Raw genomic sequence first — 72,089 nt, 5'->3', positions numbered from 1 at the left:
GACATTCCACACATTCCAAGAAAAGACATGACATTCCAAAAAAAGACATGACATTCCACACATTCCAGGAAAAGACATGACATTCCACACATTCCAAAAAAAGACGCGACATTCCACACATTCCAAAAAAAGACGCGACATTCCACACATTCCAAGAAAAGACATGACATTCCAAAAAAAGACGCGACATTCCACACATTCCAAGAAAAGACACGACATTCCACACATTCCAAGAAAAGACATGACATTTCAAAAAAAGACGCGACATTCCACACATTCCAAGAAAAGACGCGACATTCCACACATGCCGAGAAAAGACATGACATTCCAAAAAAAGACGCGACATTCCACACATTCCAAGAAAAGACGCGACATTCCACACATTCCAAGAAAAGACATGACATTCCAAAAAAAGACACGACATTCCACACATTCCAGGAAAAGACATGACATTCCACACATTCCAAGAAAAGACACGACATTCCACACATTCCAAAAAAAGACATGACATTCCAAAAAAAGACACGACATTCCACACATTCCAAGAAAAGACATGACATTCCAGGAAAAGACATGACATTCCACGCATTCCAAGAAAAGACGCGACATTCCACACATTCCAAGAAAAGACATGACATTCCACACATTCCAAAAAAAGACGTGACATTCCACACATTCCAAGAAAACACATGACATTCCAAAAAAAAGACGCGACATTCCACACATTCCAAAAAAAGACGCGACATTCCACACATTCCAAGAAAAGACACGACATTCCACACATTCCAAGAAAAGACATGACATTTCAAAAAAAGACGCGACATTCCACACATTCCAAGAAAAGACGCGACATTCCACACATTCCAAGAAAAGACATGACATTCCATGCATTCCAAGAAAAGACGCGACATTCCACACATTCCAAGAAAAGACATGACATTCCAAAAAAAGACACGACATTCCACACATTCCAGGAAAAGACATGACATTCCACACATTCCAAGAAAAGACGCGACATTCCACACATTCCAAGAAAAGACATGACATTCCACACATTCCAAAAAAAGACGCGACATTCCACACATTCCAAGAAAAGACATGACATTCCAAAAAAAAGACGCGACATTCCACACATTCCATAAAAAGACGCGACATTCCACACATTCCAAGAAAAGACGCGACATTCCACACATTCCAAGAAAAGACATGACATTTCAAAAAAAGACGCGACATTCCACACATTCCAAGAAAAGACGCGACATTCCACACATGCCAAGAAAAGACATGACATTCCAAAAAAAGACGCGACATTCCACACATTCCAAGAAAAGACGCGACATTCCACACATTCCAAGAAAAGACACGACATTCCACACATTCCAAAAAAAGACACGACATTCCACGCATTCCAGGAAAAGACATGACATTCCACACATTCCAAGAAAAGACGCGACATTCCAAACATTCCAAGAAAAGACATGACATTCCACACATTCCAAAAAAAGACGCGACATTCCACACATTCCAAGAAAAGACATGACATTCCAAAAAAAAGACGCGACATTCCACACATTCCATAAAAAGACGCGACATTCCACACATTCCAAGAAAAGACGCGACATTCCACAAATTCCAAGAAAAGACATGACATTCCAAGAAAAGACACGACATTCCACACATTCCAAAAAAAGACGCGACATTCCACACATTCCAAGAAAAGATGCGACATTCCACACATTCCAAGAAAAGACATGACATTCCAAAAAAAGACACGACATTCCACACATTCCAAGAAAAGACGCGACATTCCACACATTCCAAGAAAAGACATGACATTCCAAGAAAAGACACGACATTCCACACATTCCAAGAAAAGACATGACATTCCACACATTCCAAGAAAAGACATGACATTCCACACATTCCAAAAAAAGACGCAACATTCCACACATTCCAAGAAAAGACATGACATTCCAAAAAAAAGACGCAACATTCCACACATTCCAAAAAAAGACGCGACATTCCACACATTCCAAGAAAAGACGCGACATTCCACACATTCCAAGAAAAGACATGACATTCCAAGAAAAGACACGACATTCCACACATTCCAAAAAAAGACACGACATTCCACACATTCCAAGAAAAGACGCGACATTCCACACATTCCAAGAAAAGACATGACATTTCAAAAAAAGACGCGACATTCCACACATTCCAAGAAAAGAGGCGACATTCCACACATTCCAAGAAAAGACATGACATTCCAAAAAAAGACGCGACATTCCACACATTCCAAGAAAAGACGCGACATTCCACACATTCCAAGAAAAGACATGACATTCCAAAAAAAGACATGACATTCCACACATTCCAGGAAAAGACATGACATTCCACACATTCCAAAAAAAGACGCGACATTCCACACATTCCAAAAAAAGACGCGACATTCCACACATTCCAAGAAAAGACATGACATTCCAAAAAAAGACGCGACATTCCACACATTCCAAGAAAAGACACGACATTCCACACATTCCAAGAAAAGACATGACATTTCAAAAAAAGACGCGACATTCCACACATTCCAAGAAAAGACGCGACATTCCACACATGCCAAGAAAAGACATGACATTCCAAAAAAAGACGCGACATTCCACACATTCCAAGAAAAGACATGACATTCCAAAAAAAGACACGACATTCCACACATTCCAGGAAAAGACATGACATTCCACACATTCCAAGAAAAGACACGACATTCCACACATTCCAAGAAAAGACATGACATTCCAAAAAAGACATGACATTCCAGGAAAAGACATGACATTCCATACATTCCAAGAAAAGACGCGACATTCCACACATTCCAAGAAAAGACATGACATTCCACACATTCCAAAAAAAGACGCGACATTCCACACATTCCAAGAAAAGACATGACATTCCAAAAAAAAGACACGACATTCCACACATTCCAAGAAAAGACATGACATTCCATGAAACACTTTCACACATGCTCATACTGCATGGAATTATTCATGAGCAACATTTACATTGGATGAGTCTCCTGCTACAGTTACACACCCTACTACTCACATGCAGTGGCCTGGACAGTCATGTGGTGGCAAAGATGCACCTCCATTAGTATGCCCCAACAATATAGGGGTGCATTCATCTCATCATGTGTATCCAAGAGAGACATCCAAAAGCTGGTTACTTGAGGACTGCATGACCTCTCAAACTCAAACAGCCTATGTGGTCATTTTCCATACACACCAACCAGACACACATGTGACATATGTGTGGACAACACTGCTAACTTCAATGGTCGTGAAGGCATCACTCATTTATAGCATCATGTAGGGTTTACAAATGTCAGTCTAGCTATGGCGTCTACATATGTAGGTATGATGTTTCAACATCCATTTTTCACTGGCTATTGTGACCTGTACAGTCCTAATTGAGTCATTAATGTGTTGCTTGTCTGACACAAAGGCAGCACTACATTACATACTGCTACATGCAACCGGTATGTGAAGAAAACATGAGCTACATGACTGCTAGCATTTGTCTTCCTTCACATTGTGCATCAATTACCCAGTAGGTATCCCTAGCATTACACACAGTCAGCTACTTATCTGGCAGATTGGGTAACAATCATCACATGTCGCCACACAGCTTTAAATTGTGCACATGTAATTGATCTGTACTCACCAACATGGCCACCAATCCTGATTCCCAGGTGGTCCAGCAGATCTTGCTCCCTGGATATCAGATCAGCCCAGCGGTGCTTCAGTTGATGTTCATTCCTTAGGCTACCATATACACGGACCAAGTGATGGCGCACCTTCCCCCACCGGACTTTACAGGCCTCCGTGTGATACCCCTGTATCACCCTACCCCCAGCCTCCAGCATGAGTGGGCGGAAATGGCAAACAAGCCATATAAATCCCCCCAATTCCTCCTCGCCCATCCTGGAAAGCCGTGGCCTACCAGACATGTCAGCACTGACAAAGGGGAAAAAGTTGTAGAAAAAGGAAAAGGGGGAAATGGGGAAAGGTAGAGTGGTGAAATACAAAGAAAAATTAAGAAGAAGAGCCCAACTAACCCCTATATTACAGTACCCACAACAGACTCCCACAGACAATTATTAAAACACTGGACTTGACAAAATAATACAACACAGACTCAGACAGTATTCAACAACAAGACAATGATGACAAAAGCACAATTGAGATGGTACACTGGACACAAAAGCACTAATATACAGGACAACACTTTCCACACAGCCACACAGTCTAGAATAATTTGGGACTGCAAAGTGAAAGTGAAAGTACACCCACTGTACAGATTCTGTAAACAGGATATCCTATTACATCACATCCTGCATAAAATGGCTGCCATTTTTGTTTTCCGCTATGAATCATTTTTTCACGCATACAGCTTGTGCGTCATATTTTTTGACGCATAGGAGTACACATAATGCAGAGTCAAAAAAAATTCTTCATTGGTCTATTATATTTGTTTGAGGCTTATTTTACAGTTCTAGAGTTGAAAATTAAGCCGCTGGAAAATATGATATCTAAATATGAAAAATATTTTTGACTCTGCATTATCTGCACTCCTGTGCGTCAAAAATTATGACGCACAAGCTGTATGTGTGGAAATATGACGCATCATGGGAAAAAATGGAGGCCATGTTATGCAGGATATTATTATATCTACTTTTGAAATAATTTTTGGACTCTGCATTATCTGCACTCTTGTGCGTCAAAAATTATGACGCACAAGCTGTATGTGTGGAAATATGAGGCATTATGACAAATATGTCTTTCATTTGTCAAATTGTGAAATGAATTTTGTCATGACCAAACGGTGCTAAGTGATACACATTTGGGGTTAGCTATGGCAAATGTCCCTTATAGGATGTATAGAAGGTATTCACAGTGCAATAGTAATGATTGGTCAGAATGGATATTACTCATAATTGTACACATATGTGGGTAATTGCTGATGGCTATTTTCAAAATATGAATGGGATACCAGGATGTATTCCTTAGCAAAAATGTGTCCACATTTATCACGGTAATCAAAATTATATAAAGACCAAATAGGTAGTGCAATTGTCGCCTACACTTTTTAAGGGGGTAACCATGTCCTCATTACGCGTTAATGTATCTTAAATGTGTTTTACTTTTGACATTTAGGGCACACATGCGCCTTATGCATGTGTGTGCTTCACATGTGCATAAATAATGTCTATTTGGGGGGCAGTAGAGGTGGACTTAGGCCCCCAGCACCCTAGGGTTTGCTCTTCCGGACTTGCAAATTTATCCAAGGGTTTCCCAAATTCAGTAATGCTAAACCTTCAGCAGCAGGCTCATGGAAGCAAATAGGGTATGATTCACTGTTTGCCATTCTGTAATCCCATTTGCCCATTTCACGTTTGCCCTATTGATTCTTTGGAGAAATCTGACATACCATTTTGCATTGATATTTTTTGCAAAATCTCAACGTTCCTCATGTCCTGATAGCAAATAGGTTGTTGATGTATGTGGCCCTTTATGCATTACCTGGTTTAGTGGCATGTTTCATTCTTCCTGCTAGGTTACAACTGGGACACTACTGTGATCGGCTGCTTGAAAATATTTTGTTGATTGGAGGGTACATGTACATGTGTGTGGTCCAATATTGATCCAGTATCAACTGTCAGGGTGTATGTTGTCACTGTAACTTCCAGGTCTCCTCATGAGTTAGTGGCAGCTAATCTTGTTTCTATTGGGTATTGTTTGTAGCAAAATTTGAGAGAAGCCATTGAGGACATGGTCACCTACACATGGATGGTCCCACCCTGTCACTGAAAACGTGTAATGAGACTTTCAACTGGGCAACCTTGGTATGCTGAGTGAGAGAATGTCTCAGGTGTCTGGATCCGGCATGTGTCATTGCAACATTTGTACTCCAGTTGGCCTCTGTGGATGGTAATGTATCAGGAAACATCATAGCCTCTGTGCAGAAGTAAATGGCTGGTATTCAACACACACGACTCATCTTTATCATTTGAACAATGTTACTCAGCGTTTGAACAGTCAGGGTCCTCATATGTGTTGACTTTTCATGGACATTATCTGAGGTTGCTGGTTTTGATGGAGGCCATTTACACCATCATACACTATGGTACTGGTCCACTGTCACACTTTGTAGTTTAGGCATTAATGAGGGCCAGACAACGGAAGGGCCAAGATTTGGCTATTCAAGGGCACTGTCACAAATCGGATGCAAATAACAGTCAGATGATGCAATACTATGTATTTGAGTATACATTGATGAGGCTAATGACAAATTAGTGTCTGAGGTACAAGAGGTTTTGGACAGCACGTGTGGTCCATAGGTGGACCACAGGTATCTGTAGAGTGACCCACGGACAGGTCCCAGTCAGGCTGACAGGATGCTGGGTCAATCAGGAGCAAGTTCTTTCAGTAATTACATGATCAAGTGTTCTGACTAGGACTGGTCAGAGGGAGCAGTAGACAGTTGAGATGTCACACTGTGTATGTCCTGTGTTGTTTTGAAGGTGACACATGAACCCTGATAAAGTTTTCTACGGCAACATTAATGTCAAAGCTTAATGATGTAATAGCTCAAATTCAAACATGTATGCAGTAGGAGGCATCAGCAGGGACGGGGCATGTACATTTGGGTGGTGTGCATGGAGGGGATCACTGGTGTGGCCTCCATCTGTGTCTCACTAGTCCTGTCAGATGGGATTTGCTGATAAATAGCCTACAGTACCTTTCACAGAAGAATCAATATACAGGTGATACCAGGCCTTATAAACTCCAAGCCAGTGTATTATATGAGCTGAGTTCCATGCAGTGAGATGGTACTATGACAATGGTAGGCATAGGAAAGGGTGTGGCACACTGGATGACTCTTGTGAGTGTGTGTGTGTAGATGAGGGAATCTCAGTGTACACAAATCGGCATTCCAGGGACCTCTTCAGACAGGTCGGGTGTGAGCAGCTGCAAGTGTGTGTAATGTTTTTAGAAAAGGGCTGACATGTAGATGGGATGTGATGTGCTGGATGCTTGTCATAGGTGTAGCACTTGTGCTGTGTATGTTCTGCTTATGTGTAACTCTAGTGACAGATAGTCATTGCAATGATAGTAAGTAGTTGGAATTACTGTTTGCAAGAGTCTAGTACTACATTCCTGTTCCTGAAGCATTAGCATGTGAACTGCCTGATGTATGAGGCCTGTTTTCCCCTTGTTGAGTGATGGTGTTTTAGTTGTGTGCCATCTGCTGCGATGATCCATGTTTACTACATGTTTGTGAGTCATATGTGTGGTCCTCAGCTATTGCCCTTCAAAGGTGAACTGTACAGGATGTCTGTCATTTTCATTGTGTGTGTATTTGACCATTGTATGGTGGCCATTACATTTGTGGTGTATTTTTTTGTGTCATGATTGTTATATCATTATTGCTCAATGAGACGACATTCTTCTTCAGATATTTCAAGCTAAAGGTGGGCAGAAATGAATAGGCCAAACCATGATGTGGTGTTTGTTATCAGTGTTTATTTACAATAGTGCATTAAGTGGTGATGGTGATAATTATGAAAAGAAATTATTTACAATGTGTTGGCACCTACGCACTCCAGCAGCCGTGTTTGGTTGTTCCCCCTCCTGTTGCAGGCCAGCATCCTCCTTTTCGTCGTCTTCAGGCATGTATGGGTCTGGTTCGAGGAGGGGAATGTTCCTTTTTACACAAATGTTGTGCAATATTGCACATGTGAGTATGATCCTACAGACCATCTCGGGGGAATATAGTAGGCTACCGCCAGTGATGTCAAGGCAGCGGAACCTTGACTTGAGGATCCCAAAGGTCCGCTCGACAATGCTGCGTGTCCTCTTATGGCCGTCGTTGTATGCCCGCTCTGCAGCAGTACTCGGGTTCCCAAATGGTGTCATTAGCCATGGCTGGATGCCATACCTGTGATCAGCTGAAAGAAAAACACAGAATGGGATAATGTAGATGTAGCTGGCACTATTGAAAAGACCTTTAATGGCAGTAGTTGTCTTGTGTTGTCTGTGACTCTTTTGTGTACTAATGTGACATCCTATACTTGTAGGCTATACCATCTGCATTGTGTTGTTTCCTTGGCTGAGCAAGTGTTTGTCTGCTAACCGTTTGTCAGCAGTATGTTTTGGGATTTGCAGTACAGTGTGCCCTCCCTAGCATTGTGACTTGTGATACAGGTGTCCGTGTGTCTTCACTGAGGGTGAGATAATAGTTCCATGCACATTTAAATTTGGAAGTGTTGTTAACACGTTCATATCAAAGTACCCTGTACATCCCATACCTTGAAACTTATGCAATGTATTAATGTAAAGGTCATTGTGACACTTACAATTTGCAAGGTGACATTTAGGCAACCACACTCATTAATGTCTTCACATTAGGCTGTACAGTAAATTCCAATGTGTGACAGGTTCAATGGTGACTTAAGAAACATGGCAAGTGATGTAAGGACCTCAGTGTGTTCCTGTCTAGATGTTGCTGTTGTGGTGTATGTGTTGTGTGTCCTAGAGGGTTGCTGTGCAGTGTGTATATAAGTAGGTTTCTGTACTTACCAACAAGTAGTCCATTGCCATACCGTCCATCCTGGAAGTGTTGGTTGATGGTGCTGTGACGGAAGATGAATGAGTCATGTACACTCCCAGGATATTTAGCCACGATGTTGCTGATCAATCCCTGGTGATCGACTATGGCCTGCACGTTGATTGAATGTGTGTGCTTCCTGTTGCGGTAGAGGTGTTCTGTTGCAGCAGGTGGCACAAGGCGTACGTGTGTGCAGTCGATTGCACCAAGGACGTGTGGGAAGCCACTGATGAGGTAGAACCCCTGTTTTGTTTCCTGCTGCTTCTGCAGTGTGTTAGGGAAGCAGATGTGGAGGGGTGTCAGGCGAATGATAGCATCCAGTACTTTTGGCAGAAATGCGGAGAATGATGGGTGTGATATTCCGCCAACCAGGGCACCAGTTGTTTGAAATGAGCCACTTGCCAGCAGGTGAAGTACGGCAAGCAGCTTTGTTTCTGTTGGGATGGTGCGGGGTGTCACTAAAGTGGGGGACAACTGCAGTTCAATGTTGCGCAGCAGCTGCTGAATGGCCTGCCAGTTCAACCGGTACCTCTGTATGATGTTGTGTTCCCTGAGGCCATACAGGGTTGTTCTTGGGCGGAATATCCTCTCCTGCCTTCTGCGCTGCCTTTGGGGTCCCTGCTGGTGTTGTAGCTGGTGTTGTTGCTGCTGGGCTCTGCGTCTACGTGCACGCTGGATAAAAATCACCTCTATGTCTCCCTGTTGCTGCTCTGCTGTTTGTTCCGTGTGTTCTGATTAAATACAGGTGTGTTTGCCCCATTTTAACGCCTGCCCTGACCCAGGCGTTAAATTTTGACGCAAATCGGGCTGTGCGTCATTTTTTTGCTCCGCCTCCCGGCCGAGAGTCATTCTTGCCCGGAAGCATAAATACGACGCACAGCCGTTTGCGTTGTTTTTTGGACGGGAACGCCTACCCTGTATATCATTAACGCAGGGTGGGTTGCCGCATCCAAGAAATGACGCACACGGCGGAATTTTGTCATCCGCGGGCTCGGGCGTCAGAGTTTAAATATGGGGCAATGTTTGCGCTGATTGTGCGTCAAATTTTTTGACGCGCAAACGGAGTATAAATATGCCCCTCATTGCTTTTTAAGAACTAAAGACTCTATCATTACAAAAGTGATATTTCACCTTGTACTTATTCCACTCAGATAAATATTCTATAGTTTTCTAAACCTGTGTGGTGTATTTTTGTAGTATTTATACTGTGTTACTGCATGATTTATTGCACAAATACTTTACACATTGCCTTCTAAGTTAAGCCTCACTGCTCAGTGCCAAGCTACTAGAGGGTGGGCGCAGGATAATTCGGATTGTGTGTGATTTACCCTGACTAGAGTGAGGGTCTTTGCTTGGACAGGGGGCAACCTGACTGCCAACCAAATACCTCCGTTCTAACAGTAAAGTAATACTTACGCCAAAAGGGCTTTTTTGAATTAGGCCTATTACATAAATAACTCAAAAGTAAGAGATAGACTGTCTCAATAAACGAATGGAAAGACCTGATTACACTGTCCACGTTAGACTCCTACTGCAACAGATGGCACAATGGAAACAGTATAAGCATTTCTTCAAAGCGAAAATGTGCACATCCGTTGCATGGCCCTCTCACCTCCAAATTATCTTCCCCCACATACACAACCACAGCTCTTCATATATGCGGCGGGGACACCTACCTAGCACAGCTGCCATTATTGTCACGCGACGACCACTTGAGGAAATCCTTTTCATTGGAAGAGTCGAGACAGATTACCAAGAGATAAAACGAGTGTCTGATTACGATGCAAGTATAAATGCCACCGTGTTTTCCAAGGGTTCTTACTAAATGAGATTCCCTATCTGCACAAAATCAGGGAAGATGACTTTAACAGAGATATATTTTTACAATTCTTAACTGTCTGTTATTATGTATCACGAGTTTTACAAATCATTCTTTTCAGTGTGAACTTGAGAACTCTTCCGAGCTTTGCATCTGCCGTCTTATCAAGTTTACAAAAATTCACAACATCGGCTCTCTTCCTTTGTGGGAGAGTTTTACGAAGCACAACCATTTATGCAATCATATTCTTGAAATAAAACTATGGTTTTTTGCACGTTTTCAAAAGGTATCAGAGGATAAAAAGCGCTGAAAAAAAGTTTAGCAAGCCAAGGAGGAAAAACCTTTACAACTTTCCACACCCCTTTAATGGGACAGAAATTACAACTTTATCGAAGCTCAAAGTGACCTACATAAATAGCGACTATTCTACCAGGATCCTTAAGAACAATAGAAAATAGTCTATCAGCGTAAGCCACAGGAAAGCATGAAGCAGATAACAGGAGATAAAACTGGTAGAGGTTGAAGATATCTTCACAAACGGTAAATAACCAGTTTCAAAGCATTGACCATACCGTGCCTGTAAAGCATTTTCTGGAAAAGATTGGCCTTTGTACTACGACTCAGATGTGCAACTTGGAACTACATCATATGCCTACAGCTACTGGGTGTGACTAAATCAAAAGAATGGTCTTTACAGGTCCAATTACTTAGAATCAGAGCAGGATAATGGGCCTTATTACGACCCTGGCAGTCTTCAGACCACCAGGGTTGCAGTGGCAGTCTGACAGCAGCCAAAGCGGTGGTCCGGCTGCTTTGGCGGTGGTCTGACTGCCACGTTATGACCATAGCAGTCGTGCCGCAGTGGGACTGCCAGCACTGCCACCACTGGCAAGCAGCACCGCCCTGGGGACTACGACCCCCCCCCTCCCTGCCAGCTTTTACATGGCAGTATCATGGGCAGTGAAGAGGCCCCCCTGACCAGCCCTGTTACAATGTTCCCTGTCTGCTTTACAGACAGTGAACATCGGATTGGGTGCTTGTACAACCTACGCACTACAGCATTGCCGCCGGCTCTGAGCCGGCATCAACGTTGTAGGTCATTCCTTGCTGGGCCAGTGGGTGGAAACAGCATTTCTGCCCCCTGACCCAGTGGAGAACTTTTAATGGAGCCTGCAGGACGGCAGCCGCACTAGCGGCAACCTGACCGCTGGACTTTGGCAGACGGTGTAAACCGTTCACTGAAGTTGTATTGACCCCCAACGTATGTAAGTGCAGAAACAGGGCAAGATTCTGAATAGATGCTGAGCACTTGCAACCGGATATATTATTGATCGCAAAAATATTGTGACACATAAATATTGTGCAAAAAATATTGATCACAAAAATATTGTTTCCCTATACTTATAAAGGTAAGTACAACAATATTGAAAAAAACTCTTGCAGCACCCTGTCTGTGAGAGTAATCCTTTCATCTGTAACAGAAGAAAACTCAGCTTCCAGCAAACGAGAGCTGGTTGACAGCTCTCGCTTCCTGGGAGCAGAGTTGTATTTTCTTTGACTTGGCAGGAGCTGTCAAAGCTCCCTCCAAGTCAGAGCAAACAGCTATGTCCCAGGGATGGGCACCTGTGGACATTGCAAGAGCCGGTCCTGGAGGGTGGTGGTCACCAGTGCCAATATTGGCTCCAAGAAGTTGACCCCAGGGAGGTGGTGGTCTCCGGGCCATATATGCTCCAGGAGGGGGGCCCACGCAGCCTCCCTCCCACTTCCACAAATAATTTTGGTCCAGGGGAGGTGGTGGTTTCTGGGCCCCGGGGGTCCATGAAGCCCCCTATTACTTTTAACCTAGCTCCGCAGAGTTGGTGGTCCCCAGAAGAGGTCCGTGAGGCCCCCCGTCACTTTGAAAGTAGCCCTGGGGAGGTGGTGGATCCTGTGGCACGTGTTCCAAAAGCCCCCCCCCCAATTATTGCTCATTTGGACCCAGGGAGGTGGTGGTCCCTAGGGTCCAGGGGCCACACAGCCCCACCATTAGTCTGATTTAGCCCCAGGGAGGTGCTAGTCCCCAGGGCTCAATGAGCCTCAGGAGGGGGGCCATGTGTGAACCCCTCCTTTTTTAAAGCAATGCCACTGGGACCTAGCCCACCCAGGGGCTTTTTCCAAAGCAAACACGGGAGCCGGATTTGCGGAAATAAAAAACAAACAAAAGCGCTGGCAGGGTCCCCATGGGACCACAGCACCAGAGCTAAGGGGCCAGGGTGTCCCTCCCTGGCCTCTTTTCTTGCACAGATTTTTCTTCATTACTTTGACTGTTAATGATTCATTTATATTTTTAATAATGTTATAGAAGTTGTCAGGAGTGCTGTAATATCAGTAACAGCAGTGGCAAGGGCACAAGTTATAGTTACCTTAAGAGTGCGAGTTATAGTAACTTGAAATAACTCTAAGTGCTGAATTTCTAAGGTTTTGTACAAGGAAATTCAGAACCTAACTATAACGTCTGTGTAACCTTTGTTTTGTTCAGTGAATTTCTGTGGTTTTCTTAATTCTATTTCCTAACTATAACATCCCTGTAACCTTTGTTTTTTTCAATTAATTTCTATTTTTTTTAAATGTAAAGTAATTTTACTTTAATCCAACCACGACCGCGCATGGCTTTAAGGCTTGTGTGGCAGAGGTTGGCAGCAGGGCCTGGCAGGCCAACCCCCCTATTAACCACCCAACCCCGCACACGGTCGGACTCTATTGGTGTGAGGATAGGTATGAGAGGGTGTCTCTGGGTGTGAGAGTGGGTGTGACAGTGTCTGACTGGGTGTGAGAGTGGGTGCTAGAGGAAGTCTCTAGATGTGAGAGTGGGTGCAAGAGTGCCTCTGAGTAGGTGTGCGTCTGTGAGTGGGTGGGTGAGAGTCTGAGTGGATCTGTGAATGGGTGCATGAATGTCTGAGTGGGTTTGTGAGTGGGTGCATGAGTGTCTAAGTGGGTCTGTAAGTGAGTGTGTGTGTCTGTGAGTAGGTCTGTGAGTGGGTGTGTGATTGTCTGACTGGGTCTGAAAGTGGGTGTATGACTCTCTGAGTGGGTCTTTGAGTGGGTGCATGAGTGTATGAGTGCTTTTATGAGTGACCGATTTAGTGTATGAATGAATCAGTGATTTTTTTTGTCTCAATGTTACATGGGGTGCGAGTAGAGCATTGTGACGTATTCATGAATATAGCGCGTCTTGAAAAAAAATCATTTTAAGGTCATAACTTGACCCTCAAAGACTCCTCATATCACACCTGAGGGTCAGAGTACCTCCACCCTGACCCTTTATACCCCTTATCATTTCTATTTTCAGCCCTGAGGGATCCTCTCCAGCAGCATGAAATGGTGGGCGCAACTTTCTAGTCAGATTGCAGCCAGCCAGTCACAGTATTCCTGTTGGTGTGCGCATGTGCGAATTTACTGCAATCTCCCTGAAAACGTCACGACAAATCCACAACCACAGATATACAAATTTATTTCCCCTTTAATTTCTTGAGAACTGCTGAATGGTTTTACACCAAATATCCAAAAGCGTAATCTGCGTAATGAAACCTACCTTTCTGTCAAATTTTGTGTAATTCCGTCCAGCAGTTTGGGCTGTAGTCGTGTTCAAAACTCCTATCGGCAGTAACGTGGGAAATGCCCGTTTTGTGACTCCCCCCTCTTTTCTCTGCCCCCACTTGACGGATCACCCTGAAACTTTCTGTGTGCAAAACAAATCACCAGCGCACTTTAAAAAAAAAATTGGAAGATCTGTTAAACGGTGCCAAAGATAAAGGAAAGTCAAAAAAAGCTTTTCTGTGGAAACTAGGGGCCAGATGTAGCAAACTTTTGCGAGTCGCAAATGGCCCGAATCGCTATTTGCGACTCCGCAAAATCGGAAATGGGATGTAAAAATCCCATTTCCGACTCGCAAAAAGCGATGCGAGCCGTTACCGACTCGCAAAATTTGCGACCCCATTTTGCGACCCGCAAATAGGAAGTCGCAATTTGCGAGACGCAAACCATATGCAATAGCAACTCGCAAATTGCTACTAGTCGCAAAAAGCCCATTTTGCATGTCCAATTTACCACTAACTCAGAGCAGGTGGTAACCATTACCAAAGTGTAAAAGGAGACCCAGAAGGCATCTGGGTTACTCAAGATGGCGGAGATATACCTGATAGCAGTGAGGAGGAGAGCCCACGCAGACCAGCCGAGGAGGAGGAGGAGCCAGAGACAGGAGAAGATTTACAGAACAAGGCAGACACTCTTCCAGCAAACTGAGGAGGAAATCTATGATAAATATAGACTTAGCAGCGCAGCTATACTAGATTTAATTGAATTACTCAAACCACAGCTAGAACGCCAGACTGTGCGCGGCTGCGCCATCCCTACGCATGTGCAAGTGCTATGCTCACTGCACCTCTTGGCCTCGGGGAGCTATCAGGGGGTCATTGCTGTGGCAGGTGGGGTATCCCAAAGTGCACTATCAAGGTTCCTCAGGGCATTCCTAGATGCCTTACTCACACACATGTCCCAATACATATACCTACCCAGGAATGAGGCAGAAATTAACAGCACCAAGTTGGACTTTTACCCGATTGCCAACTTTCCCCATGTCATAGGGTGTGTAGATGGGACACATATTCAAATATGCCCTCCTGCAAACCTGGAATATCTGTTCCGCAATAGAAAGTGTACCCACTCACTCAATATTCAGGTTGTTTGTGACACCCATTATGTCATCACTGACATTGTAGCGAAATTTCCAGGCAGTACTCATGACTCCTACATTTTTAGGCACAGTGGGATACACCAACTCCTGGAACGTGGGGAGTTTGGAGATGGATACCACCTAGGTAGAGCTGCATACACCTTGTAGACATGCACACAGATCAATGTGCACACCAACCAGGACTTTCTAACAGTGTACTTTTTGTGCCCAACAGGTGACAGTGCATATGCCTTACGGCCATGGATACTGACTCCGTACTTAACACCCAGCAATGAATGTGAGAGGCGATACAACAGTGCACTTAAGAGGACCAGGAACCTGATAGAAAGAACCTTTGGATTGCTGAAAGCACGGTTCAGATGCCTTCACCGAAGTGGAGGTGCCCTCCCGTATACCCCCATAACGGCATTCAAAATAGTTGTCGCATGCGCTATCCTGCACAACATTGCCACCCGACGTGGGCTACCTCTCACCCCTGCAGACCCAGAGTCTGAGGATGAAGAGCAAGAGCAACCACATCGCCAACATGGGGATAGGAGCATCGCAAATCAAGGCAGACTGAGACGAGAACACATTGCAACCCAAAACTTTGGAAGGTACGTGCCAACTTCTACCATACTCACCAATTGACCAAACACTCCATTTGTTAAGTGAAACAAAAAAATTATTTAATATGTGCAAAAACCAAACTATATACAATGAAAAACTGTTCAGGGACTTCAAAAAGCCCACCTGGCATGGGACACATTGCCATCATGTGCCCCAACATCAGGGACAGTGTTTAGTTCACAGCCTACGGCGACCTCTGCCAGCCTGGCTGGTACCAGGTTGCTCAGCAGTGCTCTGCCTCGTACTCCCACTCCGGAGCACCCTGGTGTCACCAGCAGAGACACTGCTTACAGTGGAGCCCTCCTCGCTGTCTTGTGGGGTGTCCCCTGTACCCCTGGACAGCTGCCGTGCCTCCATGAGGTCTATCACATGCGTGATCCGGCCCAGGCCCCTTGCCACATCATCCGCAAAGTGGCCCATTTCAACCTGGAGGCAGACTGTCCTCCTTGACAGCCCAGTAGTGTTCACTGCCAGTCTGCAAATAGAGGAGGCCATCCTGTCCAGCCTTTGGAGCAGCTGGCGGTCCCTGCGCCGCGCACCCTCACTCTGTGTAAGCAGGCCAGCCACCAGTTCACGCATTGACAGGGCTAGGTCACCAGTGTTGTTGCCAATTACCTCCAGTTGTGCATGAACCTGCTGCATGCTGTTTGCATTGTTCCTTACGAAGCGCTGCAGAACCCCACTAATCCGCCCTAACATTTGATTCTGCAGGCGCTGACCACGTAGCAGTTGTGCCTCCGTCGGTGTGGTGGATGGAAGCCCTGACTCTGCCTGCAGCCCTGCTCTCCTCATCCTGCGTCGCCTGCGCAGCGGTGGAGGCCCTGTGATGTGTGATGTGGCACTCCTGGTTGTTGCTGGTGCAGGCTCCGAGACCACTGTTGCAGCGGGTGTTGCCATAGAGGGGATGGTGTTGGTGGTGCAGATGGGAGTGGTGGCTGCTCCTGTTGTCTCCTCATGGGGCTGGCTGACCAGTGGCACCTGGCTGCTGTGGCTGGTGGTGGTGTCTTGTGGGAGACCTGTGGGACATGGGGAAAACACTGTCAGTGTCTACTATCTGTTGCACACTTCCTAATAAACATTTGCCTATTAACTGCCTACTTGACTACATTGCCCATAATGCATCATGCTGGTGTATGCTACTCTGAAATGGAGCTATCTTGGTTGTGCATGCCCCTGTGTACATGGTGGGTGGGGGTATGGCATTGATGGGGGTACAGGCACATCACATGGTACTCACCGGTTGATGTTCTGGGCTCAGAGGTGTCCAGTTCCCCAAATCCAGCTACTGACTCCGGCTCCAGGGTCTCCTCCACCATTTCCTCCAGGGGTGTGGGTGGTGGTATGGAAGATGGTCCCCCTCCTGTGCCTCTCATCTCCCAGAGCCTTTCTGCCACCCTCTCCTTGGTCCGGGAGCGGAGGTCGTACCACCTCTTCTTTATTTCATCCACACTCCTGTGGCTGACCCCCAGGGATTTTACCTTCTCCTGGATTTCCTGCCAAATTTGTTTTTTGGCAGAGTCTGGCACATTGAGGGCTGCCTTCCCAAATAGCTCATCATGGTGCTGACAGCATTCCTCTGTGAGCACCTCCAGCTCCTTCTCTGCAAATTTCAGCTTTCTCTTTCTGGGAGTGTCAGCCATGGCTGCTGTTGCTCTGTTAGCTGTGCAGCAGTTAAAAAGGGTGTGGTCCTCCCTCCTCCCAGGTGTATTTGTAAACTTCCTGGCTGTGATGTCATCATAATGTGCCAGGAAGTGTTTTCCAGAGTGTTCTGGAGTGGTTTCTGGAGTGTTCTGCAGCACCTGCATTCAATTTTCAGAAGTCGCAATTTGCGACACCCGCTCGCAAACTGCGAGTCCGTTTTTTGCGCGGTCGCAAAAAGCGACCTCGCAAACAGCGGACTCGCTATCTGTGGTGCGAGTCTCAATTTGTCCCTGCAAATTCCACATGCATTCCAGTTAGCGACACGCAAATTGCGAGTCGCACATGCTCGCAAATTGCGAGTCGCTAATTTTTTTGTACCTACATCTGGCCCTAGGTCCTAACTATAACTGCCTACTGTCTACCTCTAGTAGGTATATATATATATATATATATATATATATATATATATATATATATATATATATATATTGCCAAGCCACCGGCGCTCATTCACCACCTTCTTAACAGAGCCAGCCTCTGGTAGGATAGCAAACCCTTTTAAATCCAATATTTTACGAAATTCCCCTTCCTGTATAGTGAAGAAACAGAACACGTACCCCAGCTTATTTACACAGAGCATATTTATTTTTGCATTGTGTAGGCAACAAAAAAAAAAGTCTCAATGCGTTTCAGAGCCCTCGCTCCTTGGTCATGGGTCAGGTTTCATTATTCGTGTTTACACAATATCACTACACAACCATGTATTTCATTGACAATAACAAGGGACTAACAAACCATCCCATGTTCAGCTTTAAGGAAAAACAGCAGCCATTACTAAACATTGTGAAACTTGGGCCCGATCCTTGCACCATACTCAATATCTACAGTGTATGGACAAATTTCTCTTTGGCCCAGTACAGGGTACAAAGCAAATAAATTATCCATGATTCTTATTTTATACCAAGCCTACTTCAAATAAACCCACATCATTAATTATGTTTCCTCATCAAAATATTTAACTCATTGTATTTCTGTGAACAATTCAAATAAATCATAGCCTGTTTTTTCAGTAAAGCATAGAATTAAGAATTTATTAAATAACACACCATACTTAAAACTACTTCCTGTACAAAATAGCACTTCCGGTAAAAAAAAAAAGATTGTGAAAGGTTATCAGGCGAGATTGAGAAATATACCAATATGCTCAAGGAGAAATTTACTAGTGAAGAAATTGAAAGAGACATGGGCAAATTAGATATTCGACTACAGAAAGCAGAATACGAAATAAAAGCAAAGAAACAACACAGGTTTTATAGAGATCAAGTGGATTGTGAAAAAGGTCAAATCTTAACTTTTGTGCTGAAGTTTTATTACTACAGAAGCAATTTTCAAGAAAGAATTCAAGATCAACAACCCTTAACGTCCAAACGTATTGTGGCTGACTCTCTAAGACAAACTGTGTTGTTGATTCATGAACAAAGGTAGCTGAATGAGAGTGGTAATAGTGAAAGTGATGTGTTGGTAAGGTCGAAACCAGAAGGAGTAAAATCGTTTTTTTTTTTAAGGAATTCAACCCATGGCACAAGGATGGAAAAGTCTACAAGGGAACAGAGATGCACAGGGGGACAGAAATCATAGACGAGGAGGCAAAGGATGCAACAGAGGAGATGGACAGAACCAAGAAAACACAGAAAGCCCCATGGGAATGGGAATAAAAGGGCAATCTGCAGCAAAATAATGGATACAAAACTGTAGTGAATTTGTCCAGTGTTGTTCTCATGAAATCTCAACAAGAAGAATTATCTTTAGGTCTTTCTTTTTGCCCTACAGCAATTTTCAATTATACTGATAGTCAGATTGATTTGTTTAACGTTATGAGAAAATTAACATTGAAGTATTGGTCTGAGACAGAACCCCCAGGAAGAGCTAGAGAAGAGAGGAGAACACCATCCAAATTAAGTATTGAGGACATTGATGTTCTCCATACAATAGAGGAATTTGCAGGAGCTGTGGATTGGATGACAGACCCGGTCTCTAATTTGATTAAGGAGGGCATTGATCTTGATTGGGACTGTGGTGGGATTACTGGTTTGTGGCCTAAATCGGTGTTCATGCCACGAATAGTGAATAATTCTATTGATGTTTTTGAGAAATGCATGATTAATGAATTAAACAGAATTGAACAAAAAGGAGATTAATCAAAGGAAACTTAAATGAAAAACAGAGAGGACATAAAAGAGTTTAGAAACAACAAATATATAGTTATAAAGAAATCTGATAAAGGGGGTAGTGTAGAAATTGGCAACTGGATGCATTTTTGCAGGAAGGACAGAGACAATTGCAGGATACTGAGAGATATGAGTTATCAACGAGAGGTGAAACTGAGAAGGCAAATATGGAATATTGCGAGAAATTGAATGAGTGGAAAGGGTTAAATGTGACTGAGCATAAAGAATATCAGTTTCTCAGATGTGACTTCCCAAAATTGCCAGTCTTACTTGTTGCCCAAATTACATAAAGATCCCGTGAATCCTCCAGGAAGACCTATTGTCTCTTCATGAGGAATTATGTTGGAACATTCCTCTAAAAATGTTTTGAGCCTTTTTGTGCAATCCCTTCCTTCATACATTAAGGATACTGGTGATTTTATTAAGTCGTATTAATGGCATTTTTTGGGATGAACAGTATTGGTTATTATGCTTGGATGTGAATAGTCTATACATGTGCATCCCACATGACTAAGGAGAAAAAGTCTGTAGACATTTTCTAAGAGCACGATCACTGTCATATCTGTATCATACAGAAATGTTGTTGGAAATGAGGATTGTATGCTTGAAAAATAGTTTTTTTTAATTTTCAGTAAAGAAACTATAGGCAAACCCCAGGGGACGGCAATGGGGACCTGCTTCGCCCCCAGCTATGCAGATCCTTGCCTGGGCTGGAGGGAGGAACAGGTAGTCTATAACATCCATCAATTTGACGAACATGTCTTCCTCTGGGTGTGCTATGTAGATGATATTTTTTGTATTTGAAAGGGTGACAGAGAAGAAGCGCAGCTTTCTGTAGTTGGGTTGAATGATAATTCAATGAATTAAAAACTTACCAGTGCGATCCATAAAATGAAAATAGGATTTCTGGATTTACATTTAGAAGTAAGCAACATTAATTTGGAAAATTAATCATTTTCGAAAGCAGAGAGCTGGCAATAGCCTGCTTCATGCGGGTCGTTGCCATCTCAGGAAATTAAATGAGAGTATTCCATTTGGAGAGCTGTAAAGAGTTGTTAAGAGCCAGAAGAAACTGTAGTTCAGAAAAGACTTCCCAAGAAGAAATGAGTGTCATGAAATAAAGATTTGTGATAAGAGGTTACTCTCACAATACAATAAAATAGGCTTGTGACAAGGTCAAGAGGGTCAGCAGAGAAGTACTTTTGACTCCAAGGAATAAACAGAAGGAAGGACCTGACTGAGTTAGATTTATTACCTCTTTTCACAGTCAGGCCTGGGAGGTTAAACGTAGCCTCAGAAGGTTTGAGGTCTGAAGAACATCTTGTGAAATATGTGGGAGAAGTACCACAAATCACATTTAGGAGAGGTATGTCTTTGAAAGAAACACTGTGTGATAGCCTAGTCCAATAAGGTACAAAAAGTGAGTAATTGAGGATAGTGGGTTTTTACACATGTAGTACATGTAAGGCGTGTAAATACAGTACCAATTGCAAATCAGTTCAATTGGCAAAGGAAGATAAGCCATATATGATACAGAGACATCTTACATGTAACATAGATTATTATGTTTATGCCTTAAGTTGTCCCTGTCAAAAGTATTATATTGGAGGTTCGATCCATAAAACAAAGAAATGAGCAATGGAGCACATGCAAGCAACTAATAACGAGGATAAGCAATATCCGTTGGCAAGCTCTACATAGAAGGAACACTAATCTCCTAAGGTTTTGTGTATTAGACAGTATTCCCATGCGCAAGAGAGGAGGAAATAGAGAACAGGAGTTGAGGCGTTTAGAGACAAATTCATTATAAAGTATAAAACCCTATACCCAGAAGGTTTAAATAGTGATGAGGGATTATCAGTTCATCTGGGTTGACTGGTGGGTATATGTAGGAATAATAATGTTTGACTAAATTTTGTAGATCTGCTTCTTTAAATGAGGTTTTTAAATGTATTTGTATATGTCTAGGTGCATGTGAGTGTTGTATTATAATATTTAAGGTGATTGGCAAAAATGTTTCTTGTTTTTGTGTTTACAGGGATAATTTGAGTCAGCAATCAAAAAAGAAAAAGGAAAGCAAAATACCCATTTTTATCTGGTTTGACTTGGCCTTAGGTCTGAGGAAAATCAAAACAAAATATGAGAAGTACAAGGGTATGGTGCAACAGGGTTTTCCTTTTTAATTTGAGAAAGGTATGGATTAAGATTATTTAGATATATAAAACAAGAAGAGATAATGTTGCAAATCCCACTAGGGTACCAGGAAGTAGTATTAAGTATGGTGTGTTAGTTAATGAATTCCTAATTTTATGCCTTGGTGAACAAACAGGCTATGATGTCTTTGAATTGTTCGCAGAAATAAAATGAGTTACTTTTTTCGATGTGGAAACATAATTATTGATGTGGGTTTATATGAAGTACTGTGTAAAATGGCCCACTTGGGTGGAATATTTTTACTAGGCTTGGTATAAAATAATAAGTATAATGTTTAATATGTTTGCTCTGTACCCTGTACTGGGCCAAACAGAAATTTGCCCATACACTGTATATATTAGGTATAGTGCACGGCGGTGGTTGGATTAACGTATAGTAATACAAATTACTATACTTTAAAAAAACACAGAAATCACTGAAAAAAACAAAGGTTACAGGGAAATTATAGTTAGGAAATAGAATTTACAAAAAAAAAACATAGACATTTACTTAAAACACCAAAGGTTACCAAGATGTTGCAGTTAGGCTCACATTTTAAATGTACGAAATCATAGAAATTCACCAGTTATAGTTAGAGTTACCTCAAGTAACTATAACTCGTGCCATAAGGTAACTATAACTCGCACCCTCGGCATGTACTGCTAATGACCCCACAAATTGCGTCACTCATGACATTTTTGATACCATCATTGATATTATCAATGTAATATTTGCATTAAAAAGTTGCTGAAAAAACTGTGCATGCCAAGCACAGGAGTTATAGTTAATTTAGGGCTTGAGTTAACATTACTTGAGGTAACTCTAACTATAACTGGTCCCTGGCAATCTCCCTGACTCTCCATTCCCAGTTACCTTACTTGGGTCCTTTTTCTTCTTCTTTTTCTTCTGTCTTCTTTCTTCTTGGTCGTCCATATTGTTTTCTTCTGTGGTGGTTGTCTTCCCAGCATGCTTTGTTCCTTTTCCTTTTCTATTTGGATTCATTTCTATGTGGCTTTTCCCAAGCCAAGATGGTGTTGTAAGTTCTTCCTGTTTTGCCACTTCCTGTTTCATGGTATATAAGCACTGCAGTTCCCTCCTTCCTTGCGTTGAAAACACTTCCGTCCTGGTGGTGATCCTCTCTCCTCTTTCCAGTTTCTTCTTGCTCCTGCATTTTTCCCTGCACATTTGATTTCTATTTTGTCTTTTTCATTATTTTTTCCTGTTTTTCAGGAATTCCTGTGATAGAGGTTTTCCATTACTTGGCTTTTTCCTCTGGGACTCCTTCTGGAGGGTATGGTCTTTCCTAGTCAGCAGCACCATGACTACTAGAAGGGGTCACTCTTATCTTGGCCAGTCCAGAACCAGTAAGAAACCAGGCGTCCCTCCAAGTACTGCAGCCTACAGCGGTAAGAGACCTGCAATGACATCAGGGGCAAGGCCTGTTCTCTGGTCTCCCGGCATCATCTGCAGACCAAGAAGATTGGCGGTGGCCCTCCCAGTGTCCCATTACAACTCTTTCCCTGGAACGAGAAGGTCTTGGCTACCCTGCAGCCTGAGGGCTTGACAGAGATATGTGGGGGAGCGGAGTTTGGTAAGTCACAACTGGAAAAATTTTACCAAAATGTTATGTCATGCATACTCACTGCTCACCTTGTGACATTTTCAATGTTACTCCACTCACCGGCCCAGTGTCCTCTGCAACAAAGACCCTTGTCAATCAACTCCCAATTGAAGTGTACTCACCTAGGAGGATAACATTTCTATACTGTGTGTAGTACAGGGACTGACATGACTGCTAAGGCCAGGATGCCTTTTCACTGTTACTGCACTTAGCCAGCCCAGTGTCCTCTGCAACAAAGAACCATGTTTGTCAACTCCCAATTGAAGTGTATTCACATGGGAGGTTAATATTTGTGCAGTGTGTGTAGTACAGGGACTGACATGTCTGGCAAGGCCCGGAGGCCCTGTCCCTAGAAAACCAAACACCAACACAGTGTTCTCTTGTACAATGACCCCTGTGTCTTAACTCTCTGTTGAAGTGTACTCACCTGGGAGGATACCATTTGTACAGTGTGTGTAGTACAGGGAGTTACATGACTGCACCTCACAGGAGGGTCTCTTAATGCCACTCCAACCACCAGGCCAGTGTCCTCTCCTCCAAAGACTCTTGTTTGTAAAATCACAAAAGAAGTGTATTCACATGAGGGATGCCATTTCTCAAGTTTAGGAAGTAGAGGGAGTGACATGACTGCTAAGGCCAGAAAGCTCTGTCTCTCCAACTCAAAACCCAAGCCCAGTGTATATCTGTCCAAATACCCCTATTTGCTAACGCACAATGGAAGTGTTCTCTCCTGGGAAGATCACATTTCTCTAGTGTTAGGAATTATTTGGAGTGACCTGAATGTAAAGCACAATGGGCCCTGTTTTGCTAAGTCTAATCACTATTCCAATATACACGTGCCCAAATGCATCTGTTAGTGAACACTCAAAGGACGTTTACTCCCCTGGGAGGATACCATTTGTCTAGTGTAGGGACCTATGGGAGTGACCTGAATGCAACTACCAAGAGGCACTGTTTAAGCGACTCCAAATAGTAGAACAGTAGTCACTGGTCCAAATATCCTAGCCTGATCACTCTCAAATCATGTTTACTCACCTGGGAGGAAACAAGATACAGATCATATCCAACTCTGAGATGTGGCTGGCCGCCTAGTTCTATCTTGAACTGCTAAGCCAAGTTGAAACAATTAAGGACAGAAAGGGCAGCTCACATAGTGTGCAGCACATATTATCAACAAGGCCTCAAGATGCATCACCAGCAGGTGCAATTTTTCACTGTTAACTTTTGGAAGTAGATGTCACAATACCACCAGTAACATTGGTGGGTGAGCTGCCACTGGGCATACAGTGGCCACAGACAAGACTGGCACCACCCCCCTGGATGAAGCCCTCAATGATCACTACACTCCTCAATGTCTGGACGTGGAGAATGGCTCTGGCCCATTTGGCCAACCTGGACAGACACCTACAGTGGGTCTCACTATGCCAACATCAAGACCTGCCAGCCTGGTTGCCTTGACATCACAGGCAGCCATTTGTCTCCAACCTGTGTCCCTAAGACAGTGCCTACCATCTTGTGCCCCCCAGTCCAGGATCCTGAGTCACAACATAACACTTCGGGCAATGATGGTCCTGGAACCAGTGGGAGGGAGCACCCTGTGGCAAGGGCACAGGCCAGTGGAGATAGGGTGCGTGGGAGGGATGTTGAGGGCCACCAAGTTGAGGCCACTGGGATGCTCCTGGCCATTACTCCATCAGTCAAGTCTTTAGGATCTATTAAGAGTCCAAAGGCATGATGGGCCCGGTACTTACTAAACTCTGGGAGAACAAGCAGCTGCAGACAGACATCCATAGGGATGAGTAGTGGGAGGCCATCAATACCAACCTGGCCTCCTTAACAAAGGTGTTAAAGGACATTAGAAGTACCCTTTTCAGGACCCTCAGCAACACTCTGACAGCTCGGGCAGCTACACCAGGCCCGTTGTCATTGGTTCCAGCCACTGGAAGGGAGGCCCTGTCAGGGGAAGAACCAGGCCAAGAAAACCCTGCCTCTGTAGCTGAACCCCACGCATGCAGGGCCTCCAGAAAAGAATTCAGAAGGTGCAGATGGCTAGACACCGCCCACTGCCAGCAGGTGACCTCTTTCTGAAGGAACTCATTTGTGTGCCACATATTCACTATGTGGACTATTCTTCTACTACCACCTTCCATTTCCAATGGGAGGAGTACACTGGACTTCGGAGTTCCAATGCTATGGCGTCTACTCCAATGATTTCATCCACCATGACTGAACCCTTCACTTTCCTTTTCCATCATGCCCCAATATTACTTTATGTACAAATGTTAAATACATCTACCTATCACAAATTTTGTGTCTGTTTGCTTCTGTTTCAATAGTTGCTATGTAGAGATGTATGACCATGTGAAGCAAATGATGAAGGCACAAGATACTAGTGCAAGTGAGATGTGTTACAGGGTCCTGCTAAGGATTGCAACCGACACACACAAAAACACATTGCTACAAGTGTCTGTCACACCAAATATTTTATTTCACTATACAGCACGTAGGCTATCCATATGTTTGGAATGTCAGAGCCACGAATGGCTGACTTATATTGTGTCAAGGTAGATGTATGGAGGTTCAGTCCCCCATACCACAGACAGGAAGGGCCTTGTCAGACATTGTTCTGTAGAATAAGCAGAGATGTGACTGGTGTCACCAGCTTGAGCCCTATCACATACCAAAACCAAGTAATCCAATGACACATAATCTAAAATACAGACAGAGTGCAGTACAACAGTCCCTGATCACATGTTCATCACAATCCAATGACCAAGCATCTGGTGGTATTATGCAAACATATCAGTGTTGTGGCACAGGCACTGTGGCCTGCAATGATGAAACAAACCTACAGCTTCATACAGGCCATACAAGAAGTGTGTTTAGCCTATGAAAAGGGTGAATGCAAGGCTTGCACTTGCTGACAAAATATATCATGGCCATATGATCACACACATGAAGCAATGGGCCCACCACAGCACACTAGACAAGTACGGTGTGGGCTTCAGTCCTTCCATCCACACACTATCCAAGCTGGCTTGGAACAGGTCTCACACCCCCCTAATCTGTGACCCACAATACCTGGAACAATCCATGTCCACTGCCTATGTTGGAACAGCATCAGATACCTGCCAATGTCACAACTCTGAAATGCCCACATGAGGATGTCAGGGTGAAGGTACCTGGAAATAGACAAAACAATGACCATAGATTTGAAAACATACCTATTACCCAAATCATATATCAAGTATCTGAAAATGAAGTTATATTACAATGAGACTGACACCAACAAAGCAACTGCATCAAGGTGGGGAAATGTCAGAGTCTAACTCTTCAGGCACCCCTTGGCTCAATTTTGCTGAACATTAGCTCCCCAGTGTAATGGCAAGACATTCAACTCCATACATTCTGACAACTACAGTCCTTCGTACAGTCACAGTCATTACATCACATGACATAATTACACTCAAGAAAAGTAGCTATTGATGAGATCTTCCCGCAAGTCAGCTCCTTCCTCTTCACCACTGTCATCCTCACTTGGCATTTAAGGAGGCTCACCTGGTGACACTGCAGGCTGCCCCTCATCTGGAATGTATGGGATGTTCCCCCCTGGGCAATGTTGTGGAGCATGAAGCAGGCCACAATAATCTGACACACTTTCCAGGGTGAGTAGAGGAAGGCTCCAGCAGCACGGTCCAGGCACACAAATCTGGCCTTCAGGTGCCTAAAAAACCTGCTCTACTACCTGCCTTGTTCTTACATGGGCCTCATTGAAGTAGATTTCCCCTGGCGTAGTTGGATTGCTCAGCAGTGTCAACATCCAAGTTTCCTGTGGGACATATGTGCAACAATGAGTCCCTCTTATCAGTAAATACTCACCAGACATTGCACACACACAAACAGGACAGATGTGACTTACCAACCAGCCAGGCACTCCATGGGTACAGTTGTCACATCAGCTGGCGGATTGTGCTGTTCTGCATGATGAAGACATCATGGACGGAACCCGGAAAATGGGCACATACATGTGAAATTTATAGGTCCGCCAAACACACAACTTGGACATTGATAGAATGGAAGTTATTTCGGTTGCAGTATACTTGTTCATTGGTATCCGGTGCGACCAAGACAATGGGTGTGCCATCAATAGCCCCCACCACATGTGGGATGCGTGCTAAACCATAAAAGTCAGCCTTGACATGGGCTAAATCCCCATGTCGGGGAAACTGGATGTAGCTGTCCAGGTGGTTTAACACTGCTGAGGACATCTGAGTTTGCATAACCAGGATGGGGATGGTGATGTAACTTCCCATTGGACAACTTCTTTGTCTCTACAACATGCAAAGGACTGATGGCCTCTACTGATGCAATAAGAGTATGTAATTGTAAGGGGTGCCAGACATTAGCGGCAATTACCCTGTGGCTTGCTGATTCCTTGGTTTGTGTTTTGGGGGACATCTCTCCCTAACATATTGGACATGATGTCTAGTGTTTAATTCCATGCCAGTTGTGTGGCCTATCTGTATGACATTGATACTACCTCCTTGATTCTACTGGGACAAAAATCACTTGGTGAAGTGTAAATTGCTGATATTTTCCCAGTGTAACATGGGTATTTACATGTTACCTTCTCTAGGATATTGTACTTTTGCCATCAATATCGCTGAATTTCTTATTGTAGGATCATGACGTATGTGAGCAATGGAGGAGTGCATTACTTGGTGTGGGATCTGTGGGAATGGCCTATGTTTGTATGCCAACAGGAAACTGAGGTCTGCTCAATGGGGAAACGCTTTGTGGGTGATGGTGTCTCCAAATGGTTGACGGGCTATTGTGATTGCACAACTTCAGCCATGTAATTGTAGTATTGTGAGATCCTGATTTTCCTGTAGGCAACTGTTGACAGTTCAGATCAAATGCATTCATATGGTATGGTCCAATGTGTGGGCCAATTAGGTGGAGTTTGTTGCTGTGGCCTACTCAACATCATGATCATGTTTGCTAGTCAGAGCTGTGGTTCAAGTGTGTTCATGGACATGTGATGACCCTATTCCTCTTTACTTTGCAGTATCAGCTCAGGCAAGTGAAAGAGACGGGGCACAGCCAAGTGGGGAAGCATCTAGCCACGGGCCTCGAGTCAAGACACAACTGACACACAGGGATCCAGTGGCCCTGAGGGTGAGGGAAGTGCCACGGGGGAGACCAGAACATCTTCAAAATCAGATCACTCCTCCAGTTGCCACTCCCTAGTGGTGGCGGACCCATCAGGGAGTCACCAAATACAATCCTTGTCCGCCACCCCGTTCTATCACCGCCCTCCCTGTTGCTCCCCACCTTGGCTGTGCCCACTCCCCCAAGAGGGTAGGTGTCTCCTTTGCTGCAGGCACCTCCGCCCCAGCCCTGTTACCCCTGCTGCCCTCAGTAAGAGGGCTAATGACCTCCTGAGAAGTATGTGTGTCAGACAGCCAGTGTGAATGCCATCCAGGGACTGGCAACACAACTCCAGCAAACCAAAGCATTTCTGGAAGGCATTCATGGTCCAATATCTGGCCTACAGAGATCTTTTCAGGCTCTGGCCTCCTCACTGACAGCAGCCAGTCACCCCCCAACTTCCATTGCACCTACACTCCTTCTTCCCACTCCAAATCTCCCCTTCTCCTACCTACTCAAAGCACAAAGACCGATCTGCAGATATACACCTCAACAGCCAATAGGAATGCACACAAACACATGCAGCACAAAACACACCTGCACGCACACAAACAATATCCACCCACAGATACAGCAACAGCCACAACTTCCTTGACACCCCCACCATCACACACTACATCCAGCATACCCACAGGCACCACACCAACAGTCAGTGACACACCCATCAAACCTACAGACACCACCACAGCAGACCCATAGACATCCACCACAAGCACCACCACAACTACAGGCATACAGAAATCCACTACATCCACCATACCGGCAGTCACCACACCAACAGCCACACTGCTTTCCCAGCCCCTCTGTCTCCCAGCCCCACAAGACACACAAACGTCTACACTCACCCACTCAACAGACACCCACCAAACACAAGCAGACCTCCCACAAGCATGTACCAACACAGCATACAACCACTCCCTTAACCTCCAAATACTGACCCCCCTTCTGATGACCATCCTGTGTCTCTAAAAACAAATGTTTTAAACCTTGACCTTTGCACTGTTCCCTCTACCCCCACACCAAACCCAAGAGGTCCCCAGCCACCTCCCAGACTGTCCCTTTATACCTCCAAAGCCTCCCCTGCCCCCTTGCTAGCATCCATACCTCTCCCCCCCAAGAAGCCCACCCCTCCCAAGAAGAGGACCACCCCTACCAAGCTCAAGCCCTCCCTCCCAAATACAACCCCTCACCCCTAACCCACCCTCCCCAAAGATAATCCTTGAGGTGCCTGTCTGCCCCCTTGATGCCTCTTCCTGTGGAGGTCAATGGCAGTTGGGAGTCAGGTTGGGAACAACCATGTGCTACTTGGGGCACATCTCTATGGACTGGCCAATGATCTTTGTACTTTGATATTTCCTGTTGAATAAACCGAACCAGTTTGTTTCCTTGGGTATACATTTGTCCTGCAATTCCTTTTGTACCTTACTGTTGTTCCTGATTAACTTGTGTTTTGTACCTACAGCTAAGTGTGTTTGTACCTGCTTGCAGGTCCATTTGCTGTTGATTGCAGTGTGGGACTTTGTGGGCAGGGCTGGTGTCTCCCAAGATGACAGTATATGTTGAGTGTATGTATATGTGTGTATATAAATGCAATGGTGGTGTCATGCCCTTGTGTGGTGTTTGTTTTGGTGAGTATTGTATCTTGTGTTGTCCAATGTGAGCATGTATGGTGTTAGACTTGTCCCCTGATATGACATGTGTATCAATCTGATGTGTGTCAGCTTGAGTTTTGTTAGTACAGACGTGGAGTGTGTTAAGTTGTGCTAGCTTTGTTTGCATTCAACTGTGCCTGTGTTCATTTAGGGGTGTGTCCCTTGCAGCTCGTTCATATAGAGGTATGTCCCATGTAGCCAGACTCATCCAGGAATACCCGAACACAGCCAAATTTCCTCCCACCTCAGAGACCTACACAGGTTCCCAGTCAACAAGCGCATCACATACAAACTCCTGATCCACACCTTCAAGGCATTGGATCACATAGGACAGGCATGCCTCAACCACTGCCTCTTCTTCTACATACCCAACAGACATCTCTGTTCCTCCCAGCGTGCCCTTGCAGCCAAGATCCAGAAAAGTACAGAAGGAGGAAGATCCTTCTCCTACCTAGCAGCCCGGACATGGAACACACTACCCTTCAAGCTCAGGCGGACCACATCACTAAAGCAGTTCAGGATGGACCTCAAGACCTGGTTTTTTGACTGAGCAGCATGCCTACTTTCACCACCTTCAGACCCTATGGGTAATTAGCCGCGCTTTACAAATCCATGGTTTTTGGAGTCGTATGTGCTTGCTGATTTGCACTTCCACATTGTGCAGATGGGCATGAGATTTTTGTCTAGTACTGTTTGTCCTTGAGACACATGTAGGGTCATGTCCTGTGCAAATGTTGTTTAATGGCCACTTGCAAGGTGATATGTGTTCCATGCAGCCTCCTTCCCTGAGTGCTCCTCGTACCCCCATCCCAAATGTGCAAGCATTGTGTGCATCGTACTCTTTGGCCCTCATTATAACATTAGCGGTATTGACAATACGCGACAGCCGCAAAAACACTGTCGCCTCGGCTACCTACCGTCCGCCATATTAGGACCGTAGCGGGTGCTCCGACAGGGGAGGGGGGTTTGGGGGTGTTGTGTGTGTGGGGGGGTGTGGTTGTATGTTTGTGTGTGCATGCATGCGGGTGTGTGGCATGTGGAATGCGTGTGTGCATGCATGGTTGTGAGCGTGCGTGATGTGTTGTGTGAATGCATGGGTGCGTGTACGTATGTCAGTGTGTGTGGATGTGTGTGTGAATGGATGTATGCATGCGTGGGTGAATGGGGGTATGAGTGTGTGTATGCATGTGTATGATTGTGCGTGAATGTGCGTGTATGTTGTGGGGGGGTCTGGAGTGGGAGGGGGAGGGTGTGGGAGGACTCAGGGGAGCGGGGTGGGGAAGACCCCTATCAGTGACAGGGAAGAAATTCCCTGCCACTGATAGTGCCTACCGCCATGGTTTTCATGGCAGTAAGGCAGCCACGTAAACCATGACAGTCGTCGGGGTCATAATCCCAAGGGTGGAACAGTGACAGCCGCCCTGGCGGACAGAGTGGTACTTTGGCGGTTTGAGCCAAACCGTCACTGTCATATTTTGGGAAAGAGTACCGCCAGCCTGTTGGCAGTACTCTTCTCCAAAATACCACCATCCGCCATGGTCGTAATGAGGGCCTTTGTGCTTCTATTGTGCTGTGATATGTGTGTGTCTGTTGCAGGGCTGTTTAACCCCTTCGCTGCTAGGCCTTTTCCCCCTCAGGTGCCAGGCCTTTTTTTTGGCTATTTGGGGCAGTTCGCGCTTAGGCCCTCATAACTTTTTGTCCACATAAGCTACCCACGCCAAATTTGAGTCTTTTTTTTCCAACACCCTAGGGATTCTAGAGGTACACAGATTTTGTGGGTTCCCCTGAAGGAGAAGAAGAAATTAGCCAAACTTAGCCAAAATACAGCAAAAAGTTTGTTTAAAAAAAAAAAAATAAAAAAAAAATAAAAGGGCTGCAGAAGAAGGCTTGTGGTTTTTCCCCCTGAAAATGGCATCAGCAAAGGGTTTGCAGTGCTAAAATCACCATCTTCCCAACTTTCAGGAACAGGCAGACCTGAATTAGAAAACTTAATTTTTCAGCACAGTTTTGGCATTTTACTGGGACATACCCCATTTTTACTATTTTTGTGCTTTCAGCCTCCTTCCAGTTAGTGACAGAAATGGGTGTAAAGCCAATGCTGGGTCCCGGAAAGCTAAACATTTCTACAAAGTAGACAAAATCCTGAATTCAGCAAGGGGTAATTTGTGTAGATCCTACAAGGGTTTCCTACAGAAAATAACAGCTGAAATGAAAAAATATTGAAATTTGGGTGAAAAAGCAGCCATTTGTCTCCACGTTTTACTCTGTAACTTTTGCCTGCAATGTCAGAATTTTTAAAGCAATATACCGTTACGTCTGCTGGACTCTTCTGGTTGCGGGGATATATAGGGCTTGTAGGTTCATCAAGAACCCTAGGCCTAGAGCCAATAAATGAGCTGCACCTTGCAATGGGTTTTCATTCTATACCGGGTATACAGCAATTAATTTGCTGAAATATAAAGTGTGAAAAATAGGTATCAAGAAAACCTTTGTATTTCCAAAATAGGCACGAGATAAGGTGTTGAGAAACAGTGGTTATTTGCACATCTCTGAATTCTGGGGTGCCCATACTAGCATGTGAATTACCAGGAATTTCTCAAATAGACGTCTTTTTTACACACTGTCTTACATTTGGAAGGAAAAAATGTAGAGAAAGACAAGGGGCAGTAACACTTGTTTTGCTATTCTGTGTTCCCCCAAATCTCCCGATACAAATGGTACATCACTTGTGTGGGTAGGCCTAATGCTCGCGACAGGAAACGCAACATAGACACATCACATTTTTATATTGAAATCTGACGTGTTTTTTGCAAAGTGCCTATCTAGCAAAAGGCCTCTAGCTCAGCCGGCACCTAGGGAAACCTACCAAACCTGCACATTTTTGAAAACTAGACACCTAGGGGAATCCAAGATGGGGTGACTTGTGGGGCTCTCACCAGGTTCTGTTACCCAGAATCCTTTGCAAATCTCAAAATGTGGCCAAAAAAACACTTTTTCCTCATATTTCAGTGACAGAAAGTTCTGGAATCTGAGAGGAGCCACAAATTTCCTTTCACCCAGCGTTCTCCCAAGTCTCCAGATAAAAATGGTACCTTACTTGTGTGGGTAGGCCTAGTGCCCGTGAGAAGGAAATGCCCCAAAACACAATGTGGACACATCACATTTTCCCAAAGAAAACAGAGCTGTTTCTTGCAAATTACCTAGCTGTGGAATTTGGCCTCTAGCTCAGCCGGAACCTAGGGAAACCAAGCAAACCTGTGCATTTTTTAAAACTAGACATCTAGGGGAATCCAAGATGGGGTGACTTGTGGGGCTCTCACCAGGTTCTGTTACCCAGAATCCTTTGCAAACCTCAAAATTTGGCCAACAAAACACCTTTTCCTCACATTTCGGTGGCAGAAAGTTCTGGAATCTGAGAGGAGCCACAAACTTCCTTCCACCCAGCGTTCCCCTAAGTCTCCCGTTAAAAATGGTACCTCACTTGTGTGGATAGGCCTAGTGCTCGTGACAGAAAATGCCCCAAAACACTATCTGGACACATCAAAATTATCAAATACAAAACTACCTGTTTTTGTGAGGGGGGGCACCTGCGTTTTTGGTCCATCTAGGGAAACCTACCAAACCCAGACATTTCTGAACACTAGGCACCCAAGGGAGTCCGGGGAGGTGTGACTTGTGTGGATCCCCCAATGTTTTCTTACCCAGAATCCCCAGCAAACCTCAAATTTAGCTAAAAAAATCAAATTTTCCCCACAATTCTGTGTGTGATCACTGCAACGGGACAAATTTCCTACCACCCAAGATTCCCCTCAGTCTCACGGTAAATATTATACCTCACTTGTGTAGGTGGCCCAGTGCCTGTGACAGGGAAGAGCCAAAATCATGTCAAAATTGAGGGGGAACCAAAGCGGGTCCAAAAGGGCAGTTTGAAAAAAAACATTTTTAAGCTGACAAGTGCAGCAGAATTTTTATCGGTATAGATGAGACAATGTTGGGTGTTAGGAATTTTGTGGATTCCTGCAGATTCCGGAAGGTTCCATCACTAAAATGTGGGAAAAATGTGTGATTTCCAGCAAAGTAGGAGGTTTGCAAGGCATTGTGGGTAAGAAAATGATGCAGGTGCATGTGAAACACACCACCCTGGAATCAACCAGATATTCCGTTTTCAGATGTGTCTAGGCCTTGTAGATTTTTCTACATGGCACCATCCCAAAGTCAAAAAAGTGCAGCCCTCACCATTCCAAGTGGGACGATTTTGAGAGTTACCGAGCTCTCATGGCCCAAATGTAAAACCATAACCCAAAATAATCAAATGTCTTCCAGCTTGACATGGGATAACATGCTTTAGTGTGCCGGGGAGAGCTGAAAGACTGTTACCCCCTTCAGTTGGGGTGGGGGCATAACCAGGTCCTTACTGGTTGGTAGCCACCACCCCACATTTTGTTTTTTAATTCGCTGGCATCTAATAGACTTTCTGCCCACCTGGGGTGTGGATCAGGGGTAATTGTCCAATCTGCCCACTGGTGGGCAAAACAACTTTTGCCCCATTTATTTGGGGTGGGGGTATGGCCATACCACCACCATCTTATTTTGAAAAAAAAATCTTCCCTGGTCTCTGGTGGGCTTTCTGCCCCCTTTGGGAGCAGATAGGCCTTCCAAAAATAGGCCGATCTGCCCCCAAGGGGGGCAGATATGGCCAACAGTAATGTGCCCCCATGGGGAGCTGCCGTTGCCCAAGAGGCTTCCCCCCCAAAACACACACGCACACCAATCCCAGGTGTCTAGTGGTTTCTGCCTCTAACAAAGATAGGTCGACATACAATTTGCCCCCCAGGGGAGCGGCCCTTGCCTAAGGGGTCGCTCCCCATACATAAAAACATAAAGTAAATAAAAAATATATATATCCCTGGTGTCTAGAGGTTTTTGCCCCCCTGAGGGGCAGAAAAGGCCTAAAAATATTTTGCCACCCTGGGGAGCAGCCTATGGGGCCGCTCCCCTTATGCGTAAGTATTGATAAAAAAAAAATCCCTGGTGTCTAGTGGTTTCTGCCCCCCATTGGGGCAGTAATGGCCTAAATTAATTTAGCCCCCCAGGAGCGACCCTTGCCTAAGGGGTCGCTACCCACACATAAAAAAATAAAAATAAAGAAAACAAAAATTAGCCCTGGTGTGTAGGAGTTTTCTGCCCTCCCTGGGGGCAGATCAGCCTAATTATATTAGGACGATCTGCCCCCAGAGGGGGCAGAAATGGTCTAAAAATAATATGGCCCCGTAGGGAGCAACCCTTGCCTAAGGGGTCGCTCCCCACACATAAAAATAAAAAATAAAAAATTATCCCTGGTGTCTATAGTTTTTTTTTGCCCCCCTTGGAGGCAGAGCAGCCTGGGAGTGACCCTTGCTCAAGGGGCCGCTCCCTTTATTGAAAATACATTTTAAAAAAAAACTCCCTGGTGTCTAGTGGCATTTCTGCTGCCCGATTGCATCGCGTTCGGGCAGCCGAAATGCTTCGAGAGACATGAAAGGAAAGGTCTTTCCTTTCCTTTCATCTCTCTCCCGCCCTACCTCCCAGTCAGAAGAGAAATGCTTTTGCATTTCTCTTCCGGGATCGTGCTGGATCCAAGGTGACCTCTGATGAGGTCAGCGTGCGATTTGCACGCTGATGTCATCAGAAGTCACTGGAGGGATGGGGGAGGTGTCTGGGTGGAATGGGAAGCGATTCCCCTTCCATCCCCGACTGGGGGGTGTCGAAGGGAGGCCCACTGGGAGCGCTAGCGCTCCCCCCGTGGGCCGGGTGCAGGACGAGCTGGTCTCGTCTTAGGCACACAGGAACCGTGTGCCAGGACGAGACCAGCTCGCCCGCGGCACCAAGTGGGTTAATGGCGGTGTTATTTGTGTTCCATGAAACACTGATACATTTGTGTGTTGTATGTGATAACAGTCCCTGGGCTGTGCGGAATGTGAGTGTTTGAGTTGTTTTGCTTGCTGTGCCACTGAATTCAAGCTAACCTGGCTGATGAAGGGTGATACCCTGAAACCGGTCCCAGGATATTTGTTTCTGGTCCGGGGAGCAGCTGGCCTGGCAGTTCGGGCTGGACTGTTCCCATGGAGAACAGGATCAAGACTGATTTGCATATGGCTGGGTCCAAACTAGGGGGGCATGGTGAGCAAAAGAACGATGGATTAAACTCAGATCTGTGACTGGGGGTGAGTGGTTGAAAAGTTTCAGCACTCCATCCATCATCCTTTTGTGCTGCTAAAGTTGCCCTTAGTGGGAAGGGTATGCCCAGATGTGGGTCCCTTGCTCACTGTGCCACGGGATTCAGTCTAGCCTGGCTGATGAAGGGTGATACACTGAAACTGGTCCCAGGATGCTTGTTTCCAGTCCAGGGAGGACCTGGCCTGGCAGTTTGGACTGGACTGTTTCCATGGGGAAGAGGGTCGAGGCTGATTTGACTATGGCTGGGCCAAACTGGGGTGGCATGGTGAGCAAAAGAACGATCGATTAAACCCAGATATGTGACTGGGGGTGAGTGTTTGAAATGTTTCAGCACTCCGTCCATCATCCTTTTGTGTTGCTAAAGTTACCCTAAGTGGGAAGGGTATGCCCAGACATGGGACCTTGCTCATTGTGCCACTGGATTGAAGCTAGCCTCGCTGATGAAGGGTGATACCCTGAAACTGGTCCCAGGATGCTTTTTTCCGGCTCAGGGCAGACCTGGCCTGGCAGTTCAGGCTGGACTGTTCCCATGGGGAACAGGGTCAAGACTGATTTGCATATGGTTGGGTCCAAACTGGGGTTGCATGGTGAGCAAAAGAACAATGGATTAAAACCAGATCTGTGACTGGAGGTGAATAGTTGAAAAGTTTCAGCACTCTGTCCATCATTCTTTTGTGTTGCTAAAGTTGCCCCTAGTGGGAAGGGTATGCCCAGAAGTGGGTCCCTTGCTCCCTGTGTCACTGGATTCAAGCTAGCCTGGCTGATGAAGGGTGATACCCTGAAACCGTTCCCAGAATGCTTGTCTCCAGTACAGGGAGGACCTGGCCTGGCAGTTCGGGCTGGACTGTTCCCATGGGGAACAGGGTCAAGATTCATTTGCACATGGCTGGGTCCAAACTGGGGTGGCATGGTGAGCAAAAGAACAATGGATTAAACTCAGATCTTTGACTGGGGGTGAGTGGTTGAAAAGTTTCAGCACTCCGACCATCCTCCTTTTGTGTTGCTAAAGTTGCCTTAAGTGGGAAGGGTATGCCCAGATGTGGGTCTCTTGCTCACTGTGCCACTGTGTTCAAACTAGCCTGGCTGATGAAGGGTGATACCCTGAAACCGGTCCCAGGATGCTTGTTTCCAGTCCAGGGAGGACCAGGCCTGGCAGTTTGTGCTGGAGTGTTCCTATGGGGAACAGGGTCAAGACTGATTTGCATATGGCTGGGTCCAAACTGGGGTGGGATGGTGAGAAAAATAACGATGGATTAAACCCAGATCTGTGACTGGGGGTGAGTGGTTGAAAAGTTTCAGGACTCCGTCCATCATCCTTTTGTGTTGCTAAAGTTGTCCTTAGTGGGAAGGGTATGCCGAGACGTGGGTCCCTTGCTCACTGTGCCACTGGATTCAAGCTAGCCTGGCTGATGAAGGGTGATACCCTGAAACCGCTCCCAGGATGCTTGTTTCCAGTCCAGGGAGGACCTGGCCTGGCTGTTTGGGCTGGACTGTTTCCATGGGGAAGAGGGTCGAGACTGATTTGCATATGGCTGGGCCAAACTGGGGTGGCCTGGTGAGCAAAAGAACGATCGATTAAACCCAGATATGTGACTGGGGGGGTGAGTGGTTGAAACGTTTCAGCACTCCGTCCATCATCCTTTTGTGTTGCTAAAGTTACCCTAAGTGGAAAGGGTATGCCCAGACATGGGACTTTGCTCACTGTGCCACTGGATTCAAGCTAGCCTCGCTGATGAAGGGTGATACCCTGAAACTGGTCCCAGGATGCTTTTTTCCAACCCACGGCGGACTTGGCCTGGCAGTTCAGGCTGGACTGTCACCATGGGTAACAGGGTCAAGACTGATTTGCATATGGCTGGGTCCAAACTGGGGTTGCATGGTGAGCAAAGAACAATGGATTAAACCCAGATCTGTGACTGGGGGTGAATGGTTGAAAAGTTTCAGCACTCCGTCCATCATTCTTTTGTGTTGCTAAAGTTGCCCCTAGTGGGAAGGGTATGCCCAGAAGTGGGTCCCTTGTTCCCTGTGTCACTGGATTCAAGCTAGCCTGGCTGATGAAGGGTGATACCCTGAAACCGGTCCTAGGATGCTTGTCTCCAGTCCAGGGAGGACCAGGCCTGGCAGTTCGTGCTGGAGTGTTCCTATGGGGAACAGGGTCAAGACTGATTTGCATATGGCTGTATCCAAACTGGGGTGGCATGGTTGAGCAAAAGAACAATGGATTAAACCCAGATCTGTGACTGGGGGTGAGTGGTTGAAAAGTTTCAGGACTCTGTCCATCATCCTTTTGTGTTGCTAAAGTTGTCCTTAGTAGGAAGGCTATGCGGAGACGTGGGTCCCTTGCTCACTGTGCCACTGGATTCAAGCTAGCCTGGCTGATGAAGGGTGATACCCTGAAACTCCTCCCAGGATGCTTGTTTCTGCTCCATGGTGGACCTGGCCTGGCTGTTCGGGCTGGACTGTTCCTATGAAGAACAGGGTCAAAACTGATTTGTATGTGGCTGGATCCAAACTGGGGTGGCATGGTGAGCAAAAGAACGATGGATTAAACACAGATCTGTGACTGGGGGTGAATTGTTGAAAAGTTTCAGCACTCCGTCCATCATCCTTTTGTGTTGCTAAAGTTGCCTTAAGTTGTTTTTGTATACGTGATGTTTGTGTGTTGTTGGTGATGTGTGGGTGAATGTTATATACACTTCACTGCCCCTGTGGCAGAGATGGGTGGCTGTGATTTTGGGTAGTATTGCGGTATAGTGTGAGTGAGCTGCCCAAAGGGGGCGTACTGTAAACGTGTCCATCTTGATGTATTTTGGACTGTGTACGGCATGTGACTTGTACTTGGTGCCTGTGGCGTGCCACCTCTATGATGTAGACAATGGTGTTACGATCTGTTATTAAGCATTCTTATACGGGTAGGTATGTGTACTTATGGTCGGTGGCAACTACGGCAGAGTTGGTTTCATGCACATTTGAGGATCATCAGAAGCAGCAGTACATGTGTGATAGGCTCCCTGGCAACATAGGACGAATGAGGCTGCCTTCAGGTGAATGTCTCCCTTTATACTGTCCATTTCTGCCTTCTGAGATGTGGTGGTTGGCCCGCCATGGTCACATTAGCGGTGTGCAACCTTGTAATTAGTCTGGCAGAAAGGCAGGTTACACCGGGCTGCTCATGCAGCCTCGTAACTGTGGCGGACTGTGCTGCCTGGCAGTACTGACAGAACCGCAGCAGTCTTGGCTCCTTAGGCCCACTTGACTCGTAATCCAGTGGTCTGACCGCCAACCTGACAGCGGTCGGACCGCCACAGCTCTCATGGAGATCAAGAGACCACTAAACTTGTAATAAGGCCCTTGGACCTTTTTAGCTTCATCCAGAAGTTGAAACTGATGAAAGCACATGCCCTGATTACGAACTAAAAGATAAAAGACAAACGCAAAGTACCTCAATTTTAATGAAGAACAGGGAAAATGGACAATTCAAGATGCAAGAGGGCTGCGAGATGACTACAGGCTGGAGTGAAATCAAGATATGAGCCAAGATATGGGATCTAAGAGGGATATGAACCAAATGATTACAAACCTCAATGAATTAAAAAAGTGGATGAGGATGGTAACACCATCCGTGAACAAGGCTCATTCTGTCAGAGCCAAAAAGTGTTGGTCAGTGGTGGCCTGCCTTTCACTAATGAATCTGGAATAAAGACACTTGGACATTGCACCGGATTTAGGAGTGCGGTGATTTGTTCTACTGCTAAGAGTGCAGGATGTCTTAGCAGGTGTCCCTTTCCGCATGCTAAGGCCACCATGTGATGATCTCCTGGCAACGTAAACATGTTGTGCAGACATATATATATATATATATATAAATATATATATATATATATATATATATATAAATATATATATATATATATATATATATATATATATATATATATATATATATACACGTGTGTGTATATATATTCACTTAAAAAACCAAAGGTTACAGGGATGTTATAGTTCGGCTCACGTTTTAAACGTACCAATCCATAGCAATTCACCAGTTATAGATAGAGTTACCTCATGTAACTATAATTCGTGCCCTAAGGTAACTATAAGTCACGCCCTCGCCATGCACAGTTTTTTCTTCCAAAATTTGACTGCAAATATTGCATTGATATTATCAATTATGTTATGAAAGATGGCAGGATTGCTGTCATTTGTGGGGTAATTAGCAGTGTATGGCAAGGGCCTGAGTTATAGTTACCTTAGAGCACGAGCTATAGCTACATGAGGTAACTGTAACTATAACTGGTGAAATTCTATTTCCTAACTATAACGTCCCCTTAACCTTTGATTTTTTTCAGTGAATTTCTATGTTTTTTAAACGTATAGTAATTTTAATTACTATACATTAATCCAACCACTGTCATGCACGGCTGGGTTGGCCAAAGGGCCTGGCCTATGGCCAGGCCCTCAGGCCAACCCCCTATAAGCATCCAACCGTGCACGTCCTTCACCCATGAGCAGGGGAGGTTGTCCGCAAGATCTGGCCTACAGCCAGACCCTGCAGCCAAAATCCCCTAACCACCAAACCCAAGCTGTGCATAGCCCTTTCTCCATGCGTGGCGGGAGTTAGCCGCAGCTTCTCTGGGTGTGAGAATAGGTGTAAGAGGGTGTATCTGGGGGTGAGAGTGGCTATCAGATTGTCTATCTGGGTGTAAGAGTGCATACATTAGTGTTTTAGAGGGTGCATCAGTGTGTGCGCAGGTCTGTGAGTGGGTGCATGAGGGTGTCAGTGGGTCCTTACTTTTTTATTTTCATTTTTTTGTATTATGTTTTATTAAAAAGCCCTTTACGGGGTATCGGAAACTGCAGGGGAAACCTTAAGGCCCCTGCAATATCATTGCTTCAGCAAGCATGGAGCTGTTTTGACAGATGCTCTATGCTTGCTGAAGCATTTCATCTCTGTCCCCTGAAAGCATGCAGGGGACAGAGATGAAAGCTCTGCTGTTTGACTGCAGGACCTGCTTTAAAAGTCTGCTTTAAGGTCTGCTTTAAAACTCTGCAGCTGCAGCCAGGCCACAGCAAACAGCTATGTCCCAGGGTTTGGCATCACCAGGACATAGCAGGAGCTGCCCCTTGGGGGTGGGTGTACCAAGGGCCATGAGTGGCTCCACGAGGCGGGGCTGCGCAGCCCCCCTCCAACAAGGACATAGCCCCAGGGGGTGGTGGTCCATGGGGTTTGGAGGTCCCGAAAGGATTCATCCTTCTTTTTTTTACTTTGCTCCGGGGGGTTGTGGTCCCTGGGGCGCCGGGTGTGGCCACGGTCCACCCCACATAAACTTTCATCAATGTCCCGTGGGGTGGTGGTCGCCCACATATTATAAATAAGGCAGCCCTAGGGAGGTGCCTGTCCCCAGGTCAGCGGAGGGGCCACGGCTCCCGCATATGATATAATAGAAGCCCAAAAGGTGGTGGTCCCAGGGGTTTGGGGGAGCCACAGCCCCCCATATATAAAAATGAAAGCTCTCGGAGGTGGTGGCCCCTGTAGTTTTGGGGGGGCAGGGAGGACCCCCACACACATTTTTTAATGCTCCCAGGACCTGGCCCACCTGGGAGCCTATACCAAAAAGCAAGCGCATTCACTTGCTTTTTTAAAAACAATGCTTTTGAACCCCCTTTTTCTTGGCCCCTGCTCGACGGATCACCCCGAAACTTTCCATTCATACCAAGAATCACCAGGACACTTTTCTTGGAAAATGTTGTGAAGATTTGTCAAACGGCGCTAAAGATATAGGTAAGTCCAAAAATGCTTTTTCAGTGGAAAGTAGGTCCTAAATTGAAAAAGTAATTAAACATTTTACATAATTAGAATGTTTATTAATTATGAAAGAAAAATTATTTTTACCTGATTATTTGATAAGATTTCCACATTATACTACCATAAACCTAGTAGCCCACCATTAAAATATAATTAAAATAAAAAGTATAACACGATTAACATAATCAATAATCAATAAAATAATCATTAATAAATAATTATTTGTTAAATAATTAGTTAAATAACTTCCCACCTTAATCCCCTACAACACAACCCACAACTAATACATAACATAAAATGTATATTAAAGAACTTACATAATTATAAATCAATTATGTATTTTAATATAAATGAATAATTAATTGATAATTATTACTTAATTAACTTCCCACTTTATAGCCCTACGAACCCAACAACTGCACCTAAAATATAACTTAAAATATAATAATTACAAAATGTGCAAGATCATCAATTAAGTAATTAATGAGTTAATAATGAATTATTACCCAGTTAGTAATTAACTTCCCACCCTAGACCACCACAACCCAACAACCTGCCCCTAAAATATTACTTAAAAATATAATAATTATACAATTTACATAATTAATTCCAATTAAGTAATTCACATTAATTACAATGAATTAATAATTAATTTCCCACCCTGTACTCCTGCAAACCTCACAACCTGCTACAACACTATAAATTGTTAAAAATTACATTAAAGTTGTAAATAGCTTCAAATTACAATCTATATTTAAAAATATTAACAACAATTATACAGACAATTTATAACGTATACAATTAAAATAAAAACTAAAAAGACTATAAAATAAATTACCACAATATTATTGAAAATGATATTAACATAGATATAATTGAAAATTATATTACTTACCTAAAAAAATGATATTTTAATCAACAATATTTCTGCATCATGATTTTTATGTGTCAGAATATTAAAAACTCAATATTTAGGTACCTTGATATTTAAAATCCAATATTTTGTTGAAACACCTGTGTGACCAGCTTCTTCTTTTGGAGTTCCAGGGATTCTTCAAAGCACCTGGATCACAAAAAAACTTTTCAGCAAGAGTTACGAACCTCCTGCCTCTTGAATATTAGAGAGGGAGGAACTGGAATGTGTCTTCTAGTGAAAAGTTGCAAATGTTGTGGCTGATGCTTGTTTGTAATAACAGGACCCCATCCCAGTATTTGAAATCATAATGTGTTGGCACTGTGACCCCTGTCCCTTAAAGGGACAGGATCATAATGTTACTCCAAATGGCACACTGTGATTCAGGCATCAGTGACGTAAGAGGTTACTCATGATTGAATGAGTGAAATACTACTTCTACAGTGCAAGCAGCTGCTTGAAAGAAGCATCCCGGTGCCAATCGGTAGGGTGATAATGGACCAACAGTTAACCTTGTTTAAAAAGGAAAGTCTTCAGTTGCCTTTTAAACTGAGATTCGGAATCTAGTTTCCTAAGCTCAATTGGCAGACTGTTCCAGAGCTTGGCTGCCAAATATGAAAAAGTGCATCCTTCATTTCTGGTTCTCTTTACTCTTGGCACAGCCAGGAGCAGCTTGTTAATGGATTACAAGTCTCAATGCAGTGTTTATCTGCAATTTGACTTGGTAAAATAATACCCTTGCCAAGCCTTAAACCTCCCTTTTATTATATATCAGCCACTCCTAAAGGTGGCCCAAGAAAGCCCATCAGACAGTATGCATTGTAATGTAAAAGTTAGACATGTACCTTTACATTTAGATGTCCTGGTAGTGAAAAACCCTTCAATTTGTTTTTCACAACTGTAAGGCCTATCTCTCCCATGGCATAACATTGGGTTGCCTCATAAGTGCTAACTTTCGATTGGGATGAGGTAAAGATTTCATGTTTGATGTCTAAGAAATTGTAATTTAAAATCCTCTTTAATCTTAAAGTCATTGTAGCCTGTTCCTGGTCACTTAACTAGGTGTAGTTGGCAGTTGGACTTTGTGTATTCCTCCCAGACAGCCACACAACAGAAGGATTATTTGTGCCTGGATGGGCAATCACTGGCAGGATGCAGGGTGGAGCTGGGCACAGTTAACTTGCAAATCAATTGGCCTGTGACTTGCCTTCACACAAAAGACTTCACGCTTTTAATAGTTTTATGGGGGGGGCTTGAGCTTAAAACTAATCTTGGCAAATTCTTTGCTATGTGTATTGGACCCAAGAACATTAAAAACAGATCATTCTATGTGGGAGGTTTAGAGATTCGTAGGGTAAAATCCTTTAACTATTTAGGCATCCCATTGGATTATACTCTAAATTGGCACACCCGCTTTACTTGCAGGGCAACTCAAATGCCAAAGAGCTGTAGAGTCTGTCTTTTTTTATGCGTGCTGGCTAGGGCCCAAGCCAGTGCGTGAAATGATTAGTACTTGTAAGAACAAGTGTATCTCTATGGCATCCTACTGCACAAGTTTCTTGTGGTATAACAGTGTGGGTCCTTTGCAGAGGGTTGAAAACACATTTTAATTAGGCTTTTGGCTGTCCCCTAATCTGCCCCCTCATTTGTCATTCCAAGGTGGTTTTTATCTTCCATCAAGGATAGGATGAAGTTGGATCCCATGCTACTCTGGTTAGAATTTGGGGTACAGTAGGAGCCTCACTCTCTAAAGATATACTGGAAGATTGTCTCTTTCAGGATAATGCCCTGGCAATTCCATTAATTACATCACCACGGGCTTTAGAAATGTAGGTTTTCCTGAGTCATATCATAATCTGGCAAATAGTAAGCAGGACACAATGGTAAAAGTGAAAGAGGTATTTTGGGAAAGGTAGAGCATTTTTCATCAGGTAAACTTTGATAAACTAGGAAGCAGTATCATCTATAATCTGATCAAAACGTTTGAATTGTAAGTCTTATTAGACTAGGCTTTGTTTTAATTCAGTACATTTACTGGTGGCCTTTCCCAAGGACGTAGATTGGAATACTCCATTGCCAAGTTTCCCCTGTGATAATATCACCAAGTAAAGCACAATGCACTTACTCCTATAAGCTTTTTTTGATCCCTATTCTTTGTAGGTCTAAGATTAGATCTTGCAGTGAAGCCTTTATCTCACTGCAAAAATGGTAGTTGAACTTTGTATTGGTCAAGCTAATTTTATTCGCTGTGCATTGTGAATTAGAAATAGATAAGGTATTACGCTAACTGTATTAGGCTGCTTTTTGGATGAGACTGTGTCTGTTTAAAGTCTGATCTTAATCTTTTAAGTTCCAAATTTGTATTGTCAAATGTTTTAAATTGTTCTTTTATGGCTTTGTATAAGCCGAATAACGATTATATGACTGATTTCACACCACTTCATTGTTCGTTCAGCCAGACTGGAGCCAGGGCAGGAAAAGCAAGAAACTCCGAGCATTTCAAAGGGAATTCTATAGAAACTTCTCCTACTTAAAAGAAGGCACTATGCATGAAAAAAGGGCCCTCAGACCTACTCTTCAGTTGAATTTCTGGACCTACGGAAGGACTCGCAGAAGCCTGGCTGCTGCTGCGGCTTGCTGTATACTTCAGAACACTGCTTTGCTGCACCTCAAAGGACTGCTTTGCTGCACCTCAAAGGACATCTGTGACTTCTTTGCTGTCTGAAGCCTGCCTTGAACTCTCACAGGCCTGCCCTGCTGCTTGGGCCCTGTTCTGCTTCTTAAACCCAGGACTACCAGAATGACTCCCAGGGCCAGCTGGCTAGCCTCCTGATCTGAGCCTCAGGGACTGAAAAGGTTCCAACCATCTTGAACCTGGACCTAGGCCAGACTGAGTTAGTCCTAACCCTCCAAGTAGTGCCTCCCCAGTTATGGGTCCTTGGAAGTGGTGCTAAAAGGGCCCAGATGCCCAAAATCCAAAACCTGGGACATACAAAATGTTTGGCTAAAAACTGCTGTGAAAACCAAGAAGAGTCCAGGACCAACGTGCTCATCTATCCTCCCAAGGTCATTTGCGGGTTAGCCTGACTTAATTGCAGCTCCTGCTCATCTCTGCAGCAGCAAATCCTGTTTAGCGTTCCTTCACCGAAGGGGTAAGCAGCTGCGTGGAACCCTCATCAACTACAGCCTCCAGCACCCCGCGCTGGAGATTTTAACTTCCAAAAAAGGTTGTGAAACTCTTCACAGCAACTTCGTGCCGCCTCCCCAGACACCGTCTGCAGCCTTGCCTCTTTGGACTGCCTCCCTGAACTTTTACCTTCTGAAGAGGCTTTTTTGCAGAATTTCTTTTTAAATCCAAAGATAAGCATTGATAGGGTCCAATATAATTTTCTATCCGACTCGTGCTCCGTTGCAGTCATTCATACCTTTTCATCATTGGCCCAGTCTTGCGTGACTAGATATCAATGGTCAGGCTTTGATCTTGTAGAAGCAAGTTTTTACGTAAAATTTCGGAAAACTTATAACTCCAGTTCTACTGATCAGATTTATGTCATTTCGGCAACAAAAAAGTTATTAAACTTTACTATATTTTTCCAAATTGGTGAGGTATTTTTCTTGTGTTGTGTTTCACAATACTGTTCTCTGTGTGCTGCAAAAATACTTTAAGCAATGCCTCTTGGTTAAGCCTCACTGCTTTTGTGCCAAACTACCAGAGAGTTAAGCACATGTTGATTTGGTGATTTTTGTGGTTCACAGTGACAGCGAGTATGGATGTTTCTTGAGCAGGATTCACACCCACCTCAACCAATAACCAAATTCTCAACCCCCTCTCCACACACACATGCACATGCACACACACCCACTCAGAGCTGTTGGTATTCTGCAGTAGGAAGCTATTTATTATATTATGTAGCATGGGCATGTAACTCTTATGAATCAAATTATGGTATTTATTATGGTAATCTCTGCAGTCATTACATGAAATAACATTAACACTGGAAAAACCCCAAGCATTTTACCTCACACATCCCTCCCTTCCCCTATTAGAGTAGTCTAATTCCTACCTAACGCCTATATAAATAAATGTATATTGCTAGACTCACTGTATGCCAAGCCATATAATTATCCCCACATAACTCAGAAACCTGTTGGGCCTGCAGCATGTCCCTGTAGCAATGATTCTTTGTGTCTGCTCCTACCAAATTTTCTGATTCTCTATGGAGAGAGGAGTGGGAGCTGCTGTGCAGCCTCTTATAATTGCACTCTAAAACACGAGCAATGCCTCGGTTACAGACGTGTTCAAAAGTCAAGCAACTCCAACCAATTCTGCTTTCTTCCTCCTTCCAAACTTCTTTTGTGCAGGACCAGATGTCCCAGCAGTGCTAATGACTACACATAGCCTCCCCCCAACTGGAGAATGGTAGATTAATTTCTGCTGTGTTTCTGTTAGTTTTGTTAGTGCAACTGATGGCAGCAGGTATCTATATTAATACGGTCATCTTCTACACTTGTTAGATAACATCACTATTAAGAATATTAGTACTCGAGGCTCTGAGGCTCGCCATTACACATTCTAAAAAGTGAGTGCCCTTCATGTAGGCATTTGATTAGTCCTGGTTTGTATGTAACATGTATGTATTGCCAGAAAAGCCCTGGCACACGACATGACACTGAGCTGAATAAAGGTTCAGTGACAGTAGGAAGTTAGGTTCTCAGTGGTGTAATTAAATGAAAGAGAGTGGTGCTGTTTGTGAAAGCAGAGTTGCATTTTGTTAAGGGTTAGTTGAACTTTGTGGTTTTTGGTGACTAAGGCAAATCTTTGTTGTTCGCTGTGAGGTTGCTATGACGTGCTGCTCATAGGTTGGCTTTATGATGTCTGGACCATTGCACTGGCTGGATCTGAAGGTGCATTTCTGGGATTGGGGGGCGGGGGAGGGTTCCAAGCTATGGATTAATTCAAGAGGGTGCCACATGTAAGGTCATCTAGGAAAGTGGCATTGGTAACATCGGTGTAATTTGGAAGGATTTCTTCCTTTGTGAGATAAGTATCTGTGGTAGTCTGTGAGAGGCAGATAATTAGTGAAAACTACTTCTCCTAATGATGACATTTGTGCTGTCACTGAGCATTTTATGTGGGATCTTTGAATGTCGGGTTGCAATGTGTTCATGTGTTGATTATTGATATTTACTACTTATCAAGGTGAGTGATTGTCCCTAGAAGGATGCAATGTCAAATTTGATCGAGAGGGGACAGTGTATTTTGGGGTACCTTTTTGGCGGTTTAACGTTTGTTTTAAGGGCGTGAGAATTTGGTCACTACCAATTTGTACTTCTGCTTATATTCAAATTAAGTAATAGTTTAACGTGGTTTCTCTCCAGTGCTGCGAAGTACCCTCCGAAACTTGCCCAAGGACGTCACCACTGTACTACACAAAAACTAAAACAAAATACGAGAAACAAAATATCTAGGAATCAATTTGATCACACTTATATTCCAGATCTCTCTCATTCTCATTTTTAAGGGTACTCTGCCACCAGGCAGCACCATAAACTATTTCTATATTGTTAATTTAGAGCTTTGCATACAAGTCCCATGCCTCTCTTATATGCTTTAAACCCTACTTTCCCTGCGTACCTGCACCAGTTCTCTTTCTTTCTGTCAAACAATGAAGATCAGAACCTACTTTTTTGCGCTCCATTAATTATTTTGATTGTTTTGTGTTTTTGTGTTTTTCCTTCATCTTATTCTTCCTTCACCCTGAGCAGCTCATGATGCAACACTTCAGCTTAAATGATCGGCGTTATGTCGACGAATGTGCGCAGTCACTAACTCTTACAATCATTGTGTCCAGCAGAAGATCATGGATGCGTCCTGCTGACATCACAAGGCCAACATCACTACAGGAGACAGTACATCAAAGAGCAATACTTACCCTGATTTATTATGCATGGAAGGCTGAACAGAAACTGCAAGCACTGCACCTGCATTCACTGTTCAGCCCTCCAACTATCTGAAATCCCTTATTTTATGACCCATATATACAGAAACTGAATCTGAGGAGGGACAGATTTTGCCTATAGCAAACGTCCACCATTAGTATAATTAATTCGGCTTTTATGTTTCTGTGAGAAGCATTTGCGTTTCTCTCTTAAAGTGCGAGAAGTGTTATGATGCATTTGTTCATAGCTGTTTCATTCTAGGAAGAACGTGGAGTGCGTTATTCTGGATGCTTGTGTTGTCAAGGTACTTTCTCTGTCAGCTTTATCAGGAGCACTGGCATCACTGCTTCTTCGTAGGCTGCACCTGCCGGGATACTTGCATCACCACCGCACCACACATCTTGGGTGTGTTGCATCTTTTCCGGAACCTCTGCTGTGCGATGCTTCCATGGAGCAGATCCTCACATCTTTCATCAATGGCAGCCGGGACGACTACACCGAACTTCTACATCGCAGCTTCACCGCTCTTCAGAGTTGATGCGTTGCTTTGACTGCACATCGCATTCCCAGCACTGGTATCTACATCGCAAGTCCCGTAGACAAGATACTCTACGTTGATGCAACCGGACTTCAACAGCAGCCTCGGTACACATCAGAACTGACACATCACCTTGGCTACACAACACATCTTCAACACGGATCCATGAAAGGTTCCGCAAACAGGAATAAACATACTTTTGTTCAGTGGGCCTAACTGGGTTCCTGTAGCTGCTCCGCAATCCATCACAGTCTGCCTAAACTTGTGACTTTGTCTCGGTCCTGCACATCAGATCCCCCCCGTTGGCGCTTTATGCTTTTAGGAGCTGATCTACTGTTTATTCTATAAAAATTCATATGTTTGGCTTTACTGATTAGATTTTTGTCGTTTTGGTCTTCATTTATTTATTAAATTGTTCTCTGTTTTTCTAATCTGGTGTGGGATTTTTTTTTGGGCTGTTTTCACCGTTTACTGATGTGTTGCAGAAATAATTTGCACATTCCCTCTAAATTAAGCCTGATTGCTATGTGCATCCTACCAGGGGGTTGAGCACAGGCTAATTTGGGGATTGATTGTGCCTTACCCTGACAAGGATTGTGGTTGCTTCTTGGCCATGGCTCACACCCTAATCAACCAACAAAACAATGTCTTACATCAACACATTTAAAAGCGACAAGGCAACTTATACCAGGAGTATTTAATGAAACATTATGGTCAGTTTCGCATACATTAGGTTATATGCATTTAAATAAAAATAAAGTACAAGATTAGCTGCAATCCTAACAGTGGGCATAATTATTTCTAACAGTGACATTGAAGAAGTGAAGAGAGATGACCCAAGAATTGTGGGCATGTCAAAGTTGGAAAAATTGGTTAGCATACAACCTACAACAATAAAGTTCACTAAACTGATGATGAATTTGAGTGTTTCTGATCTGTGGATTGTTTTCCTCAGAACATGTGATGGAGGAAGCAGGGTGATTCTTTAATCCACTAAATAATTCCACCACTAAATATTATGATCTGAAGCACTGAATACTAATCTAAAACTCATTCAGCTCTTCTTTTGGCTCATTTAACCTTTGCATTACATTACAGCTACACTCCATACAGCAGTAGAGAGTGCTGCAAACTCGCTAGGCACAATAATTCAACAACTATAACTCGCCCTGTACCATGCCATGCATAGTGTTCTTCTAAATTATGTAATTTGAGATGGCATGAGTTTTGAACTATAACCATAACTTTTTAATTTCTAAGGTCTGTGTATAATAATGACTAAATAAATAACATTTTCCTAAATATAACTTATATCTAACCTTTTGTTGTAAGGACTCTCGTATCTCTGCAAGACTGCTGGATTAGGGCAGCAGCACCTCTGCATGAGGTGACTGTGTCACTCCTACACCAGTTGGCAACTGTTGGCCCAATACGTCCAGCTCTCCAGCAGCGCCTCACCAAAACCCAAATAGTAAAGGTGATTTCTGGCAGCCTATCGCATAGATTCTGAAAACCTCCCAGGGAAATCATGGTGGAACAAGCCTTTCTGTTTTCTCTTGTTAGCAATAAGTCTCTTACACACACTCACACACACACACACAGGCAAGAACGAAGATGCGGGATAGTTTTTAATACTTTTAATGAAAAGACTGCAATCTGCAATAAGATGCATGAGCTGCGATGATTAGGATAAAGACAAATAACAAAATAAGGATTGTGAAAATAGGCGATGTAAATATGAACAACCCCAACATATTGCAATAAACATTAATATGCAAAGTCCTCCCTAAAGCTATTTTCTACCCTAAAGAGAGCAAGGCATGAGAAACCTAATCTGCCCATGCTGTGTCATGAGAAGCACCCCAATCCCTGTTACCTTAGGACGAGGTCGGCCTCCAGTCTCCAAATCAGGCTTCATTGAGGCACAAAGGCTGAGGGCTGCTGCAAAGTGTCATGCAGTATAGATGGAATATCCTGGGTGGAATCCCCTCTAATGGCCTTAGTATCACAAGGTGTTTTTATAGGGCACATGCTATTGTCCGTGCAGACATCCTGAAGTAGGTACGTATCTAAACTTTAGATTGTGTGCGCAAGCTTGTATCAGCACTATCATAACAAATGCCTGACATGTTTACATTCTGTTCTTGTCCAAGGTAAATCAAAGGACATGATGGCAATCCAATTTGTACATTACTGATAATGACGCTTTCACGGAATGGCAACTGATTATGAAATAAAAACATATCTTCTAAAATGTAAGCAATGCTAAAATAAATAAAAACGAATAACAAAACAGAGCATAAAATCTAGGTAAAAGGGCACAGGACTGCAAGCCGAAGAGCTAAGCTAAACTCCTGTACCCAGGGAAACTAAAATGGACCCAAAACACTTTGGCCCTCATTACAACATTGGCGGTATTGACCGCCTACCGCCACGGCCGCCAACATACCACCACCGTGGCTACCAGCCGGCAACGCGTATCATGACCGCCAACGGTATTCTGCCAGAAATCTGGCGGAACACCGCAGACGGTCATAGCGGCGGACGGCGGTAAGGCGGCGCTGCTGACAGCAGCACTGCCACGCCAGAAAAACACCGCCGACCGTATAATGACAAATGATACGGCCTGGCAGTGTTTTGCTGGCGGACGCTGGTGCTGACAGCAGCGCCGCAGACCGTCTTCAGCCGGAGGACCCCCTGCAAGGAGGTAAGTTGGGCTCTCCGACCGGAGAGGTGGGTGGGGAGGTGTTGTCTGTATGTGGGGGGGTGGGTGTATGTTTTGGTATGCATGCATGCGGGTGTGAGTCGCGTTGGATGCATGCGTGAATGAGTGATTGTGAGTGTTGTGTGTTGTGACAAGGTATGTAGGTGTGTGTTGTGATGTGTGGGTATGTATGTGTGCATGCGTGGGTGGAGGTGGGTATGCATGTGTGCATGTGTGTATGTGGGTGCGCGTGTGGGTGTGTATATGTGCGGGGGCAGGAACTGGTGGGGGAGATCTCTGGGGAGGGGGTGGGGGCAGGGGAGGCTCCTATCAGTGCCAGGGAAGGAATTCCCTGGCACTGATAGTGCCTACTGCTATGGTTTTCATGGCGGTACAAAAACTACGAAAACCATGGCGGTAGGCCGGGTCGTAATCCCGAGGGTGGGAATGTGACATGTGATGGCCACCGGGTGGCTGGAGACCGAAGTCTCAAGCCCAGTGGCTGTTACCACCCTGGCGGTCGGTGTGTTAAAGTGGCGGTGTTGGATGGCAGTAACAGCCATGGTCCAAATCCCATTTTTTTTACCGCCGGCCTGTTGGTGGTATTACCGCCGCTTTAACACCGACCACCAGGGTTGTAATGAGGGTCGTTCTTTTCATTGAATTTCTACTATTTGTTTGTTGGGAAAAATGGTCTAATAATACTGTTGTTTGTTTTGGTATTAATTCTTTTATAGCACATTTTTTTACACTTCAATAGTACTGCAGTAATTTCTTGATAATTTCTTAAGGAGCAGCACAGAGTGGAGTGGCATGGCGTAGAGGAGTGTGAAGTGGCCAAGAGTGGAGTTGAGAAGAGTGGAGTACAGTTGGGTAGAGTGCAGTGCCTTAGAGTGGTGTAGAGTGGCGTAGAATACAGTAGTGTAGACTGAAGTGGGTACAGTGAAGTGGGGTAGAATACAGTAGTGTAGAGAAGAGTGGCAAACATTACAGTGGCATAGAGCAAAGTGGGGTAGAGTTGAGTGGCAAAGAGTGAAGTTGGATATAGTGAAATGGGGTGGAATGAGGTGGGGAAGAGTAGACTGGCATAGAGTAGAGTATTGAAGAGTACAGTGGCATAGACTAAAGTGGGTTAGATTAAAGTGGGCTAGAATGAAGTGTGGTAGAGCAGAGTGGTGTAGGGTAGATTGGCGTACAGTACAGTGGTGTAGAGTGACATGGGTTAGACTAGAGGGGTAAGGTAGAGTGGCATAAGAAAGTGGCATAGAGTGCACTGGTACAGAGTAGAGTGCTGTGGTGTATAGTGCAATGAAGTAGAGTGGATTGAAGCAGAGTGGAGTAGAGTAGAGTGGAGTAGAGTAGAATGGAGTGGAGTAGAGTAGCTTGAAGTGGCGTATGTTAGAGTGACAGAGTACAGTGACATAGAGTGAAGTGGGGTACAGTGAAGCGGAGTAGAGTAAAGTGGGGTAGAGTAGACTGGCATAGAGTGGCGTGAAGTGGGGTAGAATGAAGTGAGGTAGAGTAGAGTGTTACAGAGTGGCATAGGGTGAAGTGGGGAAGAGTGAAGTCGGGTACAGTAGACTGGCATAGAGTACAGTGGCATAGACTACAGTGGTGTAGAGTGAAGTGGTGCAGACTGAAATGGGCTACAATAAAGGGGGGTACAACAGAGTGGCATTGAATTTAATGGCATCGAGAAGAGTGGCATGGAGTGAAGTAGGGGAGAGTGAAGTGAAATTCAGTGGTGGAGAGCAAAGTGGCAGAAAGCGAAGTGAAGTATAGTGAAGTGGGGTAGAGGGATGTAGGATAGAATACAGTGGCGTATAGTGTAGTGGTGCAGAGTAGAGTAGAGTGGCGTACAGTGAAGTGGGGTAGAGTTAAGTGGGGTAAAGTGCAGTGGAGAAAGTAGAGCAGTGAAATGGAGTAGAGTACACTGGTACAGAGAAGAGTACAGTGACAAAGAGTAGAGTGTTGCAGAGTATGGTGGAGCAGAGGGGCTTTGAATGTGAGTGGCACAGAGTGAAGTGGGGTAGAGTGAAGTGGGGGTACACTAGAGTGGCATAGAGTATAATGGCATAGAGTATAGTGGCTGTTCCTAACTCCTCTCCTTCCCACGGTTGTCCACCCGATCCGTTGTGATGACACTGCCCCTCTCTCCTGCACTCCATAGTCTGTGTGCCGCCAATCTTGGTCCAGCCTGCCCTGCATGGTCCATTGTGCTGTTACTGCGCTTTCTGCCTGTCATGTATAGTTAGTTTATTTCTCCTGCTGACTCCTGCCCTCTGTTGGCTGGATCATGCTTCTATCCTCTCCCTCCTGCCTTCCATGGTCTGTTGGTGTCCCATGCATCCTTCTTCCTTCTCTTCATGCAACATGTGCTGCCACTGTCCCTCCAGACTGCCCTCAATGATCAGCTTGCTGCCTCTGCCACCTCTATTCTGCCCTCCATTGTCCAAATCCTTATCCCTACCCTAGTACTCTTGCCCTCCATGGTCCGCATTGCTGCCACCTCCCCGCTCTCCTGCCTTCCATGGTTCATTGTGTTGTCACAGCCTCTCTTGATAGTCAGTCCTGTGTGGTTGGGGTTCTGCCCCTGCCCCTAACCAACCAGTCCTCCATGGTCCTCAATTCGGCAATTGCCTCAGCAGCCTGACTTGTGTGATCCATTGTGTTGCCACTGCCTTTCCTGCCTTCCGGACATGGTCAACTTGCTGACTTTGCCCCTGCTCCCTCCCAATAGGCCATAATTGTATGAGTCCCTGCCCCATGCCCTCCTTCCCCACACTGTTCCAATGAACAACTATCCAGCTAACATTCTGTGTTTATCATAAAAGTGTGGCACACCTGAAGTCTTCCAGATGGAATAAATGCTGTAAAAATTAAAGCACTCATTTTTGGTGACCAATGCTTATTTTTCCTCTTCCAACATTTCCTGAGAGCAAGAGAGGGAAAACATGCAAAGGGTAAAGAAAGAGGAAGTGAAAGACTGAAAACTCATCACAAAATGGACAAAGCAGAAACCTGCAAAAGTGATGATGTAGCAGGATTCTGCATCGGATGAGGTTGATAGATGTTTTCACCCAGCATAAGGGTGTGAGGACTGAGGCATCAAACTCACACAATAAATCATTAAAATGACAGTATGACCAATGCAGCCACACAAGGAGAAACCCAGTCTGAAATAAAGTCCAAGGGTTTTTATTACAAATTAAGACTCAAAATAACATAAATGATTTTCAAAACAAGACTGTACAGTTAAAGAATCATTATAGGCTGTCCAAACCTCCTAAAGAAGTCCAAATGAACTAACATTAAAAAGACAAGAGATGCAATAAGCCCTACACAAAAAAAGCAATAACAAAATCTGAAAAGGAGGAAAGAAACAAACGCTGTCTAATTCTGTAAAACATTAACTATTAAATCCTAAATTTTAGTAGCCTAACTAAAGGGTAACCCTGCGAATTAGCAAGTCCATATTAAGAAGTGCTGAGTCAAGCACATATGGGCAAAATGCAAAAAGCACAAAAAGAATGTGAAAAAAGGGAACCTGGAAAAACAAGTAACTAGCTAAGGTTGGCAAAAAGTCAATAAAAAGAGAAAGGGAAGACGTCAGCATTTCAGAAGCTCAGTCAAGAGTCTTCTTCTATGGGCAGGGGAACAATCTCGCTAAGTCTCAGCATGGCATCTCAAAGAGCCAAAGAGTAGAGAGGGCTATACCTCTCAGAGTCCAACGGGTTCAGCAAGCACCAGCGAGGAAAATCTGCTCGAAGGGAAGGTGAGGAGAGTACTGCTATTTGGTCTGCTGGTTCAAGTAGGGAAGTTCTATTATAGTTCATTATGCAAAATGATTCATCCATCCATCAGTCCACATGACGCAGAAGATGAAGATGTCCAGTAACAAGAAGTCATATGACAAAGCCTGCAACATCAGTGAAAGTTCCCAGGTTCTTCATGTGAAACAGCTTCCATCTTACCCCATCCATGCAAATTGAAACATTTGTATATATTGTCAATTTCACAGTTTCTGAATGTACTGTGCTGAAGGATGGATTCTCAAGCTCACTAGATCTAAGACAATATAGCATCTACAGTATTACCAAGCTAATATTCTCATGAGAACAATGTCTGAAAGAAAAGTACACATTAGCAAGCATGGCTAAACATTTTCTGCGCAGTCAGGAAAAAAGGCCTTGCAGGCCTCACTTAGGCTACTCAAAGTGAATTAAAACAGCACATTAATTTATGCAATTAACATGCTTTTAACATCCAGAATTATAAATCCAGCATTAATAAGCATGAGCAATGTTCACGTTTCAGTAAATTAAAAAATAAATAATTCTGTTATGTAACTCTACATTTGCAAATTACTTTTTACAATGGTTCTCTCATGAACTATTATTGTTTAAATGCAAATTATTAATTAACATGATAAACTATAACATGGAAATGAATTAATCCGTTACACATAAACTTACAAGGCTATGACACATGATTTTTTACTAAAAAACTATGGTGAATGCACAACAACATGGTTTCATTGCACCACTTTACACCTAAACTATTAATACTTTATAACATAATGCATAAACTGTCACATATAGATGGTCACTGTGACAAGAAAGACAATACTGAAATTCCTGCTACATCAGTGACAAAAAGGGTCAGGGAGTGTCAGGCCGTGAATTTAGGAGGCGTGGGTGAGTTAAAGACTAAGCAGCTTGGTATTTGGTGCACCAATGTTTAACTGCACCGTCCGCAGGCTACTGAGCAGAGCTTTGGCTACCGGCTTTCACTATTTTACAAATTAAACACTGGAGGCCACATTTTCTGAGTACTCATATAGTGACAAAGGTTTTTTTAAAACTATTTTATATTTTTAAGTGTAATATGCAATTGATCACTTGATTATTGCCCGAGCCACTTAATTATTTTGCACACCTCTGTCATTGGGCTACATCTATGGGGTGGGGTGGTGGCTACATTTGGGCTCATTTTCTGGCAGCTATTTTGAGAGACTTTTGTTATTAGGCTTCTTCGTTTATTGCAGTAACCTCTGTAGGAAATGCTGTCAGTTTTACAGCTTTGATTCCATTAAAACGACATTCAAGTATGCCACACATTTATTACAAATTGAGAATGTTAGCACTATAGTTATTCATTAGAACTCTGTGGTAAAGCTGCATGGACTCGGTCAACAGAAGGCAGGGAGAAGGTGTGTGGGGGCAGTAAGCAAACCATGCAGGACAGGCGGGAAGGGCAGTAGTAGCACCAGAGAGTTAACTGGCAGGCTGCTCCTGGTGTTGAAGTCTGTGTGTCAGAATGCTTTACTGAAATGGGTAAGAAATATATTTGAGAACTCAAAGAAAATATGCCATAATTTTGCCTAATAGACCTAACCATAAATTCTATGACAGAACAAATCCCTCCCTTTGTTCATTTCTAAGGGTAATGTTTTACATCTTACTCCTTTGATTCAATCAAGATGGCTCCGGGTCTGCCAAACGTTTATCATAAGCAACAATGTTGTGCTGTGGGAGCCTGCAGTAGAACACAGGGGAATCAACTGACAGGCTGCTACTGTTGAAAGTACATGCTCTACTCAGTAAGTCAGACCTTATTAAATCATCTTAGAATACATTACAATTCCGAAAATGAATATGGTACCACCAACAAATGATTTATAATGTGATTAAAATCTGTTATCACACTTTATATATGCTGCCAAACAAGGTGGAGGTCCCTCTGGAACCCCCACATGCTCTTTGGCGTCAGTGTGTTCACCTTGTCCCCTTACATATGTAATTACATTTTTTAGGACACGGGGACCATGTCCCTAAATTCTTTAAAGGTTGCCACAACATATTGTTGAAGTTGTGACCAATTAATCAGGATTGACTAGTCCCATTAAAACTGGCCAATCAGAGCTTATCTGGACATCAACAGTCCATATATCTGTATATTATCTCAAAAACTACTGAAAGGATTCACAGCAAATCACGAGAAGCACACTTTCTGGGTTAAGGTCTAGTTTTCTGCTCAATTTGGTGTAATTCCGTTCAAAACTCCCTATGGCAATTGCATGGAGAAACTGTTTCGGACCTCCCCTTTGTCTTCTCAACAGCTTGAAGGATCACCCTGAAACTTTCCGGGAAGGAGCTGAGGTGGATGAACTTTTTTTGGAATGTTTCTTGAAAATTCACCAAACGGTGCCAAAATGTTAACAAAACGAAATATTGTTCCTTGAAGTAAATATAACTCACGTCCTTGCCATGCACAGTGTTTTCATAAATGATGTCATTTCAGAAGTTGTAGTGATTTTATCAATGATGTCACAGAACACGTCATGATTGATGTAATATGGGAGGCAATTAGCAGTGTGTGGTGAGGGCACAAGTTATAGTTAATTTAGTGTACGAGTTAACTATAACTAGTGAATTTCAGTGATTTTTTTGATAAAAAATTTATGTTTTAACTGACATTTTCACCTAACTGTAGGATTACTTTAACATTTGGTTTTCAGTGAATTTCTATGCTGTTTTCTAGTGGAAAGTAAGCTGTCCATTGCAGTGCGCGGCGTGGGGAAGCGGCCTAGGCCCAGCACTCAATTACCTGCGAGTGCCCTACCTCCTGTTGCGCACGGCCTTCGGCCTTGCACCAAGCTCTTTGCTGGAACTCAAACACCCCCCTGCACACGGCGTTCAGCCGTGCACGGCATGGGGTTGAACACAGTGCCCCGGTACCCACCTGGGTTGCCTACAGCTCAATTTGTGTTGGGTGCTAAGAGGGAAACCCCAGGTCACTCAATGAGCTCCCAAGGTGGAAGCTGTCCATTTTAACATTTGAAGTGGATGCCCCGGTGCCTACCCAGGGCACCCACAATGCAGGTCTGATCGGACCATGGGAGGAGCCTCAAGGTTCCTGCGACCCCTACAGCTCCCCAAACAGCATCATACTGGGTTCTTGTGGTAGCCAGCACCTTTCCTTTGTGCTCTCTTGGACAAAAGCAGCTTGCTTTCAGTGATACCGCCGAATGGGAGTAAAACTTCTTGTCTTGTTAGACCTGTCAGACTTCTCCCAATCTTTCCTCTTTCTTCCTGCCTGTTGTGCTGAATTTATTTTTTTGACCTTAGGCCTCTCTGCAGTTCACTACTGCTAACCAGTGCTAAAGTGGTATAACATATACTCAGGGCTGGTAAATTAAAAGTTATTATTGGGCATCTAGAAAGTATTGTGCCTCCTAATAAGTAGCTCCTTAAACCATTTCCCAGTCCTGTATGCACTATTAAGATACCAAATCAACTTTTCAAAGTGAATCCCTTGCCAGTCCTAAAACTCTCTTTTGAATACATATAAGTAAACCATAGGGTAGGTCATAAACAACCCATAGGTCAGGGTGCACTGTATGTAAAAAGGTGGATATGTATTTTTAAGTTTTACATGTCCTGATAGAGAAAAAGTAACAAATTCATTTTTCACTACTGTGAGGCTCACCTCTCCAAGAGAATTACATTGGGTTTCCATATTAAAGTTAATAAGTGATAACATTTGTTTGGGGATAGGTGGAAATGTAATGTTTGATCCCTAAGAAATTGTAATTTAAAATCTTCTTTAGTGGTAAATTTGGATTTTAAGTCACAATTCTGAAAATGCAACTTTTAGAAAGTTGGCATTTTCCTGTCATACCCATTTTGTGCCTGCAGCTTGTTTCCTGTGTCACATAACTAAATGTAGTTGTCAGTTGGCCTTTGTGTATTCTTCCCAGGCAGTCACACAATAGAGGGACTGGGTGTTGGCAGGATGGGTCATCTAAGAAGCATGGGATGGTGGAGATGTGCACAGACCACTTGGGGGTCAATGACCATGCCTTAGCTCACTAAGAACATCACACTAGCCTACTGTGACTGTAGACAAACTGGGACCAGGTTAGGGAGGAATAAAATGAAAGACATTTCTGTGGGGGGAACTCCAGAGGTTTCTTCCACTTTAAAGTTGGCATCTGCTATAACAACAGGACCCTCAGACTCAGTCTTCAGTTCACTTCTTGACTTGCAGAAGGACTCTCAGAGGACTGGCATGCTGCCTGTGGCCGGCTGTGTACTTCAGAGGGCTGCCCTGCTGCTTGAGACGGCTATCCTGCTTGAACCCAAGACTTCCAGAGTGACTCCAAGGACTAGTTTGCTGGCCTTCTGATCAGATCTCCAGAGACAGTATAGACTCCAACTGCCTGAACCCACACCTGGTCCTAGCCTGAGTGAGTCCTGACCCTCTAAGTGGTGCTTCTCCAGTCCTGGACCTTTGGAAGTGGTACTACACGTGCTCAGATAGCCAAAATCCCAAACCTGGGACTCACGTTTTTGGCTAAATGTTTGGGACTTAGAAAGGTTTATGTAAAAAAAAATATTTGCAAACCAAGAGGAGACTCGGACCTACCTCCTCGCCTATCCGCCCAAGGTGCATCCCCGGGCAGCCTAACTTCACTATTGCCCCCCACTGCATTTTTTTCTGCAGCAACAAATTCTGTTCAATGACTCCTTATACATGGGGTATCTGGCCTCGTGGAACCCTCATCAGCTACAGCCTGCAACTTTGTCCAACTGGAAATTCTTGACTCCAAAAAAGAGACTACCGGCCTGATTTAGAACTCAGCAGATGGGTCACTCAGTCACAACAGTGACAGATATCTTGTCCGCCGAAATCTAAATCCCATTCTATCCTATGGGATTTAAATTTCGGCAGACGGGATAGCCATCATCTTTGTGATGGAGTTACCCGTCTGCTGAGCTCCCAATCAGGCCCTAAGTCCGAAGGCAGAAGTCTTCACAGTGACTTCGTTCAGCGGCTCCACGATGACGGTGCCTCCTCCTCCTCGGACACCATCGGATGCCTAGCTCCACTGAACTTTACCTGCCAAGACATTTCAAATCAAAAATTCTCCTATGTCCGAAGGCAAGCAGAGATCAGGCTCCCAATCCAATTTGTGTATCAGAACAGCGCTCCGTAGCTGTTAGCCCTAACTTTAGACTTTGCCCTGGAATAAAGTTATTGGATATGCCTGGTTGGCACTTTGAACTTGTAGGTGCTATTTTTGCACTTTAAACTTTAAAAATTCACGACTCTGTTTCTAATGATTGGATTTTTGTTGCTTTGGTGTCAGATAATTTATTAAAATGTAATCTATTTTTTTTTGGTAGGATTATTCTTGTGTTGTATTTTCTCTTTAATACTGTTTAAGTGCTGCATAACTAATTTACACATTTCCTTGAGGTTAAACAAGCTACCAAAGGTTTAAGCACAGGTTAGTGATTTTCAGTGGTTCAACCTGACAAGGATTGTGGCTGTTGCTTTGGAAAGAATCACACCCCATTTAACCAACAATCCAATTTCTCATGCTTCTATTCTCTGCCTAGGAGAGGGTGAGCAGGGTATCTCCCTGTGAGACGGAGTCCCCAAGGGCCTCAATAATGCTCAGGGAGAGGTCCATGCTCTCCTTCCCTATTTAAAAAAAAAAGTCATGAGGGATGTGGTCCCCAGAGTCTGAAGAGGTTCACCCCCTCCCCTATTTTTGAAAATTAGCCCCAGGGGATGGGGTCACTGGGGCCGAAGAGGGTCCGTGCACCCTCCTCGCCTATATTTGAAAAACAGCCAGGGGAAGGGGCCTCCAGGGCCTCATTGAGACTCCCTCCTGTTATTAACCAATTTAGTTCCGTGGATGGGGTCCCAAGGGCTGAAGAAGGTTTGGGAAGGGAGCTGTTTGCCCCCTCCCCTTTGTAGTCTATAGCCCTGCCCTCTTCCCCTGGGCCCTGACCCACCCCAGGGGGTTTACTTTTTAAAGCATGCAGGCCCATGCTTTTTTCCATTTTGCCACAGATTTGTACATCCGTTGTGAATTTGTGGCAACATTTTAAATAAAGTATGCTTTTGGCCATGGGGGGGGGGGATCCTTCAAAGCATAGTGGGGCAGGGTATCCCTACCTTGCCCCGTTATATATTTTTAAACATATTTACAGGACAATTCTAAGATGGCAAGCTGCTCCTGGCTGTGCTTTGAAGCCCTACGGTGCCCACAATAACTACTCATTGAGGTAGAACAGGAGTAGACAAAGCTTTTGTGTCATGGCTGTGTAATGTGTGCTTTTTTTAACAATGCTCCCAAAGTTAGAACACAAAATGTGTAACAGACACTGACATAATGCCACACAGTGCTCCTGTCACATGGATATGTAATGTGTGCACTCTTCACACATGACTCACACAGCTAAACTACACAACATGTAACAAAGGATCACAAGGTCACACTGTGTCAAGAAACTGGATGATCCACCCTGCACCCAGTTCATCAACCATATATTTTAAGTAGTACGATCACCAACAGCATATAGTCAGCTTTGATGGAGTGCTATGACTCACAGGTTATGACTCTTGTTGCGGCTGGCATACACTGGCATTGCCTTATAATCGCCAACTCCCTTTCTTTTTCATCCACTTGGCCCCAGCCTCAGGCAGGGCTTTGGGGCTCCCACTAGAAAACAACTGCCAGCTCTTTGTCTAATATGGAAATTGTGTTTTTGCTAATCAATCAAGTATCCCCCAAAGACAAGCTTTAAAACGTAGGTGTGTCAGTTAGTTTGTGATGTTAAAAAATTACAAACGAGTAGCGGTCCAGCCACACACCGCCATCGTTGTTGTGCACATGAGGCCGGAGGAGGCTGCCCATAGGCTGCCGGAAAGGAACTATCCGCCCACCACATTATGAAGCACAAGACCGCTGTCAGTTCCGGGGCAGAAAGAAAAAAAATAAAAGGAAACACTTATCGGAGACACACAGAACACGCCGACGGAGACATGGAGAGAGAGTTGGAAATACTGCCAGTGCTGCTCCTTGCCATATAACTCCACGACCGTGACCGCAGACGAAGACGGTAAGTACCGCAACCTAGTACACATGGGAAGAAAGGGCACAGTTACACACCCACCCCACCCACCCTGCAGAGCACTCCCAACCCCTCCCACCATGCCACACCATACACAACAGAACAAGATGTACTTACCCAAAACAAGGCAACAAAGACCTGCACCAAAGTACACACATATGCACACAACACCCTCACAATGAAACGCTGAAACAACGTCACCATAATGTGCCAACAGCACTGCTGGGCACTGCAATGTATTAACTGTAAAAAATGTACTGTCCAAATAAGGCCATTGGCCAGTCCATTAGAAAGTCCCAGAAGGGCCAAAATAGGCCGGACTTGACTTCCACATGTGCACAGGGTACTCCACCTAAAGGGGGCGTCAATGCAGCAGCCAAAACCTCAGGGAACAGGGGCAGGAGGTGGCGGTTGGGGACTTATGCCTGGAAGGGGGGACTTGGGCTTAGGTTTGGGAGGTGGAGGGGGTTTGGGCTTGCCCTTGGCAGGTGGGGGAGTAGGCTTGGACCGAGGGTGGCAGAGGGACCTGGGGCAACAAGGGGCTTCTTCCTCCCTGGGTAAGGGGCACGGGAATGGGAAGGGCGGACTGGGGTGGACCTGGACGTGGAATGAGGGGACTGGGCAAGGAGATGGGCACGCTTAGGGACGAGAGGGGGTGGGCCACTGGGTTCAAACAGGTCAACAGGGGAGAGGAAAAGCTTCTTAGGGGCAGTTGGGGGGGATTTGGAGGAAAGTCTGGGAGTGGAGGTGGAGGGAGTGCTAGTACCAGGTGTCGGACATGGATGCAGGTGCCTGTACAGTACACTGTGTGTATGTCTGCGAATGTTTGAGTGTTTTGGGAGGCGGGGAAATCGACACAGTGGGAGAAGACAGGCTGCCAGTGTAGATGGTGTTGTTTGGATGTCTGCAGGTCTGGTGAGTGTGCTCCAAGTTTCCGACAATGTAGTTGTGGTGAGTGCAGGTGTGGTGTCTGGGATGCATGTCTGGATGTCACATGTTGTGGTGACTGCAAGAATAGGGCCAGCAGCAGTGACTGAGGGTGCAATGCGTGTGGGTGTGCATGGTGAGGTGACAGACAGGGTGGCCGGGGAGGTAGACACACTGGGGGAAGTGGATGTTGTTGTTTCTGCTTTGGTCTGTTGGGTGTGTGCATGCCTGTGGTGGGAAGTGTGTTGCTTATGTTTCTCTGTATGCTTCTTGTGTGTTGATCTGTGTGCATGGCTGTCTGGACGTGTGCTTGGGATGGGTGAAGAGAGTGGGGTGCTGGAAGGGTTAGAGGTGGTGGGAGGGGTGATGGAAAGAGCAGGGACACTGGCTGCCATCAAAGAGGAGCCCAGAGCCTGAAAAGATCTCTGTAGGCCAGACATGGCACTGTGAATGCCTTCCAGGTATGCATTGCATTGCTGCGTCTGGGATGCTAGCCCCTGGATGGCATTCACAATGGTTGTCTGCCCTACAGAGATGGTTCTCAGGAGGTCAATAGCCTCCTCCATGAGGGCAGCAGGGCTGACTGGGGCAGGGGATAAAGTGAGCGGGCACGGGCAACTGGGTGGGGAGCAAATTGGAGGGCGGTGATGGCATGGGGGGTGGCGGAAGTTGGTATAGAATGGGTGTGCCCAGTGGGGTCTGCCACCACCAGGGAGCTGCCATCGGAGGAGGTATCAGAGTCTCTGCTGCCAGTGGTAGTTGCCTCCCCCGTGGTACTCCCCTTGCCCTCCAACCCACTGGTCCCCTTGGCATCCGCCGACTCTGCCTCCTTGGAACCGTGGGCCACTGCATCCCCACTCACCGGTGCCACTGCTTCCTCGCCAGATGATGCTGATGTACGCAAAGGTCACAAGAGCACAGGGGTGGAGAGACAAAACATGGGAGAATTCTGTAAATACCTGAATTAATGTACAACCCTGGCTCACACACACTCCCATCCAGGTCACACACCTACACGCAGCACCTACAACAATAGCCATGACTGTGCCCCTGACTACTGCCCACTACCCCAGAATTCATCCCATTACCCGCAGGAAACACAGACCTGATTAACTTTGTGGAGAACACACATGGGAGACCATGCTCAGCGAACGCACACACCAGTCAATGAGCCCACAAACCATCCAGGATTACAGAAAGGGGGCCCCAAATGGGCCTATTGGGGCCACACAAACATGCCATCACACCATCCCCGTGTCTTTGAGGGGGCAGGACTGCATGAACACACCTGTCCCAGTGCCTGGCACTAGACAGCATACATACCACAGCATCCAAACACATCCATCAAAGAGTATTACAACAGTGTTGGTACTCACCCCCTTGTGGCTGCTGTGCTGCCTTCAAGCGGCCATCCAAATCCAGACAGGCCACTGCCAGAATGCGGCCATTAGGGGGGTCAGGGTCCACTGGGCCCCCCTTCCTCGTTGGGAGGCCTTCCCCAGCTGGGCCTCACCAGTCTTCCTAGCCCAGTGCCTCAGGTCCTCCCACTGCTTCCTGCAGTGAGCGCTCTGCCGATTGTAGACCCCCAGGGTCTGCACTTCCTTGGCGATGGCTTGCCAGAGTCCCCTCTTCTGATTGGCGCTGACCTGCATGGGACACACAGAGCAGAAAAACAGACATCAGTATGTGTGCACTGAATACAGATGACATGTCGTCCCCTATGGAACGGACATTTTTGAAAGCCATGTCATCAAACCACATTCAGTACATGCCAGACAGTCTTCGGCTACAGTCACCTATCGACCACACATGCATACAGGCATCCGCCACAATCACACACATCCAAGGATGACAGCCGACAACTCACCTGTTCCTCTGGTCGCCCATACAACTTGGCATACAGGGGTAGGACCCCGACCACCAGCTTCTCCAGTTCCTCTGTGGTGAAGGCCAGGGCCCGTTCCCCTGTGACTCGCGCCATCCCAGGGACCAGAGTCAGGACACAGCAGCACACGCAGTGGAGTACTGCCCTGCACGGGAATCAGGAGTCAAGTGGCAAGGGTCTGACGACATGGCGTACGTTCCGCGGCGGTGTGCACTGTCACCGCCGGCGCCAATCATGATAGGCCCAGGATCCCCATTGACAACCATGTAATCCAATGTTTAGGTGCACGGCGGTAAACACCGCCATGATGACTAATGCCAGCGGTATGATGTCACTTCCACTCCCTCAGACCTGGATGGCAGGAGTCTGCCATCTTGCTACCACCACGTTATCATAGCCTGGCTAGGGGTCCCATCCAGGGTCTCCTAGTCTACGATATTAGTTGCTTGCTTATATGAGTTTCTGATCCTCACATGCACCCGTCTTTGGAAATGTGTCCACACTGGTATGCCATTTAAACAGAGTTGACTCTACACACATTCGCCTGGCGGTGTACTTCATACTTAGCGTTTGTGTGTGTAACCTACGTGTCGCACATTAATTGGAACAGTAACATCATGTGTTGCAGGTGTATGATTGGCCTTCATATGTGTTCTTTCCTCCCCCATAGGTACAGACCCATGTGGCGAGGAAGGGCCCCATCTGTGTTTGGACCTCTGGTTGATTTGGAAACTATGGATGAACGTCATATCATTGTCAGCTACAGAATCAATTGTGCTACAATCCATAACCTCTGTGCTTTACTGGATCCTATACTGAGACCGGCTAATTGGAATTAGTATGCCATCCCTACTGAGGTGCAAGTGCTATCGGTACTCCATTTTTTGGCTACAGGCTCATTTCAGGTGACAGTAGGCATGGGTGCAGGAGTCTCACAGCCAATGTTTAGCCTCATCCTTTCCAAATTCCTGGACACATTCGTCCAACTCCTACAGACATATGTCCAGATCCCCCAAAGGGCTAAACTGCCTGCCATCAAGTCTGGATTTTATGCTTTTGCTAACATCCCACATGTTGAATTGAAAGAACTTCCACTCTATGAATATACAATTGGTGTGTACTGCTGACCAATACATATCACATGTAAATGATAGGTTTCCAGGCTCAGTCCATGATTGTTTTGTCCTGAGAAACAGCAGTGTAACACACTTGATGGGACAGCTACAAGGGGACAGAGGATGGCTCATATGTGAGTGTGTATGACAATGGTTCTTTACACAGGTGACAGCCAGCCAATATGTATGTGCAGTCAGTTCATGTTTACGTCCACTATTGCAGGTGATTCTGGCAACCCCAACTTGCAATGTCTCCTGACATCAGTGCGGAATCCCAGGACAGAAGCAGAGAAGAATTATAATGAGGCCCATGGACATACTAGGAGGGTGATAGAGCGCACTATAAGTCTTCTGAAGGCTAGATTTTGTTGCCCCCATCTCTCTGGGGGACCCCTGTGCTATGTCCCTGACAAGGTGTGTAAGATAGTGGTGGCCTGCTGCATGCTGCACAACATGGCTGCGAGGAAAGCTATCCCCCTTCTGGAAGAGGAGGGTGCTGTCCAACCAGCCCAGCAACCTCAGAGAGGGGATGAGAGTGATGGTGAGGAAGAAGAGGGGGAAGATCTTAACTCCAGGACCCAGCTGATCCACCTATATTTCCAGTGACCCTAAGGTATTGTTCAATGATGCAATTGTCTTCACTGCATAGTTTCAGTCTGACTCATGTAATTGGTAATGTGGTGTCTATAGTCATTGGCACTGTTAACTAAGTAGTGAAGTGGCGTGTGCCAGGTGACCCAATATTATGTACAGTGTGACTTACTTCAGACACTACAGTGTGTTGGATTCCCTCCTGCAATAAAGGTATGATTATGGACTGCCTAATGCATACACACTCATAATTTAAACTCATAATAACGAGGGACATACAATTTGAGTGCATATGTGTTTTTATTAAGTGACACAAATTTTTTATATTGTTGTACAGTGATAGGGAGTGGGCTAATAGTGCATAGCCATACTCTGGTGCATATGCTCAGCTGTTGGTGGCACTGGGTTTTGGTCCATGTGTCCATTGGTAGATGGTGTGTTGGTAGTGGCAGGACTACAAGGTAGCACAGTGGCACACAAGGGAGACAGTTCAGGGCAAAGTCACTTCTTAGCGGGGGCCTTGGTCTTGGCTGGTGTTTCAGTGCCATGTCTGGGTCTGAGGGCACGTTTGCGTGACTGGAGCTGGGCTGCAGGGCCTGGGGTGCTGGTCTCCTCAGTGTCCTCTGGCAGTGCCACAAGTCCAGTAGCTGCTGCTGATGTAGATGACAGGGCAGTGTCCTGGCTAGTGGTAGGGGCTTGCAGGTGGGTGGAGGTCTCAGGCTGGCAAGGGTAGCGGTGCTGCAGCACCCCTGCAATGGTGGCCATGGTGGCACTGAGCTCTTTCCATTGCTCCATGGCCTCTTGATGGTGTGCTATCTGCAGCCTTTGATTCTGCTCCCAGGTGGCCAGGATCTGGCCCATCCTGTCCTGGGTATGATGGTATGCTCCCAGGACCTCAGATATGACCTCCTGGGCTGCTGCAGCCATCCTTTGGCTTCCCCTCTGGGCCACTGATGCCCTCCCACTGGCCCTTGCCCCCTGTGCCTGAGTCCCCTGCACAGGTCTGGCAGTCCCACTTGCACTGGGGCCTTCGTCATCCTGCCTGTTGGTGGGTGGAGATTCTGGCCTCTGTACATGTGGGCCGCCAGTCTGTGCTCGGGAGACACTGGTGTGGGTTTGTTTGTCCAGAGCTGATGTTGGTGGCTTAGTGGTATCCTGGGAGGGTCTGCTGGAGGGTGACAGTCCAGGACTGTGTGACGGGCCAGGGTATTCCTAACTTTCCATACATCCCTCTCCAGTCTCCTGAGTGGTGCCCCTGTCTCCGTGTGAGGCGCTGGCACTCCTTGGCCTTTCCTTCCGGGTGGCATGGGTAGTGGTGCCTGTGGGGGTAATGGACATATATGTATCATGTACTATTCTGGAAATTGATGCACAGCTCTGCCCTGTTTTGAGCTTTTATTCCCCTGTTGTGGCATGCAGGGTCTTTCATGTACTTATCTTTGCATTTTGTGTGGGGGTGGAGGTGCATTGTGGGTGCTGTAGTGCCACTGTGAATCCGTGCAGGGGTAGGTGACTGCCCAGGGGGCAGGATAGAGGCCTGTTTGTGGGAATGCAGGGTCACTGGATGTGGGTGTTGTGGCCTGGGTGGGAATGGGGTTCTGGTGGTAGTGAGAAGGGTGAGGTGCTGCATACATTATAGGTGGGGTGACTGTTAAGGTATTGTAGTTGACTTACCCGAGTCCAGTCCTCCAGTGAGTCCAGTGAGGCCCTCTGGGTGCAGGATGGCCAGTACCTTCTCCTCCCAGTCGGTGTAGTCGGGGGTGTAGGCAGGGAACTGCCACCAGTTTTCTGTACGGCGATGTTGTGCCTGGATGCCATTGACCTCACCTTCCCGTGCAGGTCGTTCCATCTCTTCCGGATGTCGTCCCATGTGCGTGGATGGTTTTCCACTGCGTTGACCTTGTTGACAATCGTCTGCCATAGCTCCATCTTCCTGCCATTAGGTGTATGCTGCACCTGTGCCCTGAAAAGTTGTGGCTCGATCTTGAGGATTTCGTCCCCCATGGTCTTTAGCTCCCTTCTGTGAAGCGCGGGTGCTTAGGGGGTGCCATGGTGTGTGTTGTTGGTGTATTTTGAGGGTGCTGTCGTGTGGTTATGTGTGTGGTCTGTGAGGGTGTTTGGGGTTTGTGTGTGTTTTGGTGGTGTATTTGTGCATGTCAATTTTGTTACGTTGTGTTCAGTGAATAAGTGTTATGTTGTCAGTCTCATTCGTACTATTGGCGATGCAAAGCATTGTGGGGTGTGTATGTGAATGTTTTATAGTGTTGTGGATGTGTGTCAGGTGGGTGGGTGTCTAAATTGCCAATGTGTGCATTTTCTTTTGTTGGGTCCCATTGCTGGTTGTGGCGGTACGTACCACCAATGGTCGTTCAGCATCCACTATCCACCACGCTGATTTGTGCAACATTATTAGGTGGGCAGAGGATTTGTCGGCATGGCGGGGTGGAGTGTGCTGCCTTTCTGCCATCGTAGGCCCTGGTGGTGGGTGGAGTTGCAGGATTTTGGGAGGTTTATCTTTTTGGCATCATAATTCGGTGGTGTCCAGTCTTCCGCAACTGTCAGTCTACTGTTCTCCGTCGCCACAGCGGTCGGCGGTGATTGCCGCCAAGTTCATAATAAGGGCCTTTGTCTCTTCCACTATAATATTAATAGTTGGTGCTGTAATTGAAAAATGTTACTCTGGGAACCTCTAAATTGGGGATCAAGGTGTAGCAGACAAAAGAGGTGGAGTCACATGGAGGGAGGGACTGAAAAGCTAAATCTGAGAGGCAACTTATACCTTCACTTTGGAAAAAAAAGCTGCTGCAAAGAATATGGTAACAAGGATCAATGTGGCAGCAAATGTGTTCTAGCTTAGTTAATTGGTCACAAAGAGGCTGCATTTTAAAATATGTTACAGGGTTAAGACATTTGCTGCAGAGGTCTTTGTGTGCCCAAATTTGGAACAATTAGAATAGTGGTAAAATAACTCTTGTGGTTAATGCAATTCTGGGAGAGGTCATGTTTTGTCCAATCACAGTTTTAAACTCAGTTTTAAAGTAGCATGGCAGATTATTGCGCCTCCAGAAAACACATTGTGTAACCTGTAGATTGTATATTTGTATTTTATGTAGATTGTTAAATGGGCTACTGCTTTTGACATTAAGATAATTTTGTTACTTCCAGTTCATAAATTTCAGTCCTAATATAGTACACTGTTCTATTTGCTGGTACCAAGGAGTTGAATGGAAACTATACATCATATTTTTAAATCCTTATTTTCCAATCTGTTGTTATTCAAAGATTGCAAACAAGGGCTCCTCTGCCTATTAATAAAATCTTGTTAAAACAGACAACCCCAATCGCTGTGTTATGTTTTATAGAGTGACTTTCTGTGTGTCGTGACCGTTCATTCTTAACATATAGGGCCTAATTAAGAGTTTGGCGGATGGAAAAGTCCATCCACCAAACTCCTGACAGGGTGGCGACAGCCCCACCAGAGTTATTAAGAGTTTCCTGCTAGCTCGGAGGGCAGAGGTTTTCACCCGTCTGACTAGCGGTAAACAGCCTACAGCATTGTCTCCGGCTCGTAATTACGAGCCAGCAGCAATGCTGTTGCCCACAGGGTGCACCAGCATCCTTGCAATGTTCACAGTCTGCAAAACAGACAGTGAACATTGCGAAGGTGCTGGGCCGGGGGGGCCTCTGCACCTGTTCTCCTGCAGCCTTTTCATGGCAGTTTTACTGCAAGGAAAAGGCTGGCGCAGAACAAGATTGTAATCCGCAAGGCAGCCCTGCATGCAGCGCTGCCCTGGTGGATTATGATCCCTACCACCGTCAGGCCTCCAGGGTCATGGATCCTGGTGGTTCTGTGGCAGTCTGACCACCAGGGTTTTAATGTGGTGGTTGGACCGCAGCAACAGCGGCGGTCCTGACCACCACAGCGAGTGTGGCGGACTGAAGATCGCCACATTCGTAATGAGGCCCCTAATATCTCCAAGTATGAATGATATGTGATTCCCTCATTGTCTTAAGGAACATTTTCAGTACATTTGTTTACACATTTGTATGATTTATTGTGTCTCTGTGTGTGATGTAATGTGCTCTGCCACCCTAAACTGGGAAAATTAGTAAGTGCAATTTAAATCATTATTAATGTAATTATTTATACACA

The sequence above is a fragment of the Pleurodeles waltl genome, chromosome 7 (assembly GCF_031143425.1).
Source record: "Pleurodeles waltl isolate 20211129_DDA chromosome 7, aPleWal1.hap1.20221129, whole genome shotgun sequence".
Lineage (NCBI taxonomy): Eukaryota > Metazoa > Chordata > Amphibia > Caudata > Salamandridae > Pleurodeles > Pleurodeles waltl.
The sequence above is the reverse complement of the archived record's forward strand: the minus strand, read 5'-3'. Positions refer to the sequence as shown.